Source organism: Pinus tabuliformis, chromosome X, assembly GCF_031772625.1.
Source record: "Pinus tabuliformis cultivar Carrire ecotype Pingquan chromosome X, CPIR1, whole genome shotgun sequence".
Lineage (NCBI taxonomy): Eukaryota > Viridiplantae > Streptophyta > Pinopsida > Pinales > Pinaceae > Pinus > Pinus tabuliformis.
Genome location: NC_142308.1, coordinates 985553829 through 985625917, shown reverse-complemented (window position 1 = coordinate 985625917; position 72089 = coordinate 985553829). Strand labels below are relative to the sequence as shown.

The 72089-nt window shown below is 39.2% G+C and overlaps 1 pseudogene; it reads right to left on the bottom strand.

The window, feature by feature from the left end:
* Positions 1 to 33738: 33738 nt before the first annotated feature.
* LOC149143029 (protein NRT1/ PTR FAMILY 2.12-like) lies at positions 33739 to 44275 on the bottom strand (annotated as a pseudogene).
* Between the last annotated feature and the right edge of the window lie 27814 nt (positions 44276 to 72089).

Below are 72089 nucleotides of genomic sequence, written 5' to 3'. Positions count from 1 at the left end.
TAGCATGGTCCCTTTAGTCATAAAAAATTCACATTTTTTTGGCCTGAGGGACAGGTTCATCTCATACAATTATCTAGAACTTTTCCTAAGTTAGATAAAGCTTCCTGAATGTCAGAGCCATAAGGAGTAAAATCATCCATGTATATTTCTACTGCATCATGAACCAGTTCTGAAACTATACTCAATACCGCTCTTTGGAAAGTGGCTGGAGCATTGCAAAAACAAAAAGGAAGGACTCGGTATGTAAAGGTACCCAAAGGACAAGTGAAAGTGGTCTTCTCTTGGTCTTTTGGGCTGATTTGAATTTGATTGTACCCGCTAAACCCATCTAGGAAGGAGAAAAACGTTTTTCCTACCAGACCATCTAACACTTGATCTATGAAAGGTAAAGGAAAATGGTCCTTTTTCGTGGCTTTGTTCAATTCCCAATAGTCGACACAGATTCTCCACTTACCATTTTTCTTTGGCGCTAGCACCAAAGGAGAGACCCATTCACTATCAGAGATGGGATAGATGAATCCTGCATCAAGCAATTTCTACAGTTCTTCCTTAACAATATCTTTAAGTGTTGGGTTCATCCTCCTTTGAGGCTACCTGACTGGCTTGCAATCTTCCTTAATGTATATATGATGAGTACATACTGAAGGGTGCACTCCCTTCATCTCCTTATAACTCCAGGCGAAGGCATCTAGATGTTTCTTCAGTATGCTACATAACTCCTTCTCCTGGGAAGAAAATAGGGATGGATTGATTTTCAATGTTCTTTCTGGGCTGAACTCTATATTTTTTACATGGAGAGAAGTGAGGTTGGCTGCACAGAGATCATTTGAGGCGTTGTTTTGGGTTTCTCTTACTATGTCTTCCAATGGTGATACACTGGGAGGTGGATTCTGAATCACATTTTCAATCATATCGTCCTCATCTTGCAGTTCCCCCCCATGGTGATTTGTAATGTACAAAGTGGTGCAGAATAAAATTCATCCTCATTCTCCTCCTCTAACCATAGAGGTAGATCATGTTCTAATAATGGGTGGGCAGGAGGATATAGGATTAACTGCTTGGACATGTGCCCGTTCTTTATGGTCATGTTCCTAGCTCGATAGCTGATGTAGGCATTGGCTGTGGCCAACCAGGGTCTTCCAAAATGAGAGGATACCCAATGAGCTTTTCCTTTGGCTAGAGAACTAAGAAATCAGCAGGGTACTCCCAAGAATCAATGGAGACCATCACATCTTCCACAATCCCCTCAGGGGTCACTATGGAGTGGTATGCTGGCTGCAACACTGTCGTGGTCTTCCTCAAGGAGCCTTGGAGGTTAAGTTTGAGCACTGAGTCCTTTGTCATCACATTAATGGCAGCTCCCAGATCAATCAAGGTATGTGGGACCATTGTGCCATTAATGTGGACATCAACTACTGAGCTTCCAGGGTCCAGATATTTTGGACAGATTATTTGCCCCAACATCAGGTCGGACAGTTGTCCTATGACATTGATGGTTGGGGCATCTCTCTTGTGCCTTCCTGGATGTGTAAAGAAATTCTCTTTAATCAACCTATTGTAGATAGGCACATTTTTTATGTCTTGGAGAAGTGGTATCTTCACACATAAATTTTTCAATTCTTCCAAGAGTTCAATATCTTCTGGGGTAGGTTGGATTGTCATGGATAGTCTCTCAAGAAAGGGTGGATTTTCTTTAGGTTCACTTTCCTCTTTATCTTCCTCAACCTCCCTGGGTGGAAGCTAGCTATTTGGGAGAACATTCCTGGATCACAAGTTAATTTCTTGAATCTCCACAACATAAGTTGGGCATGATGGTTCCCCACTATACACTTGTTGAGCTTGCATATTGTTCAGGTTTGGATTTTTCTGGGCAGGCATTTGGGGTTACCTTGGTGGAGTAGAAGGTAACGGTTGTGGTTGGGTAGGTGGTGGAGGCAGAAGAGTGGGAAGAGAGTTGTATTGGGGCCTCCACCCCTGAAGAGATGCATTCTACTGAGGTTGCAGCTGAGCGTAGGATTAAAATGAATGGATGGCTGGTTATGCATGATATTGAGATGTAAAGGACCAAGGAGGAGGCGTGGACTAGGAAGGGTGAGTACGGGGACCCCAAGAAGGTATGGGGGTGACTTGGTTGGGGTTGTAGTATGCCTGAGATTTCCCTTGCATCCCCTGCTAGTATGGTCTAGGTCTATGTGGCCTCCTTTGGTTTATGTAATAGATATGTTCAGTGACTCCTTCGGCCCCTTGTTATACAGATTTAAGTCTAGGCAAGGAAGGGCACTTATCTGTAGAATGATCTTCTTCATAGACTGAACAAACCTCTATAGATTTCAATGGGCATTCATTCCTAGGATCCCTCTTGGTGCATATAGGGAAAAAAATGACCAAAGCCCTCTTTGATTCCTCTTGTTTTATTTTGACATGTCAGGTATCCATTTGCATGGAAAGATTCTGCAACATCTCACTCTTGAAGTCTTCCAGCATGTTTCCAATTTCACCCTTACTGGATGAATTGGAAGAAGAGGTACTGGCTATGGGTTGACTCCCCCACCTTTCTTTCTAGCTTCTCTAGAATGGTTTCTAAAAACAATCTTTATGTCCTCATAGGATAGTTGGTAGATGTCTCCCCCAGCCAGTAGATGGAGGGTGTCTAAAAGGTCTTCCTGAATTTCCCTGAGCAGGACCAACTTCAGAGACTCAGGGCCAAGTGTACACCTGGCCCTTTTGTAACTGAGTTAGAACCTCTCTTCATAGTCTTCCAGGGACTCATCACTTCCTATAATCATTTAGAAGATTTCTTCTTTAATATCTTTTGACATACAATAGTCTCAATACTTGTTGTTAAAGGCCTTTTGCATCTAAACCCAAGTTGTAATACTATTTCCAGGTAATCCCATGAACTAGCACAGTGTTGTGTCCTTGAGAGTAGAAGGGAAAATTTTCAACTTTTGCTCATCTTCTGCATAGTCATAAGTTCAAAAAATGACAGAAAACTCAAACAAGAAGGTGTCAGGATCATCTTTAGTCAGACCATGGAAGTGAGGTAGGGCTGAAGGACTTATATTCTTCATTTTGGTATCCCCATTGGTCTCCTGAATGGGGAAGGTACCCTCTATTCTCTCTCCATTTCACCTAGCATTTCTGTTTTCAGCCATTTTCTCCAAAGGAATATTTTCTTCTTCTTCTTCTCCTATAGGTTCTTCAAATATGTCTGTATGTTCACCTAAGGGTTCTTCTTGATTGCATCCATCGAGGAAGAGAGAACGTTAGCTGTGTGAAGTGGTGGGGGTGTTGGGAAAAAATTTTCCTAAGTTATCTCTACTCCTACGAGGCATGAAAGAAAATATTTTTGGTTGGTTTTTTGTTTATTTTTCCCCACACTAAAAGTACCTGCAGAAATGGAAATTGTGATTGAACAAAACAAATTGTAACTAGCTGAAATGAACTTGCTGCATGGAAATTTTCAGAATTGAAAAGGAAAGCAACGAAATATAGAACTGAAAGAAAAGAAATGACTAGTCTACTTTTTCCAAATAAACTATTAGCAGGATGTTGTAATAGGGAATAGAAGAAAGCAGTAATCATAGAATACTCTGACACTTCCCTCGAAACGACGCTAAAAAGAGGTGAGCGCAAGTATTACAGAAAGAATTCTGCAACTCCTGGGCTACCCACTGTACTTTTATCAACCCGGTAGTTCGTAACAAACTTGGAAATGTTAGTGCTATATGCACAAGTACTAGTTCTCACTGCAGATTGTCACTTGGTCAGCCGGTGCGAGATCACTAGGAGCTCAAGCCAACTTCTATAGATTTCAGAAGAAGCTCTATGTGTGATGAAAGGAAAGAAATATTACTCTACAAATGCTATTCTAACTGTAGAAAGGAGAAAGATTGGAATGTAAAGCAAAACCTAGTAAACCCTAATTAACAAGCTAATTCTACTTTTGCCAAAAAAACTATGAAAACAATGAAACAAATGTCGTTGCCTACTCAAGGAAGTAAAAAACATCCAACCATGCTATTTCTGTAAGTAAAGAAGCAAAAAAAATATATTTGGATTTTTATGTGTTTTTATGTGAATTTAACATGCATCTAATTTATTGTGTGTGAGTGTGGCAGTGAACAGGTGGCGTTAGAGGGCGGTTTTGGAGCTTGGGAGGATGTAGGATGGTGTAGATGGGTTCTATGAGGTCTTAGGTGGCCTTCTAGAGGCTTCTCCCACACTCAGACTTCAAAAGAAAGCCTATAAGAAAAACTACAGGACGACACAGGAAAACTATAGGAGGAAAACAGGGAAACTATAGGAGGCCTACAAGAGGAGGCTGAGAGAAATTTTCATTGTTTTGAGGGTGTGAGAGTGGTTGGAAAAGGGGGATGAAGGTTGGAATGAAGTGCTAGGGTGCCTAAGGTCTACCATGAATCACCAGGAGAGATATAGATGATTGGGTTTGCTCAAGGAAAGAGGAAGAAGTTCCGTGACAAATGAAGGAAACTAGGGCAGAATTGAGGTGAGGTTTGGGAGACCTAAAGGTCATGGATCAGATGGAGGGTGTGGTTTTTGGTAAGCTAGTCTACTGTTGGAAGAGATCTGCTGCATAAAAACTGGCAGTCAACTAAGAAAATCAAGCAACCAATGAAATGAGTGCATCCTAGGAAAAATAGAGTTTTGCATTAAAATGCCCTAAACTATGATGTATAGAAGGAAATGCTGGGAAATATTGTAAGAAGGGAAGGCCTGAAATAGGAATATTGAAAATCAGGAAATGAATATGATAAAGAAGATCTAAAGTAAAGTAGAACTGGACTATCAACCTACTAGAGAGCTGCAAACACTAGAAGTCCTATGAATGAGGAAAATATGTGTTTTTGGGGTAGCAAGGGAGTCTTTGCCTCAAATCATGGTCCTAGAGGGAGGAAGAGAGGCCAAGGCACTATTGCTAGCCTTTTGAATCTTCTCTAATCACTGCTTAAACTGGTACAGAAAGCACATATGGAAGCAAGCTACTAAATCATCAAAATCAACCTATTCTTAACCAGAAGAGAAATACATCTAATAACAAACTAATCTACAAACTGAAGTAAAGCATACAAATAAAAGAAAAGAGAAGCTTGGCTACTTAGATTGAGCCCTAACCCAAGATCTTCAACCCTCTAAGGTAACTTAGTGCTAGCTCAAAAAGGATTCCATCTTCATTATCAAAAAATAACAAGATTACATAAAACTGTCATAAAATAGTAAGCTCGAAATTTGAGCAGAGTTTACACAAGCAAAAAAAAATCGACCCTAGTGAGGCCCTAGGCCTCTCGACTTATACATCTAAAGCTACCAACATCTTCCTTAAAATTAGGGAGGCTTGGCTCCAAAAACTTAAGATAACTATCAATCATCTTCCACTTGCTCGGCTACCTTCTAGTGCACGATTCAGCTACTTGTACTCCAAGCTGAATGAAGGGGAACTCGAAGTGAGGAGAAATAAATGAGGGGGATTCCCTCCTATAATTCCTATCCTCTATCTACTTTCAGGTTTTGCTACAGTTTCACCACTAAAACCTTTACTTTGACCTCGAAATCCATAAATAATCTGCATTAAATACATGTTAAATCACATGGCATAATAACTAACTCAACTCACCTTATAAGCATAAATATAATTAGAAACTCATACAATAAGCTAAGAGAATGGTTGATTTGACTAGGTTAGGAGGTAAAATGAGCCCATATAATTGCCCATTTATGAGTATTATCAATTTCCACACTTGTCATCTCCTATGAGCTTGAAATTGGATAGGGAATGAGTTAAGTAACCTCCTATCCTCTCATCCCTTCCTCCATGGAAACTAACTCTAAGTTTGGAACGCCATTCAATACCCTCATTTATGAAAAAACCTCCTCCATTTTCCTATAAATTGAGCACTCATCTAAGTGATCAGGGGCTGGAATTTGAGAATTTGTAAGGAGATATTGTTGGTGTGAGAATTGAGAGTATAAGCAAGTGTTGTTATGCTACCATAGTGTTGTGTTATTAATGTGACATTGGTTGGAATCCAAGCTGAAAGAGTGACAATGGATCGGACTTCATGGTTGTAATTCTTCCTTCTACTTAATAAAGTTGTTTACACGTTTTTCCATATGCTTAGCTTGATATATGATGTTTATATGTGTGAATGTATCTGATTCCATTTACTCGTATTTGATAGATCTCTTGTTTTGATTGGTTCTTTGTCTTTTGTTTATGCTTGCAGCTAATTTTTGAGTGAGTTAAGTTCGAGAAGGAGTGACGGGAGTCAAGCAAAGGATACAAATGGAAAGAGAAAGAACAAGTAGGTCCTTTGAATCCATTTGTGTTATTTATCATTTATAGAAAAAGGATAAGCACTTTAAATATGTTGTTCTAGGTATAGCTACCTACCTAGAGAATCAGTATTTATCCGTAGATACCAAATTCCTCATAACAAACTGGCAACTCCACCTGAGAATGATCATCATTCTCGGTAGATTAGCTTCATCCTAGTACACTCTAGTAGACCTTAATTGCTTCCATAGATCTTGTTTAAGCCTTCTTGAAGTGGTTTTTGGTGAAAATTGTGCTTGTAAGCCCCTAGGATGGCCTCTCTGGGGCCAGCACAGGTTTGTTCTAGAGACATAGTGTTGCAAAGCACCCTTGGCTTGAGGAAAGTGCTCTGAAGGACACTGTCTCCCATTCAAGGCTAAATTGATCCTCCTTAGGACAAAAATCCCTCCTTTGAGTTGATTTTTTGCCAAATTTCCTTCTATTTTTGCTTGCTGAAAGGTTAATGATGCTTGTGTCTCTGAAATCAATTTGAGTTTCCTTTTCTAGCCCTACTTTGTCCTTGATTGTTTAGTTTTTCTTAAACGATTTGTTTATCACTATCAATTCATTGTCAAAGATAGTTTATAGTCGATTAATATTTGTTCAAAAGAATGTGTCGTAAAAGTCTTCATTTCATTCGAAATGGAATTGTCGTAAAGTCTTCATTCTTGCAAAAAGATTGATTGATTGTATGTGCATTAGTTTCCTTTTCTTCATCACAACATTAAGGGAATTGAAAAGAAAAACTTTCATTGTACATTAAAAGAGTTTGTGTGTGCTCATAGGAATATTTTAGGGAAATTGCATTAGACGTGTTCTTTGTTCCTTGATTACAAGAATCTGATTGTTCTATCCCTACTAGCTAAGGTTTTCATTGTTAAAATTGAATGAAATAATGTTATCATATTAGTTGCATTCGAGGAATTGCAAACATACATCACTTCGTGAACCTTGAAAGGCAAATTGTTAAGAAGATCAACTTAAAATTCATTTGAATTAACATAATGGATCATTGTCACAATGCATAACATTTAGAGGTTCTAGGCTAGGGACATGTTCCGGCATCGTAAAACATAGTATCTGTCGCTAACTTGTCTGTGATACATCCCGAGTATGATACCTCATTCCACGTATGTAAGTATATCATAGCTCATCCACGTACCTTTGGGTATAGAGGGCAGTGTTACAGTACATAAAGTATATGGGAATTCTCTCACTGTGTGGTTTTGCATTAAACAGTGCTAATACAGATTGGGCCTCCACATACTTTCAGGTATATATGGGAGGAAAATACTAGGTTGCTATCCATCCATAGGTAACTGAGTCAGTTGCCTTGTACACTATGATACATTGAACACAACATTCAGGGAGATTGCTTGCCCATACTTCTTGGTTCTCCGGGAGGTATTCTGTAATTCACAGTTGCTTGGTAGTCATTTTTCCTAGATAATCCCTCTTTTTTTTGTTATGTTATTTTGATTATAATAAAATTAATTGACCACGGATAACATCCTCCATGCTTGCTCTGTAGTTAATATTAGGTTGAAAAATATGGCGACAAATCTAGAGTCCATCGATCAAGGAATTCCTTTTGATGGGAATCCTATTTCTTTTCATGTTTTTGGAAATATTGGTGCTCTGTATATCACTACATTATCCCTTCGAGACTTACCATCAGCTTGCCAGTATGGCTGTTTTCAACCTCCTTGGTCCAAATTTCATGATTTCTCCGTAATCGAGTACTCCTCCAACTGGACAAAATCAAAATCCAATTGATCCTAAATTTGACCCTTTTCCTTATTCCTCTATTTTCTCTTCCTCCCCTTATTCCTCTTCGCCTGGTGAAAGTATTGACACTAATAACCAGGTGGCTAATAAGAAGAAGAAAGGGAAGAAGAAGAAGAAGAAAATTCAGCAGGGGGCCATCCAAGCAACCATTTCTTTGAATGCAACTTCTGATGAGAAATTGTTTGATAAGCATCACAAAGTTCAATATCCTTTCAAACTTTGTACAAGAGACCATCTTCTTCAAAATTGTCCTTATATTCCTCAGATCTTAGAAGAATGGTCTTCTTATTCACATCATCCTGTGTTGTCAACTTCTGGAGATCATGTTGGTGATGCACCATCAACTAGTGGTAGTAAAGTTCATGGAAAGAAGGGTAAAGTTAAGTTTCCCTATAGGTTATGTGAAGGGAATCACCCCATTCACCTTTTTCCCTATCCGGATGAAGCCAAAAAAGTGTTGTATAACCATCCTGCTTCGTCACAACAACTTCCATCTTGTTACACGAGACTATCCCTTAATCCTTCACTAGTTGATAAAGTGACTGACCCAAATCAATCATCAGTCAAACCCATTCTCTTTGAATGTGAATCCCATGAGTCTATACCTAACCAATCACAGGTCAAGGCAACAGTTGACCCAATTTCACCTTCAATTAATTGTACCTTTCCCGTAGAGAGTGAGTATGATGCCACTCAGGTTATTTTCATTTCTTCAGATTCCAATGAGCTTGGGGGCAATCCTCCTATTCCTTCAAGATAGGAGGAAAATCCTCCTGCTCTCATAACTCAAGGAATTAATTCTCCATTTTCTACTGTACCCTCTCCAAGTACTCTGGTCACTTCCTTTGATTGGAATCGACTGACAAGATGTCATCTTCCTTCTTATGTTCCTTTCCAAATCATAGTGCAAGTTTGTAATATGATTGTACCTGACACTATTATAGATGAAGGTGCATCTCTGAGTATCCTTTCCTCCACTATTTGGCAAGCGCTTGGTTCACTGCCACTTGTGTGTATTACCCAGAATCTGTTGGATTTTAATATAGGAACCAATCAACCATTAGGGATCCTTCCTCAGTTTCCTATTAAATTGGGAGAAAAAAACATATATCTCAATGTGATGGTAGTCCCAAGATCTTTAGATTACAATTTACTTCTTAGGTGCGACTATGTTTATGACATGGGAGCTATTGGTTCAACAATCTTTTGAGTGATGTGTTTCCTGCATGAAGGTAGAATTGTCACCATTGACCAACTTTCATTTCCTAGTCCAAATATGGCTTCCACTCAACCATCTTCCCTAAATGGTCCTTTTGTACCAATGGTATCATCCCTACCATGGATTAATTGTGTGGCAACCCGTTCCATGCCTACATCAACTGACAATCAATTTGGTGATGTTGTACATTATGTAGTGGGGGCATTGGAACTAGATATCTCTATTGGATTCCTTGCAACGGATCCCTTCCAGAGCATTGTCCTCCCATTTCATGAGAACCTCTTGGAAGTCATGACCTCTTATGAGTCATGATCGAGGAAAATGAGGATAGTTATTTTACTATTTCAACCTCATTAAAAGCTGAAATAGGTCATAGAGCATAGTTCCTTGTCTTGTGTCAAGCTCATTAAAAAAAGAAACAATGAATATGAGCATAGTTCCTTGTATTTTGTCACGCTCATTAAAAAAAAAATGAAACAAGGAAACTGAGTAGAGTTCCTTGTCTGGTGTCAAGCTCATTAAATATAAATATATATATCTATATATATATATTTATATATATCTCTATATATATATATATATATATATATATATATATATATATATATATATATATATATATAAGGTCCCCTGGGGAAAAGTTCCATTCTAGTCTTTGATTAGATCTCCTAAAATCCCAGTCGAGTCTTTCACTTGATCTCGTAAATGAACCTTCATTCCATCCACCTGATAGCCATAAGAATTCTACTTAGGTGACTGCAATGAAGCTTGTGGGGCATGCACCTAGAATCGAGTCATTATGTTGGGGGCATGTAAACCAATCTCAAGCATAGTTGTTTTTCATTTCAAGCTTGTGTAAAAATGAAACAGAATCCAATTATGGGTTTTCGTTTCAAGCTTGTGTAACCATGACACTGAATCCAAGCATAGTTTTTTGTTTCAAGCTTGTGTAAACATGAAACTGAATCCAAGCATAATTCCCTATGGTTCAAGATTGTGTAAAAATGAACCCATTTCCATTTTAACCCTCGTGATTCCCATTCTATTAGCCTCTTTCATTATATGAGCCTTGGTTTTTCTCCTTCCATCGTCACTATCTGCTTTTCCAATCATACACTTTCGCTTGGCTGTTTTACCCTTTTTGAGGAATAGTTGTAACGAGTGGTATTATTAGCCAGCCTCTTCACATAAATAAACATGTTTTGAGAAGTTCCAACACCACCGGAACCAATTGCTATCCTAGTCACCACTCGTTCCTCAAAGTGGAGTCCTCTTTAAGCTCTTTTCAGACTCTCGAAAAATGAAAAGATTTCAGAGTGCTTGTCCTTTTCAGCTAGTTAATGGATTAGAAATGACATATACACAATATAAGTTTAACCATTTTTCATTACGAAAAAGGAATACGTTGACCAAACATGGTCAATAGGTTCTCTTTTGTATTGTTTTACGCTTTTTCGGAATTGAGAGACAAATCTACGAAAAATAACTTGTGGAGTTTTCTTTTTTTCCCTTTCAAACTCTCTAAACATGAAAAGGAGTGAGTTATCATTGTCGTTAAACTCATTAAAACATCAAATAGCGACAAACTTGTCCATCATTACAAGACCAAGTTTCACCTTCGCTAGACTCATTAAAACATTACATAGCGATGGATTCACCCGAAGGGTGGAATTATACAACAAGCATATGTTATCCTCCTTAAGCTTGATAAAAATAAAGAGGTACTGGTCAGCAATGACTGGGGAAAATGGGAAAATGGGTAAACCAATTTATGGCAGCAGGTCGCTCTTGAACATGACACTTTCACTTCATCATTGTGACTATTTGGGTTGGGTTATCTGCTTGATGGTCATCTTACCTTGGTCTATCATACTATCCATTAATTTTGTTTTGGTTCAATGCTGTCAATCCATTCAGTGTTTCCAACATATTCAAAAGAAGTAACTCAATTTAAAATCCATCCTTTGCAATACTCATAAACCTTCATTTTCATGATCGCCATTCCTGAACCTTCTGTTGTCAGTCAAATTTTTTCTCCAAAATCATTACACTCATTTCGTGTCGTTGATGTGGGATACATCAAGGCCCTCATGCGATGAGTCACTTCTTGTCGACATTAGCACATTATCCAAGAAGTTGACTTAGAAACACCTCTTTAGTACCTTGAGACTTCCATACATCAATGGCAGGTTTCTCACGTCCCGCAATAGGTTGACCTCACTGGCCTTTGACTGAAAGACTTTGTATGGTGTTCGACATCAAAACATCCATTCACACCATGCAGAATGTATTGCAGTACCTTGAGGATAATTATCATTATCAGTGATTTCTCTCACGTCTATTAACGGCTTACAACATTCGTTTGTAATCAGATGGTGTCTTCCCATGTTTGACTTCAGATCACATATTCGTATGGTTAGACTCATACTTGAGCGAACAATTGGACGATATAGAAGACCCCGAATTTAGTTTCATCCATCTAGGCTGCGATTTCAAGAAATGTAGCAAATCATCCATACAATGGCTTTACAGTGATGGTCATCCTATCATGGGTCTATATCTGTAGACAATTGTCTATGTGTTTGTAATGAAAATTTATATTCTAAGCATTGGTATGCCTTCCCTCAGAAATTCATGAGAAAAAATCAAAATATCATGATATTATGTATTATAATCTATGCAAGTCCCCAACCACTTCAGAACCTCCTCATCACATCGTAAAGCATATCACTCGACATCATTATTTTTGACTTCATGGTTTAGGGGGTAGTTGTTATAGATCCATTTGGGCACATCACTCCCTTCATTTAGATTAGTACCAGTAGGGCTCATCAAACCCTAATTTAGTTGCTACATGCCCTAGACAAGTCATCATTTTGAATGCCTCCTTCCCTGAGATTTATTTGGCTTGAAACCCTCTAGAATTGCCTCCTTGAGGGACCAGCACAGCCTTGGATAGGGGTAAGTGTGCTTCAATGCAAGTAGGCCCATGTCAGGGTGCTCTGTAGAGCACCTAGGCCCACTTTGACCTCTGCTGGGTGAGATTGAACGAAATTAACATAGGGTTCTAGGAATATTCTTATCTTCTAGAGCCATCTAGAAGATTCCCAAACTTATCATCTCCTATGAGCTCAAAAATGGATAGGGAATGAGTTAAATAACCTCCTATACTCTCATCCCTTCCTCCATGGAAACTAACTCTCAGTTTGGAAGGCAATTCAATACCCTCATTTATGAAAAAACATCCTCCATTTTACTATAAATTTAGCACTAATCTAAGTGATCAAGCGCTGGACTTTGAGAAATTGTAAGATGATACTATTGGTGTGTGAATTGAGAGTATAAGAAAGTTTTGTTATGCTACTAGAGTGTTTTGTTACTAATGTGATGTTGGTTGGAACCCAAGCAGGAAGAGTGGCAATGGATCAGACTTCATGGTTGTAATTCTTCCTTCTACTTAATAAAGTTGTTTACACCTTTTTCCATGCACATATCTTGATATATGATGTTTATATGTGTGAATGTATCTGATTCAATAGATCACTTGCCTTGATTGGTTCTCTATCTTCTATTTATGTTTGCAGGTACTTTTTGAGCGAGTTAAGTTCGAGAAGGATCGAAGGGAGTCAAACAAAGGAGACAAAAGGAAAGCGAAAGAGCAAGTAGGACCTTTGAATCCCTTTGTCTTATTTTTCATTTATAGAAAAAGGATAAGCACTTTAAATATGTTGTTCTAGGTATAGCTACCTACCTAAGGAATTAATATTTATCTGTAGATACCAAATTCCTCATAACACATGGATTGTGTTTCTATATTTCACATGAATGACTAATATATTGTGATTTATTTGAGGGAATTGGAACATCATGCGAGAATGTTGATTCTATTGCAGTAATACTTAATATTAGAACTTATTTTATTGGAGTCTGATAATTACATCGAAAACCACCTATTTTGTTAAGGTCTATGTACAACATAATAAATTTGTTGGATAAAATCCATTGTTGTTATTATGAAGTAGTGGGATAATGTTAAGGTTTTCCTTACTTTAACTTTAATAACTTATGATTTTACATGAGGGGCTTATCCAGCCAATTTTGATAAATGTCCTAGTGTTGGACCTGCATTATTCACTTGAATAGGATTTGTGTGCAGTCTTAAGTAGAGAACAACCTCAGAAGAGGGATTGAATTGAATTGTATATCCCCGCAATTTTATAGATCCACTTCATCTCTATCTGCAAAGTTTTTAAACCTTCTTAGGTTGGAAGAAAATAATATTTATTGTAAGTTTGTTGTGAATCACATGGTGCTCCATCGTGTTTGGAAGAAGGGTTAGAGGGCCTTCGAGAGTTCACTACAAGTTCTTGGCAAGGGGCGGGTGAAAAGTTTCTAGCGTACACATGCCTAAAACTCCTTGTCCCTAAGTGGGGACATGATCAAGGATTGGAAATTATCCATTATATGCATGTCCAAAAAGAACGTGCTTGTATTCAAACACTCAAAATGATTTCCCCATCCCTCCAAGGAATGTCAATATTTGTGTGTCCCTTTTAGTATCCTATGAATCTCATGGACTCTAGAAGAGTAGCTCTGTTGTAAGATGAAGAGGGATGGCACCTGTGGGTGCTTCAGTAATCCATTGTGGCCATGGTGGAACATTGGTGTAGCTCAGACAGTTGCAAAAACATTGTAGCCAAGCCATAGGCATATCAATTCAAGGAATCTAGGTGGGAATTCAACCTTATAGCTCTAATAGGATAACAATTTTCCAACAACCTAGTGGAAACCTATCTCTGGAAGCTATGTATTGGGTGCCTAAATTTTGCCTCATCATTATTGGGCTAAGGAGGGGTGGCATGATCCAAAGCTTATTTTCCCCATAAGTTAAAAGGGGAAGATTGTAGAAAAGGGGTGGAATAATGTGAGGGCAACACATTTTTGCCTCCATGTTATTCTAGCTTCAATCTCATTGGTTGTAACAAATCCCACCCTATATCTCATCCCGTCGACATTTGTCCAGTAAGTTCATAGGTGGAGTTTTATTCGAAGGTGCAAAATGACATGGATTAGAACATGGTGGCCTCCACGCAATCTTAGTTACAATGGTATTGGTGCAGGGTGGGCCTTAGGACAATTGAGGCCGGTGTATTTACCTTGGAGACTTTTAAGGGTAGCTTTAAAAATGGAACGAGGTGACAAGGCAACAGACAATGGTGGCATTCGAAGCCATAATGGATGGATAATGGGAAAACGGGTTGGGTGGCCCACCATACATGCAATCCTAGTAATGAGGCCCTAACAGATAATAAAGAAACATATGAATAGAAACACTCGGAGAACAAGACTAGGATGACATGGAAGGAATTGGTGAGTAGAGGTCTTAGTGTTGAGGTCTGATTTTGTGAGAGCCACCACTTCCATAAGACTATGGAGATTCACCACTCAAAATTGACGGTGTGTGCCTTTGTGACGTCAGTAGGGAGGGAACCCCACATTGCAAGTCATTGATCTCTTCCAGGATCTAATGGTGCAGGTGGAGTGTGACACGCCCTCCCTTGTGACATTAGCAAGGAGGAATGGGGTGGGACAATTGGTATTAGTCACCAGACCAATAGAAGCACGAAGGAATATCTGATGGAAGCCTTACAACCTTAGGTTGGATTGAGACATGTGCCCACATTTTTAATGGTCGAGTACATTGACCCGGGTTGTCAATCACACACCCCCCCCACCCAATCATTACGGACCATTGGATTTAGTTGCTGAGTCAGGGTGACATGATGCCATAATACTATTGATGTATCCCTTTTTAAGATGTAGCACAGGAATATAAATATAAATAGATCTCTCTCTCTCTCTCTCTCTCTCTCTCTCTCTCTCTCTCTCTCTCTCTCTCTCTCTCTATATATATATATATATATATATATATATATATATATATATATATATATATATATATATATATATATATATATATATATATATATATAATATATATATATATATATATATATATATGTATGTATGTATGTATGTATGTATATATATATGTGTATATATATATGTATATGTATATCTATATCTATATGTATATGTATATGTATATATAACAAAAATAATTGGCTCTCCATAATGTTAATATATGTCTCTATTCGAGTTATAATACTCTACTGCAGAAGAAGGGTTGTACACTTGATTTAATAATCCAAGCCCTTGAAAGGAGAATTGATAAAATAAAAGATAAAAACAAAAATGTATCCCATTTTTCTAACAGTATAAGAGAAATTGGATAAGTCAACATTTCCACTAAGGTTATGGTGGGTTGTTTACAATAATTTCCATATGAGTTTAGAATTTTGTACACAGAAGTCAAGCCCTTTAGTCTCCCCACTGTTGGGCATGGAATCCCCCCATATCATGGTTTGGGGCTCAAAGCCCAATTTTTGAGTAATATTGTTGTAAAAACTCTGCGAATTGCTGGAGAAGAGCGCGAACTGTATGTTAGAGTCATAGGGTTTTCTGCCCTAAGTTTTGAATGTAGTGTTAGCCTACCCATGGTCCGTGGACCATGGGATTATATAAATAGAGTGAGGCTCTAAGTTGTAAATTAGTTAGTTAACCAACGGATGGAGTCAAAAAGATAGTGAAGCATAGAGCAAGAGTCTAAGTATCTTGGGTCGTAGTAGTAGGAAGAGGCTCTGTAGCTGAGTGTGTAGATGCCTAGTAGAGTCTACAGTTGAGTGTACAAAACCCTGTAGCTGAGTGTGTAGGGTGGAGTCGAGTCTATAACCAAGGAAGAAGAATAATAAAGAGAAGTTTTATATGAATTCCGTGTCTCTATTCTTATGTTATTACATGTTTGATATCAAGTGAAATTATACTGTTTATTTACTGCATGCTCTTGTATGAATGGTGAATATTGTTAAGTATAAATGAAATCATACAGATAAGATAAGTTAATCAACTAATATTGGCTTTCTAGTAAGGATTTGGGTAATACCACTTTTCGGCCCCCGAGTAGGGCTGCGCGGCGGCAACATCACCAGCTCCGAGGTACTGATAAGTGCGTGTAGCGACGTGCGTTCAGGGTCAAACCACGGACCACTCGAACTCACCAAACATTCCTATGGTGCAGAAACCTAGTTCTATAACCCTCACATACTACTTTAGGTGAGACCTCAGTCCGCGCTCCACGGACTGTTGCCGAAAGGGCTAGTAGTACCAGGATTTGTTTGGCTAAATCATCTTTGAACCTGGGTCAGGGACCAATAAGCCAACAAATGGTTTTGTTGTCAGGACCGGGATCTGCATAAGGGTTGTCTGATGTCGTGTCACTAGAATCCAACGAAGAAAGAAATTGAAGGGTGGTTAGGCAGAAAGATTCACGAGTTCATGACGCAGGAAAACAGGAATCCACAAGTGCCAAAGGAACAATGGTTGGAGCGGTACTTATATCGAAAATCCATGAAATTTTCTTCGCATCCTTTCCCTTTGAGTTGTATGAGTGGAACACGAATCTAGCAGATAGTGAGGGAAGGTGTAGGCTAAACAAACCGATTGTGTGGACTCCAAAATTAGTGCGTAGACTAGAAGCATCGAAAGATAGGATCGTGCGCACTGTGAACCATTGGCTTGATCAAATTATAGGGAGGTTTGTCACTAAGTTTGTGGTAGACAAAATAGTCAGCTACATCGAGGTGGAACTACGCTTCCTCAAAGGACCGCGAGGTAAGTATATTAAATCTTTGAACACTTGGATTAAGATGTTATTGTGTGAAAAGTGGGTTATGTGAATAAATTGATGTTTGGGGCTACGTGAAGTGGGAGGATCTATAGAAGCAAAGGTAGCACGGAGATAGAAGATAGCCCCTTGATTTTTCCTCGGTGGGAAAGTGAGGAAGAGCTCGCAAAATTTTCTCTGAGAAGTGTAGTCAGTCTGATAAGGCAGCGAATTCCACGCCTACCACCTCCAGCCACATTGCCACAAGTCTCACCATCTTTACCTCCATCTCTGCCCAGACCACCTCTGCCACCACCACAGTTCGATATGGCGAGTGCAATAAAATTGTCGGTATTCAAGGGAGTAGGGAACGAAGATCCGGACCAATTTTGGTTCATGGTAAGGGCTATATGGGAAGCACAAGGAGTCGTGGATGACAATATAAAGGAGGCAACATTGGTGAGTGAGTTGCAAGATCGTGCACTAACATGGTAGATTAAGCATTCTAATGACCATTCAAATGCGGGGATTGCAGATATTCAGGCCGCGCTGAACAGGGAATTTAGAAGGCCAATGTCGGAGACACAATCGATTATCAGGTTTAAGGAGATTGCAATGCTTCCAGGAAAGACCCCATGGGATCTGGATCAGAGACTGAAGAGTATGATTCGCGATGCCAACATGACCTTGACAGATGGGCAACACCTCACATGGTTTGTAGTGTCACTAACACCGCATCTAAGAACGACGTTGTCGCAGCAGAAGTTATCCACCTAGATTGAACTTTGGAGATTGCAATGAGACTGCACGAGACCCCAATAAAAGATCCTGGCCTTGGGAGTGCAACAAATCCACACGCAGCTGCAAAATTTGTGTCTGGAAATGCATTGTTTGAAACAAGACAGGATAACTCGCCCAAAAGCATGTGAGGAGGTATGGTGCATAAAATGCAAAATCCAGGGGCATGACAAGGACCATTGTCTAGTCTTCTCGAATTACTTGACGGGAGAGGGGCCAATGCCATTAGGACTAGAGGCACAAGCAGGACCAAGCACAACACTTGAAGTATGGTGCACGATCTGTCAGATAGGAGGAAAACACACTATGGATAATTGTCATCTATTGCAAAAGTATATGCAAACGTCCCAACAATTGTTATGTAATTTCTGCAGGTCGATAGGCCATGATGAGTGCACCTGCAGAAGTTATGAGCTAATTATTGATCAGACTCCTGCCTACAGAGTGCATGTTGAAGCACGAGCCCTTGACCCAAATGCGGGAATGGCACGTGCTGGATTTCAGGGGCGTGGACGAGGTCAAGTTGGAATGGGACCAGGAAAAGGGTCGTGGACAACTAATTTGTTACAATTGCGGAGGCCCAGGGCACTATGCCCGCAATTGTACAAATCTAACGAGAACATCATGCTTATATTGTACTTAGTTTGATCATGAGGCATAGGACTACCCTATAGTGATAGCGAGGCTGTGCGAGAAAGGGGTATTCCAGCCTCCTCCGACTCAGAATTTGCAAATAATGAGGTCCGAGCCACGTGAAGAGGACCCAAATGTAAACATAGTGCTCAGAAGCAGTATCATGATAGGAGATGACAAAGGTAAGCAGCCTGAAGAAAGTGTGTGGGTTTGCAAGGCTCCTATAAAGGAACCTAAATTTGATTTAGAGTGCACCAAAGAGACATTCATGGAAGCTGAGAAGAGCTTCATGGAGGCCTCCACTTCAGATAGTAAGGATAGACTAGAGCCAGAGATGGATCCTTCAATGAGCACTACCTTTCTAGAGACATGTATGAAATTGTTTCATGACAACAAGGATGTGAAAGGACTGTAGGAACTTATCACTAGGTGCACTGGGTCAGGAGAACTGTGTGTAGTCTGGAAGCTTAGAAAGCACACATCGTGAACAAGAAGGGAAATGAGCTTGACTACGAAAATCGGGGAGTATGAAATGGATCAAATAATTCTGGATCTAGGATTGGATGTGAATGTACTACCAAAACAAACATGGGAACGCATGGGTAGACCTGCACTACAATGGTCTCCTATTCAATTGCAAATGGTGAACCAACAGAAGATCTTACACATGGGAAGATTGCAAGGAGTAACGGTGGATATTGAAGGTGCGAGCGTGTTGGTGGATTTCAAAGTGATAGAGATTGTTGATGATAGCAATCCCTATCCCATGCTACTGGGAATAGACTGGGCCACCAATATGAATGGAGTAATAAATCTAAAGAAGCGCAAAATGATTTTTGAGAAAAAGTCACTACGTGTAGTGGTGCCTTTAGACCCTGCGGAAGGAGCGTGCTACATAGAGCCAATGTGCAACGATGAGCTAGACTGTATCTACAAGATAAATGCTTAGGAATAGGATTGGGTGAATCCTATAGAAGATGGTTGGATTTTGTGGGAGCAAAAAAGCTCCTGCACATCAGCTTCAGATGAGGAAATAGAACGATGGCAGAATCGGTTACACGAGGTAACCATGCTCAATTGCAACATGATGGTAAGATCACTGCACTGCGTGACAACAGAGGTAAGGGATTTGCCTATGTATGATGGGTTGACATTAGTGGATGAATTCCTAAACAAATTTGAAAGCTCAGTTCCAAAACAGTAGCAGTTCGATGCTCTAAAATGGGCATTGCATGCGACACCTACTAGGTGGTGGGGTACGCATCAGAGAAGTATTGAGACCTGGCATGAATGCAGAAGGGGGATTCTTATATGATTTTGAAAACCTCAGCTATGGATGTGAGCTAGTTATGAGGGGCGAAACAACTTGCATGCCCACCTTTCCAGATGGGTACAGGCGTATGGTATGAAGCTCGAACAAATTCACACCGCTATCATCATAGGCAATAGGAACAACAAGAAGAAGTAGGCAAGACAAGTGCACAAATGACGAAGCATGATAAAACCTAGCATACCAAACATCATACATGGGGAAGCCTTTGACAAGGTTTGCAAAGTGTTGAACAGGGTCCACCACGTGAGACCCACCGACTGGGATCTGCGTGTACCAGCGGTTGTATGGGATTGTAGGACCATGTGAAAAACTCTGACCATGCAAGTGCTTCCGAAGCTGAAGTATGAAGTAGGGGTTGTAGTCCTTGCAGAGCATGCAAAGACAAGTCCACACATAACATCGCCCGTAGATACGATGGCCCGCGCTGACTGGAACGAAGAAATAACATAGTTGTGTGAAACATAACATATAAGACTAGAGGAAGAAATTCAATAGGGAAACTTTAGACTTCACAAACTTGAAAAAAATCGGGTACGACTAAGGGAGAAAAGCGTTTTAATGGATGAAGGGGTCAAGAAGCTAGAAAAAAAAATAAAGGAAGCATTTCTCATCGAGAAAACGAGGATGGCAAGGCAAGGTGTGTACAGTCATACTGACAAATTGGAGAGCTATCACTGTGAATTGGTTAGACTACTGCCATGGTTGAGACCGCATCTCGCCAAACGTAGTGACTAGGGCAACGTAGTGCAAATAGTAGATTGCATGATGCCAATCGCTATAATGGAAGATGGGGATTTTATGCAAACCCTGGTGGAGAATGATATGAAGCCCTACCCTGGTGGTGTGCCCACCTGACTAGCTGTAGGAAGGACAATCTTAGCGCTCTATGTAGTTGAAAGGGAGCGCATGACTATAAAATATTTTTTCTGGAGGTTGTGCGATATGAGAGATGCACGCAGGAGCAGGACGTCACAGGGTTCGTGACCGCACGCGGACGGCTACGCTGCCGTGCGGGTCTGCTGGGAAGTGACTGTTGGTGTCATTGTTCATGACGAGATTTCTGATTTGAGGCCAAATGGAATAGGCGGTGGGCATTTAAGACGAAAGTTATGGGAAATATTTTTGGGAAAAGCTGCTACCAAGGAAGCATTGGTGGCCCGAAAAGGGGGGGAATAGTCTAATTTGAATTCAAAAGGAGCTATAAAACTCATAGAGCTAGCCAGCAGACTACACTTGGTCATTTAAGCATTGAGCAGTTGAGTAGAGCACAGGGTGTTGAGAGCTGAGCGATAATAGAGCCCCTGAGTTTGCGAGAGACAAAACACTATGTAGAGATGATGATGGCCACTAAGGATGGGTTGGGAATTGACGAAGGAACAACCGACGAGGCCACATAGACCCCCATGGTACAGGATGTTCTCAAAGGCGTTGGGGTTGTGACAGAAATCCCCAAATCACCACGGAAGCCGAGGCCAAAGAAGGATAAGCAGGCAATGGGACCAGTACGCATGTCCCCGAGGAATCTGCGGTGCACAACAAGTTATCAATGGAATAAAAAGGGAAGGCAGTCACGATTGAAATCCTGATTGTCATCGCAGAAGAAGAAGAAGACGTGGAGGAGGAAATCTAACCATTGTGCTCTGCAACGAAACTGCCCGCATATGTCCCTCCATGGAAAGGGAAAGCCAAAGTACCGAAGGATCTGGATGCAACAAAGGGTTCACTCCAGACCCTGCTCCTCCTCGATGGCATTATATTTGAGGGCTCGCACCTAGGTCACGTGCCCACCATGAAATTTGAAGACTGGGACCTTACGGACATCAAGAAGTTCCCGTACTTGGAGATGGAAAATCTGATGAAGGAGAATATGGAGGGGTCAGTGATAGCGTTAGAGCTGTGAAAATGGTTGCATGGTGTGGAAAAGGCCAGGTTGTTGCACTTGTTATGGATTCCACATTTCCACCGTGCGCCCATCACCATTTTCCTCATCAAGCAGCTGCTCTGCTTGGTGCATGATGGGTATCTATGGATGGAGAAGCCTACTCCCATCATGGCAGACTTCATCCATTGGATTTCTCGGCTTCCCTGTAAGGGAAAGGACCCTGCGACGATAGTCGGGAAAGGTAGAGATTTGGCTCTCGCAGAGGCCATGAAGGTAAAGTATAAGCTAGAGAAAAAGAAGAGGCACTATGCCATCTCCAACATCAAGGATAAGGGGGTGCGCATAGCCACCCAACTCCTAGCCGGTAAAGTAATGAGAAAATGCCACGCTAATGAGGTACCAGCGTTGGTGGTTGTGTTGGCCGAACAATGCATAGAGGAAGTCCAATTCAGCTGGGTCGAGTTCCTCTACGAGGAGTTTTTGTTAAACTGTCCCAAAGCCCAGCAATAGGGTAAGACCTTCCACTACACATGGTTGCTCTTATCCATCTTGCTGGTAGTGGGAAAACTGCTGGAGGATAGTCAGTTCCTAAACATTGACTGAGACTTCCAAGAGGTCATGAAGTACGCTTTGCTCTGTGCTACCAAGGATGCGAAATTGATTCACGATATAAAAATTTTATGGGTGCTCATGGAGGTGAGCATCTGAATGTGGATCAATAGGAGGTCGTGCCTATCACCTATGGTGCATAATAATCTGTAGAATTTTGTAGACTTCAAGCCAGATATGCACAACATATACATCATGGCGTGGAAAGCTCTGGTGAAGTAGTGGAAGAAGCTACCATTTGTAGTCGTTGATGATGTAATATTTATTGGAGACATGGCCTCCTGAATGGCGTGCCCCAGATTTGGCAGAACTGGAGAAAGCGACAGCACAAAAAAAGAAGGATGATCCCAAGTAGTGTGTCACCCAACTGGCCATAAGAAGGCAGAAAAAAAAGTGGCAGCTGAGGTAAGAGCAGTCCGTGAAGCAACACAGGAAGCCACGGAGCAGAAGAAGGCTGTAGAAGTAGTAGTAGCAGTGCAGACATCAGAGGCTGCAACGGTACAGGCAGAGGATTGCCAAGCAATGTCCTTAGGGTAGGAGGCAAAGGACATAGAAATAGCAGAAGGGAGCACAAACCTAGGGACCACATCCACACAACTCAAATGCTCACGCATCGTAGAGAGATCAGGTCCAAGGAAGAAGGTCAAGGCCTCGAAGCTAGCCATTGAACTGATCAACTTAACTAAAGGTGATCTCCATCACATCGATGAGATGGTCTGCGATGTCACCAACGAAGCGCTTCAAGAGTTTATGATGGAGCATTAGACTGTGTTGGGGGCCCTCAAGGCACAACTTTAGGGATTACAGGTACGGCCCCCTCAGGAAGGTACCTTGTCTACCCATGTCACAACAGGCACTTCAGCAGTAGCGCAGATGTTGTGCGCAAGGATGGCTAACACAATAGTGTTGCCCAAGGGAGCATTAGTATCATTAGATGTGATGGACCAAATGACGGTTAGCATGACGAAAGGCCTTGGCCTTAATCTAGCTACACTTCCCTAGGAAATGCTCTATCACCTATAGGATGGAATAATAGCAGAGTTTTGCACTAGGGAGAACCACACAGTCCAAGTTCTTAGTGAACAAAAGATCAATATGGAGTAGCTCAGCTTACAGTGCAACGAGTTGCTGTCGCAAAACCAAATGTTGGTGCAGACAGTAGATGATGCTTGTCGACGCGTCCCAGAGATGGCTATCATAGCATATCTACCGGTGGAAGTGCGGATCCACAATTCGGCCAGTGGAGTCTGCGACACGAGAGAAGAGACAAAAAGGGTGCAGCTGGAGCTGAATCTCCAGATCATCAAGCTGCAATTGAAGGCGCAGCCTTCCACTCCCTCAGAAATCAAAGAATAGTGCGCCAGTTCTATTACAACAAGGTTGGAAGAGATTGGAGGTGCAGTGCGCGACTATATCAACATGTTGGAATAGGTGCTTGAGGTCCTCATGACATTGTAGGAGGACCCCAACATCAGAGGGACTGCGTAGACAGTAGTCCTTACTCAGCAGCTTGCAAGAATGCAACAATCCAAGGCAGTAAAGGATCAAGTGGACGTGACATGCCATAAAGAATAAGTTCTCAAAGCGCGTGTCCAGCCATGGATTGACGAAGCCTTCAAAATCATGACAGATATTGAACGAAAGCTCACGCAAATTTAGGGGATGCATGCACAGAAGCAACACAACACGCCGAAAACAGAGGGCTGAGAAGAGAGAATGCAGTAGGAACAACAAGAAACAGCTCAATGTGCTATAGACATCAAGACCATTTAGGACCAGCTGGAGAGACTTCGCACCAAGATCGTCATGCCAACAGAGTAACTCGAGGGCAAGTCACAATGTTTGTGTTGGGGGACTGTTGGGCATGGAATTCCCCCACAACATGGTTTTGGGGCTCAAAGCCCAAGTTTTGAGTAATATTGTTGTAAAAACTCCATGAATTGCAAGCACGGAGCGTGAATTGTATGTTAGAGTCATAGGGCTCTCCACCCTAAGTTTTGAATGTAATGTCCGCCTACCCATGGTTCGCGAACCATGGGATTGTATAAATAGAGCGAGGCTCTAAGTTGTAAAGTAGTTACTTAACCAACGGATGAAGTTTGAAGAGGCTTTGCATCTGAGTGTGCAGAGGCCTAGTAGAGTCCGCAGCTGAGTGTGCAGAGGCCTAGTAGAGTCCGCAGCTGAGTGTGCGGACCCCTGCAGCTGAGTGCGCAGGGCGGAGTCGAGTCTGTAACCAAGGAAGAAGAATAATAAAGAGAAGTTTTATCTGAATTCTGTGTCTCTGTTCTTATGTTATTACATGTTTGATATCAAGTGCAATTATGTTTTTTATTTATTGCGCTCTCTTGTATGAATGGTGAATATTATTAAATATAAATGAAAGCATACAGATAAGCTAATTTAATCAACTGATATTGGGTTTCTAGTAAGGATTTGGGTAATAACACTATTTAGCCCCCGAGTATGGTTGCACTCAGGCATCATCACTGGCTGCGAGTTACTGATAAGAGTGCATAGTGACGTGCACACAGGGTCAAACCATAGACCATTGGAACCCAACAGACATCCCGAGTGTGTGGAAACCTAGTTCTAGTACCCTCCCATACTACTTCGGGTGAGACCTCAGTTCACGCTCCACGAACTGTTTCTGAAAGGGCCAATAGTACTGGGATTTATTTGGCTAAATCATCTCCAAACCTGGGTTAGGCCTTGACAAGCCAACACCCACCATGATAATACCATACTTAAAAGAAAATATTTTTTTCACTTGAAAAGTACCCATCCAACTAGTTATGAGACCTCCTGAATTACAAGTAGAATCTAACCCACTAAAGTTCGACCAAGGAAATACCTTCATTAGATAGGGTAAAAGTTCAAATTGTTTGCACATAGTCTCTTATATTAAGATGATATCAGAGTTTTGTTAGATTATGAACCTACAAAGGGGCAACTGCTTGGACTTCCCTCCCAAGCCTATAATATTAAGGGACACTATTTTGATGTGGAGATCAAAATTAGGGGGTCAATCTTCTAAGTACCCTAGTAAGGTTGATGGTATTCGTTGATGTATTTCATGAATAGTATTCTCCTATACCTTCCGAATATTTTTTGGCTTCCAACTGGAAGGGGAGGAACGTTTTTATCAAAATCATCACCCAGTCCCCTAGGAACACTCATTGAGGAATGTGTTTTAGCTCTTTATCTAATGAAATAGGGCCCATGGGAAGAACTACCTTCATGTTTAGAAGTAGTGGACTAGCCTACTTAGATATTCTTAGAGGTGCTTTTCTTTTTTGTAGAGGAGGGACTCTTTTTAGAAGTTTTAGTTTCAATTCCTTCATCTAAAATTTTCTCCTTTGGTGCATTATCAATCAAAGCCTTTTCCTCATGATAAATAAATACTTCCTCATTTTTCCTGTGACTCGTTAGGTTATCATAACTAGTAGTAGAACTTATGTCATATTAAAGAGTAGGAGAAGGCTTCACCGTTTCACTTAAGGAGACCCTATTAGTTCACAAACCCACAATAAGAAAAATATTTGAATGATGAATATTATTTACATTACAACCTAGCTGAATTTTACATTCGAAAGTAATATGTGCATCTGAGGACTAATTAATAATAGATTATTTAATATGAGGAGTTCTCTTGCTAGGTATACTAAGAGAAGGAGCTAAATTTTGAAGGAGAGGCTCCAATACAGTCATGTCATCCATTGTAACAAAATATAAACCATCATCAAATAGTTTTATTCGCATGGTTTCAGAATGAACTAAAACACTTGGAATAGATTCATTAGAACCAAAATTTCCTTTACCGACCATGTTTTGATCTTCATGTGGATACTCTAAACAATCAACTTGAATCATGTCCAACTCCCCATTATAACTAGAGTTCACTCCATATGGAATATCTTATGGGCCATCCACCAAATTTTGGTGACCAATACTTATTTTAGAGTCCTACTTGACTTGTTTATGGATCCAATGGTTTTTGTACTACATCAAACAATATTTGAATAGATTCCCGACACCTTAACATCGTAAAAACCTTAAGGGAAAATTCACATATTCAACGGGATGTGAAAATGCGTATTCTCACATACTAGTTCAATAGTTTCATATAGGCCACCTTCAACCCTACGGTTAACAAAAACTCTTTCCACCAATGTTTTGGAAGATATTTTAAAGTCCTCATCCACTGCTATTGTCTCACCAAGACAGTTCTTGGTCTCTCGCAGGCATTCCATTGTCTACCACTCCAATGTCATGCAAGGAAATTTAACCCACACCAGATTTTGCAAAATATTTTTAGTACAGGGATAAAAAAGGGGCATCCAACTATTTATTATTAGAAGACATAATTCCATCATCCACGTCTTGCTCAATATTTATTCTACATCCTTGACCCTATTGAAAATAAAACATATCCATCCTTTGATCAAAAGAAGGAAACAACGCACGTAGGTTAACAATGATTTCAACTAATTGTCCATCCACTTGCTCAATGTCCTTTCAGAAACATATTTTCCTCTAAAATACCTCATGAGAGTAATACCTTTTAAACCCATAACTTTCGTGAGTGAAATTTCTTTCCGACAAACATTTATATTTTTTCGGTATGACTCTTATACAACTTCCTCTTTCATTTGTTTGGTTCTAGCCTAAACCCTTGAGAATATTTCACTTCTTTGGTTTTGTCCCAATATATTTGTGGGTACTTTCATGATATTTAGACCCACTACAATATGGAGCCGAGGAATCCTCAACACCCTAGGTTTCATTACAAGCAACAAGAAAAAAAACCTAATCGTCGATGTAAGATCTCCCTTATTTCCAATCAAAAACTATGTTTCTTCAACCACGGTCCTTCACAATGATTCCTTGAGGCATGCAACCCCAAATTCTAGCCAGTCTCTGACAAGTTTCCAAGATGAAAATATTGGTTTATAAAACATCTTCGGAAAAATCCACCAGCTCTCTAGCCAATTCCTCCATAAACTTCCTAAATTAAATGCTTTATGCACAATATATTTCCATTCATATGCCTTATGGATGGTACCTTTCTAAAATCAATTCAAATAAAATTTAAATAAAAAAGAAAATGAATTTGTAATGAATATTTAATGGTGTTTCAAGAGCTGAATATTAGTTCTATTGCAAATTTAGGAATATTTTGAAATCTAATGAACAATAATTTGATGTTATATGTGTTGAATTGTAAAATGTTCCCAAAACCTGTCATCTACTTAAACCCAAATTGAAATTTTATGTCTAATTGAAGATAGTTGAATGTCCAAAACCTTCAAAAATCACTATGGACAAAGTTGTCAAGAACACAAAAAATTAAAATAAAAACCTTAGCGGCAGTAGCTGAAAGGATAAGTGCCATGAAAATGAAGTGTTATGTACAAATAAATTACAAATTTAAATTGCCAATCTACAGTTAAGGAGAAATAGGAAAATGTTTGTGCTAATTTATCAACATGAATTATTAAGAGAAAGTATTTACAAGAAACTTATCAAAATAATGTGTACCTAACCATAGTAGAAACTAAAGTTTTTGCAGCTATTATGTATCTAGAATGGGAAGTAAAGAAGAAAGATACAATTCCATTCCTTTCATGACTTCAGTTAGTTGTAGCAGCTTCACATTGTATCTGAGTGCATACTAATTCATAGATGTTTGTGGTAATAGTGAGACGTCGTCGATCAATGCCTATCTCTCGAAATAGTCCCTCAAGTGCCACTGTTGTTAAAAAAATTTCTAATGGATCTCCATAACTACGACCTCCCTAAAAAACCAGGCATTTGGATCTTCACAATTGTTGTCACCTTGAAGAAATGGATGACAAGTACATTTATTTTATTATTTTAATTCTTAAGATTTTAATTTGGACAATGAAGACTTTTAGTGTTGCTTTCGGTCTACATAAATTAGAGAATTCAATTTTCCATATTCCTTAGATGTTTGTTAGAGAATCTAATTCCAACCACCTTGCTAGGTGTCACAACTATCCATCCAAGCGTCACATTCAGTTATATTTTAGTCTAGTTTAGTTGAGCACCTCTCTAGTCATTAATTATTAATCATTCTTATGTAATTTATTTAGCTGTTGATAATATTGAGAAGAGTAAATCCTATACTCCACGTTTTCTCATCACTTTTTAACGTGGCATCGGATAATACACTGTGTAAGATGCCTTGAGAGAAGCAGTGAGAAGAGGTGAGCTTGCATAAGACCTCATGAGAGCAGCAAAGATCAAGTAGTCAAGGAGGAAAAGAAGCTAGTTCTCAAGCAGTTGCTCCTGTCAAGAGGTCAGTTGTTGCGTAGCCAATGAAGGAATCCCATGATGAGAGGGATTATTTCCTTCAGCTCAAAGAGAAGTCTAAGATTTAAAATAAAAATTAAAAAAAAGTGAACTACAACTAGAGTAATGCAACCTGATAGTTCAGGAGTTGCATTATTAACGCATGGTAGTAGCTCAGGAGGCATGTTATACCGCAGGCCAACAATTGTGAGTCTGCATTATTCTGTATGTTTTACCAACACTCAAATCCACTGCAACAAGCCATGTTAGTTTCTGTCACTTACACCATTCTATGACTACAGTGACATAGGAGTAAGAGTGGTTGCATTATAGAAACACGAGGCACCAAATTTCTTTTCCACAAAGGGTTCATACTTTATCCAACCTTGTAAGTTTATTATTCATAAGTCTCCTTTTTTAGAAAAGGGGTAATTATTTAGAAAAAAGAGTGGTTTTTCAAGTTTTATTTATTTTTAAATAAAAACTTGAATGCGTTACCAAGGAAAAGAGATTTAAAAAGAAAAAAGGCTTTAAAAAAGTCAAAAAGGATTTAAAAAAAAAAAGAAGTGGCACACATATGCATTTGAATAAATGGCTTCCTCCAACTCTTTGCCACAAACACTGACTTTGCTTATAAAAAATTATCAATTTTGGTCTTTACCAATGAAGACATTTCTGCAAGTCCAAGAATGTGGGGATACCCTATCAAATGATTATGTAGAGCCGACCCATGAACAATCAACAACCATGAACAATATCCAGAGGAATGTCACTGCAGAACTAAGAAAGAAAGAGAATAGAGTGAAACGTTGGATACAAAACTCGGTTCATGACTCTATCTTCGACAGGATAATCGGCCCATCAACAACAAAAGAAGTTTGGGATATTTTGAAAAATGTGTATCAAGGTAATAATACAATGAAACCTGTTAAATTTCACACATTGAGAGCTAAGTTTAAAACCCTCCAGATGACTAACAATGAGAATGTGGACAAGTTCATGACTAGAGTCATCGGAATAGTAAATCAGACCAAACTAATTGGTGAAACCATTATAGATTAGAAGATTGTTGAAAAGGTCCTCCGAAACATACCCAAAAAATATGACATGATTGTAAAAACCATTCTGGAGTCCAAATATTTTACACCTTTCTCATTAGAACAGCTGACTGGATCACTTCTGGCACATGAGACAAGACTTAACTTGGCAGAATATTCCATGGAACAAGCTTCCAAAACACAACTATCTCTTGGCAAAGGCAGAGGTAGAGGAGATGGAGGTGACAACAAGCGAGGTAGAGGCTGAGGTACAGGTAGATCATAACATCATCATGCAGAAGAGAAATGGAAACCTCCACAATAGCAAACACAGAGAAGCAGAGCATGGATAAAATCTAATGTTCAATGTTATTACTATAAGAAATTTGGGCATTATGAATAAGAATGGAGAAATAAACAATCAAATCAACAAATAGGCAGTGCCCATCTCTCCAACAATGAAGGAGAATTCTCTGAGAAAATGTTTCTTTCTTTACATCTTTCTGAAGGCACTCACAACAAGCACCTTTGGTTGCTCGAAAATGGCTACAACAATCATATGACATGTAAGAAAAATCAGATTTCTTATCTTCATGATTACGTAACATCAGAAATTACTCTTGGAGTTCATTCTTGCATTAAAGCTTAAGGGAAAGATATTGTCCCTATCCCTACCAAACATAATCAACAAAATTACATACCTAGTGTTTATTATGCTCAACATCTGAAGCATAACCTCATAAGTGTAGGTCAATTGACGGAACATGGTTATGATGTAATATTCCAAGGGAACACATGGTATATCTATGAAAAACCTCCAAATAGAAGACTAATAGCAAAGGTTGAAAAAACCAAGAATAGGATGTTCCCTTTGACTCTTAGAAGTCGAAATCTTTCCCAATATTTTTCCCATAATGTGACAAGAATAGATGAGTCTCACTATGGCATTCTAGGTATGTCCACATCACATTCAAGAGTCTAAGTCTCCTTCAGAAAAATTCAATGGTCATTTTTATCTCTATTATGAATGAAAAATATTGTAATTGTGAAATTTTTGTTCTAGCCAAGCAAAAAAGAGATAGCTTTCCCACATATTCCTCTAGAGAAAAATATCCTTTAGAGTTAAACCATATAGTTATATATCCTCCAATGTAGACATAGTCCATTAGTGGCAATATTTATTTTCTAACCTTCGTTAATAATTATAGCAGGAAGATATGGGTGTATTTTCTCTAAATTAAATCAGATACATTCTCAAGGTTCAAAGAATTCAAAATAGAAGTAGAAAAGAACAGTGGAAAGCCTTGAAAAGTCCTCAAATCAGAAAAAGGAGGAGAATACGGTTCTAATGACTTCAAAACTTTTTTTCCAATAACAAGGAATCATAATGCAGAACTACACAAGATATACTCCACAATATATTGGAGTAGCAGAAAGGAAGAATCAAATAATCATGAACATGGGTAGTTGTATGCTTCGTAAGAAGAAATTGTCCAATGACTATTGGGTTGAAGCAGCTTCGAAAACAATGTATGTTCTTAATAGATCTCCAACAACCAGTCTCTAAGATACAATACCTCACGAAGCATGGGATGGTAAAAGGGTAAATGTATCTCACTTTAGAATTTTTGGATTAGTAGCATTTACACGTGTTCTTGAGCAACTAAGAAAGAAGCTTGATGATAGGAATGAAAGAAGTATTTTTGTAGGCTATAGTGAGTAGTCAAAGGGATATATACTTTAAAATCTAGCTACGAAGAAGTTTGTTTTAAACAAAAATGTTAAATTTTTTGAAAATAAATCTTCGTCTGATCATGTTGATGAAACTACAAATCAACCTTTTTATCCACCACAGGTACCAAGATTGCAAGTTCAAGAAGAGCCATACCATTCTGAAAATGGTATATCTTCAAGTTGTGAATCCACTAGTGATTCAACATCTTCAAAATCAAATTAGAAAACCAGAAGCATCAAAGAAATATATGAGAAGGAGCATGATTTTGACCAGTAGAACATGATTGCATTTCTTTCATGTCAACCAACCCTTTTTGAAGAATCAATTAAGAAGATCAATAGGTTAATGCAATGAACCAAGAAATTATTTCCAGACTTGGGAATTAGTTGGTCTCCCAAGAGACAAAACCAAGATTGGTGTAAAATGGGTATATAATATTAAGTTGAATGAAAAAGGAGAAATTGAGAAACATAAGGAAAGGATAGTTTCCAAAGGATTCTCACAATAGTTTGGTGTCAAATATGGTGAATCCTTTACTCCAGTAGCAAGGTTATACATTATCATAACTATTTTATCCACTAGAGCTCAACACAAATGGAAGGTCTATCAACTTGATGTAAAATCTCCTTTCTTAAATGGTATAGCGTCCTAGTTTTGAGGTTCCATGACATGAGCATAAAGTAAACAGATTGAAGAAAACCTTGTATGGCTTGAAACAAGATCCAAGATCTTGGTATAATCTTATCAACATCTATCTCATCAAAAATGGTTTCTACAGAAGCAACTACGATCCAACTTTGTATTCCAAAACACATGAAGTTAAAATTTGTGTTGTATGGATTTATGTACATGATCCTCTTTATACAAGAAATATGATGTTAGAAGACTTCAAAGAAGTAATTGAAACAAAGTTTGATATGATTGATCTAGGGGTCATGAAATGCTTCTTAGGCATTGAAATTAAATAATCGCATAATGGAATTTTTGTTGGTCAACAAAACTATGCCACTGACATCATCCAAAAATTCAGAATGGCCAATTGAAAACTAGCTAATACACCAATTGCTCAAGGCACCAAGCTGATCAAAGAAGATGTAGCACCACCAATTGATCACATTGTATAAAAGTCAAGTTCTCTGTATCTCACTGCAACTAGACCTAATATCATGTTTGCAGCAAGTTTTTTCTCCAGTTTGATGTAGTCACCTAAGATTCCTTATTGGAAGGTTGCAAAAAAGATATATTGCAGGGACCATAGACTATGGTTTGTTCTACACACATTCTGAAAATTGTTCCCTTTTAGGTTATACAGATAACGATTATGCAAGTAGTATAGATGATCACAAAAACACCTGAGGGTATGCTTTTCACCTTGGAACCAATTTGATCTCATTAGAATCCAGGAAACACTCAATCGTTTCAATATCTTTTGCAGAGACATAATATGTAGCAGAAAATTAAGCAATGTGGTTGAGAAGATTATTAGACAATATTTCAAATGTTCAGAGGGAACCAACTCTTATTCTACTGTGATAACAATTCAACGATTTCTTGATCAAAAAATCATGTTTTGCACAAAAAGAGAAAACACATTGACACACGTGTTCATTTCATCATTGAGTTTCTCAATGATGGAGACAAAGTACTTTCTTTTTGTGGTTCCAAAGATGAGCTTGCAAATATTTTCACAAAGCCATTGGGAAAAAATGTATTTGAATTTCAAAGGGAGAAATTAGGCATTGTAGGTGTCTCTGCTTGCAACAGTTGAGATTAGGAGGGGATCCAGAGATATTAATCTCATTGTATGCTAGGTGTCACTACATTAATTTCCACTATCAGCTAGGTGTCATAGTCATTTAGATTTACTTTACTTTAGTCGAGTTTCACTCGAGTCATTTATTGTTGATGCCTTCCATATAATCTATTTCACTATTTTGAATATTGAGAAAAGCAATCTTTGCTCCATGTTTTTCATTCCTTAACAATATTTAAATGAAATTATTAAACTTTACCATTATAATATTTACAAAAATAATTGATAAAGCTATTTATGATCCTTTTCTTTAAGAATATTTAAAATAAATATTTAAATTCATAATAAAAATTATTAGTCACAGTATAAAGAAGATTACAAGTTGACATAAATTCAATACTGAAAAACACTAAACTATCTCAGGTCATCTAAGACAATCTTTCTTTCATGTTAAAACAAACATCCTTATTCATAAAATCAAAATTATATATCTTATGACTCCTAATCAATGTTTCCAGGACTTTCAAGCCTCATAACTAATGGTGACAGTTAGCTTCCTGAGACTTTCAAGCTAGAGATCGTTTATAAGACATTAATAATAGCATGGTTGTAGCAGGACACTGAGTATTTATTACAGGTAATTGCAACTCTGCATGAAAAATTATACTTATGCATCAGGAAAGGTTGATTATCATGCCCAATAATGGATATTTGGGTTGTTTGATCCTCAACGGTTGCTTTATATCTGTACCAACGTGCAATGATGACGAAGTACACTAAATTAACAATGACATATCCCATGATTAGCCAGTAAAAGTTATCAATTTGGGCCTTGTTCATGTTCTGTGCAAGCCAGTTATGGTGACTGGGACTGCCTATGGTGTCATGCACAATCTTGATGAGGAGACTGCTGAGATAACTACCCACACCCATAGACAAGAAGACGAGCAGACCCCCGACACTCCTCAAGGTTTCGGGGAATTGACAGTACAAAAATTCTACCAATCCAATTACACCAAACACATCTACCAGACCAGACAGAGAATACTGAGGAACCAGCCACAGTGCTAACATCAGAATCACGTCCCCCGGTTTCTCCATTAAACAGTGGCTTACCACCACGTTCCAACGCTTCGTCTCGACAATCGCAGCTAAGGCCATCGACAAGGTGGTGAGGGAAAATATGCTCCACATTCTTTGTAATATTGTTATGCCAATGACTTCCTTGGTCATCGGCCTGGAGAAGGGCATGATAAGTTTGTCGTAGATGGGCAAAAACAAGGTGAGCCATAGCATACTGAAAAATGCAAATGACGTTGCAGGGATCTGGAAGTGATTTCCTACGTGTCTATCCATCGTCACCGCTTGCAAAACTAAGAATGTGTTTAGCTGTTCCATACACACAAACATGGCGATCGTGGTTGACCATATGGGCACTATTCTTATCAATGATTTCATTTCTTCCACTTGCTGAATACTGGACAATCTCCATCGATTGGCTACGGATCCGTCTTCCTTTAAATCTTCTTGGGTTTTGATAGAAGCCTTGTTCTATTACGTTCTATAAAAAAATGTTGAAAAACCAAATTATAGCGAGCAAGAACAATTGACATACACTACTGAATCAATCATACTTTGGTCCTGTAAGCTTACATGAATTGGTTTGTTAGAGCCATCTTTGATTTAAGTGTTAGCTAAATAATGATTGTTTAATGCGGAATTAAAACTTAAAGAAATCATAAAGAATGTAAAAAACTTGATGCCCAAGAAAACATACTTCCGACCATTGATGCTATTCACACTCCGATGTATTTCGTACAAAACTACCTATGATCTGAGAAAACTCCTCTGGTGCAAGAGAATGGAAAGTTGAAAGATGACCTTCAAAATTCCTTAAAGAAAGTGAAGAGCTTTTACAGTTACAGGAGAAAAACACGAGTTTAGAAGAACAAACTACAACCAACGATGTGATTATAAAAAGCCTAAAAGATAAAGCAGATATGTTACATATCAAAAGTGAAAAGCGTGAGGGTGGGATGGCTCATATTTATATTGAGAAGGGTGAGCTGCTACGCAAAAGAGATGAAATTAGCAATAAAGAACTTTCCTATGCTCTATTAGAGATAAATGATCTTAAAGTCAATGTTTTATCCGAGACAAATGATCCCTTATCAGCGAAGGAGGTGACCGAAAAAAGAACTGCAAGCAAGCTACCTGCAAATCGAATAGCATCAAGGATCATGCCTCAGAAAAATACGCCAAGTAGGATGCAACAAAAATGGAACAATGAGGAGCAGCAGCAGCAACATAGATAAAAATTCACCCAAAATCTCTCATCCGTGTGGCACTTCCAAGCTCTGCTCACTTTAACTTGATGGTGTAAAGCTGAAGGGGATTGAGTTAGTGAGCTTGTGGAGCAAGCAGAAGTATATATAGCCACGCTTCCATCAAGCTTCTGTTGGCTATGTGTCAAGTGTTCCACAGATCATGGTATAGAACTGCAAAGGGAGTAATGGACCACTCCAGAAGCTCCCAACAAGAAATTAATTAACTACAGTTGATTTCCAGAATTTAAGGAAATAACTGCAGTTGGTTTCCATAATCTAAATGACTGTAGTTGGTTTTCAGAAATTACTGCAATTGGTTTCTAGGAAGCCATTGGGAGAGGGAGCTTAACGTTCTCCCATTTGGTCCATACTTCCAATCTTAATGTCTCATCTTAAAACCCATTGATAATCTGTATTAAGTAATAGATACATGAATCATGCTGATAAGTCCTCTAGTGACGAGTATTATCTTCCATGTATTACTATGTATTTATTTCTATTAAAATTTATGTGGCAGAAATTTCTTAATGAATAAACCTTATGTTTATTCTTGGTCATACACAGATGAATTCTCTCAAATCAAATTAAGGTGCACATAAATATGAGAAAAACATCACAGTAATTTAGAATTTCATTAAAATAACATTGTCCATACAATGAGAAACTACATAATGGAACCAAGTCCCATATTCATTACATGATGCTTGAATTTAAATGGTGGCATGCCCTTAGTCAAAGGATCAATGATCATCAACTCAGTGCTAACATGCTCAATGACCACTTTCTTTTCTTTAACACGTTCTCTTATAGCTAAATACTTAATGTTGATGTGTTTATTTCGACTCCCACTTTTGTTGTTTTTAGACATAAAAACAACAGCTAAATTGTCACAATATATTCTCAATGGCTTAGAGATAGAATCCATAATTCTAAGCCCATAAATGAAACTCTTAACCCATACACCATGTAAAGTAGCCTCAAAATAGGATACGACCTCGACTTCCATAGTGGAAGTGGAAATCAAGGTCTTCTTGGCACTCCTCCATGATACAACTCCACTGGCCATGATAAAAATGTATCTTTATGTTGATTTGCATGAATCAACACATCTAGCAAAGTCAGAATATGAGTGGCCAATTACTTCCAAATTGTCCACCCATCTATACATAAGCATGTAGTTTTTGGTTCCTTGAAGGTACCTCATTACTTTCTCTACAGCTCTCCGGTGGTATAAATCTGGATCACTCTGATATCGTCCCAACATTCCCACAACAAGTCCAATGTCAGGTCTTGTGTAGACCTGACCATACATTAAGCTTCCGACAGCAGAAGCATATGGAATGTTCTTCATTTGTTCCATTTCAAAGTTGTTCTACGGGCATTGGTTCAAATTGAATCTATCACCCTTCACAATGGGAGCAACACTTGGTGAACAATCCTTCATCCGAAATCTATCTAAAATTTTATTAATATAGGATTCCTGAGATAAACCCAAGATGCCTCGAAATCTGTCTCTATGGATCTTAATTCCAATGACATAAGATGCCTCACCCATATCCTTCATATCGAAATTTTTAGAGAGGAATTGTTTCACCTCATGCAGCAAACCCTTATCATTGGTTGCTAGCAAAATTTCATCCACATATAAAACAAGGAAACAAATTTTACTCCCACTAACTTTCAGGTATATACATTGATCCATAATATCTTCTACAAACCGAAAGAAGAAATCACATTATGGAATTTCAAATACCATTGACGGGATGCCTCTTTCAAACCATATAATGATTTCTTGAGCTTGCAAACCAAATGCTCACCATCACTAGAGGGGAATCCTTCAGGTTGTTTCATGGAAACCTCCTCCTCTAGATCTCCATTGAGAAATGTCATTTTCACATCCATTTGTTGCAACTCTAAGTCAAAATGGGCTACTAATGCCATAATAACGTGCAAGGAATCTTTCTTAGATACAGGAGAGAAAGTCTCCGTGTAATCGATTCCTCCTTTCTGAGTGAATCCCTTAGCAACAAGTCTTGCCTTGTATCTCTCAATGTTGCCCAATGAGTCTTTCTTTGTCTTAAAGACCCATTTACATCCAATGGATTTTTCACCATTAGGAAACTCAACAAGATCCCAAACTTCGTTACTCTTTATAGAATTCATCTCTTCCTTCATGTCATCGTACCATAATTCTGATTTTTTGCAACTCATGGCTTGTGAAAAGGACTGAGGATCATTTTCGGCTCCAATGTTATAGTTAGATTCATGCAGATACATAACATAATCATCAAGAATTACTGATCTCTTTGGTCTAGTATATCTTCTTAATGTTGTACCACCATATTCCTTAGAAGTATGTGGTTCAACTCATTGTTCAAAAGTTCTTCGCAACTCTTGAACTGCCTGATCTACTGGAATGTCGTCAGCAGCTTGTGGAACTTCAACAATTGGTTGTTCAACACCAGTTTGTACTTGAGGGGAGCTATGAACAATAACCAATTTATCACTTGAGGTGGAAGGTTGAGATTCTGAATGATCCTTCTCAGAAACTATGTTCCTGGTTTGATCGCTCCCACTGATCAAGTCATTTTCAAGAAACTTTGCATTTATTGATTCCACAATCCTAGTTATGTGAGATGGACAATACAACCTGTAACCTTTAGACCTTTAAGCATATCCAATGAAATACCCACTAATGGTCCTTGGGTCCAACTTCTTCTCTTGTGGATTATATATTCTCACTTCAGACGAGCATCCCCAAATGCGCATATGTCACAAACTTGGTTTCCAACCTTTCCATAATTCAAATGGAATTTTAGGAACAACCTTGGTTGGAACTCTGTTTAATATATACATTGTCGTCTTAAGTGCTTCAGTCAATAAGGATTTAGGAAGATTGGAGTTGTTAAGCATACTCCACACCATGTCCAATAATGTTTGGTTTCTTCTTTCTGATACACCATTATGGCCGAGTGAACTAGACATGGTGTATTGGGCAACAATCCCATGCTCTTGAAGAAATTTTGCAAATGGCCTAGGTGCTTGTCCATCTTCTGTGTATCTACCATAATATTCTCCACCTCTATCTGATCTCACAATCTTAATTTTCTTGCCGCATTGTTTCTCTACTTCATCCTTAAAGATCTTAAAGGCATCTAATGCTTCACCCTTTTTATGAAGCATGTAGAGATACATATATCGTGAGTAATAATCTATAAAAGAGATGAAGTATCTCTAACCATGTGAGTCCATGTCTAGACTACATATATAAGTATGTATGATCTCTAATATGTCCGAACTCCTATTGGCACCTTTCTTTGACTTGTTGGTCTACTTTCCGTTTATGCAGTCCACACAAGTCTCAAAATCAGTAAAATATCCCTTCATTTACTAATCTTTTAATTCTTTCTATGGAGATATGACCTAATCTCTGGTGCCATAATTTAGAGTAATCTTCATTAATAACACATCTTTTAGTGCCAGTGTGAATATGCATTGAATCATAAGTGACATTGTTTTGTAAATTAATGCAGTAAAGACCATTAGACAAAATACCATTCCCAACATAATCAGATTTATAAAATAAATTGAAAGATGTTTCTAAAAAGTTGAAAGAATATCCAAAAGGTACAAGCCTTGAAACTGAAATCAAGTTTCTAGAAAAAATTGGAACATAAAAAGTATTTTCTAATTCTAAAACAAAGCCACTACTTAAACTTAAATATCATGTTCCTATAGCTTCCACATGCGAGCCCATCTTGTTTCCTAATAATATGCTTTACTCACTTCCCACTGGCTTCCTTAGGTTTTCCAAACCCTGTAAGGAATTCAAAATGTGAATTGATGATCCAGAATCAATCTCACCATGTGTTAATATTAACATTAACCATATTAGATTCATAACAAACAAATGAGATTGGATTACCTTTGTCTGCAAGCCATTTCTGAAATTTGGCGCATTCCTTCTTCATGTGTCCCTTTTTTTACAGAAGAAACACTTGGAATCCTTCTTGATATCGGCTTGAGGAGGTACTTTACCTTTTTCTTTTCGATTGGCTTGAGATTTGCCATTTCCTCACATTGCCAACATTGCACTTTCTCTCAGTTCTATCACCAGTCTCTCTTCCTCTTGAACACACATGGTCATGAGTTCATTAATTTACAATTTATCGTTATGTGTGTTGTACGAGATTTTCAAGGGTCCGTATTGGTGTGAAAGCGTGTTCAGAATGTAGTGCACCAGGAAGGACTCCGATATTTCAACGTCAATTCTCTTCAATTGAGCCAGAGTGTCCCTCATTTGTATGATGTGCTCGCGCACACCTTTCACACTGGTGAGCCTCAGGGATGAGAACTCCATGATTAGAGTGCTTGCTAGTGCCTTTTCTGAAGTGACAAATTAATCGTCAATGGCTTTCAGTGAGTCTCATACCTTTTATGTTGATCAACGGAACCACGAATACCAGCTGAAATTTTAGTCTTAATGAACATCATGCTTAGGCGATTAGATTGCTCCCATCGTTCATAAAGCGCGATGTCCGCTACAGTGTTGGTATTAGTGAGTGCCAATGGTTCATCTTTCCTAATAGCATAATCTATGTCCATCCACCCCAAATGAAGGAAAACTCTCTCTTTCCATACCTTATAGTTATCTCCTTTAAATTTAGGGATATCACAACGAATTTCAAAGAAATTTGCAGGTTGTACAATTGCATAAAATTAAATATCACATGATTATGTTAAAATTGGCGCCTAAAAATAAAATTTCATGCTTCACCAATGTAAACCATGCTTAAAATTGAATCTAATGACAAAAAAGTTGCCTATGGGCTAAATTTTCAATTCAAGCAGATTCAATTATTCTTTATGATAAAATTTATCAAATTATTCACTTAATTCACAATTCTAAAGGTATATTATGATTATAATTCGATATAAATTTTATCTTAGATTTGAACTTTATGATAAAACTATTAATTCATAATTCCTATGGGTAAGTTATGAATATTTTATCCTAATTCATTATATAAATATAATAAAAAATCATGTGGAATAAAATTTATTATATTTGTATAATTAATTACATTTAATGTCTAAATATTCTTTATGTGATCCTAATCAATCATAATATATAATATTATTTAATTAGAGATGTTGTGGCTATTCTCTAATCAATTAAAATTATATGGATCACTAGACATTATTTCTTACATAGAAATTAACTTGATATGAGAATAACGATAATTTGCATAAATAAAACTATAATATTCATGCATAACATTTAACGATCGGTCTAGTATACTCATCCAAAATAACATGTTTTAATTTAAAACAGAAATAATCAATTCATGCAAATTAAATATGAGCATAATTAATAAATTTTGCACAATAATTATCCAAAATACATATAATTAAATAAATATTATAAGCATAAAAATTGACCAAAACTTAGACATATTTTCAAATAAATGCCTTAATTCAGAAAATTCTCAAAAGATAACATTAGCAAAATAGAGCATGCCTATAAACACCAAGACAGAGATAACAAATGTTAGCTAAATAATGATTCTTTAATGCGGAATTAAAACTTGAATAAATCGTAAAGAATGTAAAAAACTTGATGCGAAGAAAACATACCCCCGGCCATTGATGCTATTGACACTTCGATGTATTTCGTACACAACCGCCTACAATCTGAGCAAACTCCTCCCATGCAAGAGAATGGAAAGTTGAAAGATGACCTTCAAAATGCCTTAAAGAAAGTGGAGCTTTTACAGTTACAGGAGAAAAACACTAGTTTAGAAGAACAAATTACAACCAACGATGCGATTATAAAAACCCTAAAAGATAAAGCAAATATGCTACATATGGTTCATATTTATATTCAGAAGGGTGAGCTCCTACGTAAAAGAAATGAAATTAGCAATTAAGAACTTTCATACGCTCTATCAGAGATAAATGATCTTAAAGTCAATGTTCTATCCGAGACAAATGATCCCCTATCAGCGAAGGTGGTGACTGAAAAACAAACTGAAAGCAAGCTGTGTGCAAATCGAACATCATCAAGGATCACGCCTAAGAAAAATACGCCACGCAGGATGCAACAGTAATCGAACAATGAGGAGCAGAAGCAACAACGTAGTTAAAACTTCACCCAAAATCTCTCATCCGTATGACACTTCCAAGCTCTACTCACTCTAACTTGATAGTGAGCTTGGGGAACAAACATAAGTATATATACCCAAGCTTCCATCAAGCCTCTGTTGGCTGTGTTAAGTGTTCCACGGATCATGGTAGAGAACTACAGAGGGAGTAATGGACCACTCCATAATCTCTCATCCGTATGGCACTTCCAAGCTCTACTCACTCTAACTTGATAGTGAGCTTGGGGACCAAACATAAGTATATATACCCAATCTTCCATCAAGCTTCTATTGGCTATGTGTTAAGTGTTCCACAGATCATGGTAGAGAATTATAGAGGGAGTAATGGACCACTCCATAAGCTCCCATCAAGAAATTAATTAATTGCAGTTGATTTCCGTAATTTAAGCAAATAACTACAGTTGGTTTCCATAACCTAAGAAAATGACTACAGTTGGTTTCCAAAAATCACTGAAGTTGGTTTCCAAAAAGCCATTGGAAGGGGGAGCTTAACATTGAGAACTCTGTTCTGTGGAGGGTCATAGTAATCGGGTGTCCCCGAAGTCAATGATAAATGGCGTTTTCTTCGCACAGCAACTAATACTTGAAGCAAGCTGGTGAATGAGCTTCATTCTGGTGTAACACGATTGTAGAGCTTTGCCCCAAGAAGTAAGCTTGTGACAGAAAGAAACATCAGAATGGTCGGGATATCAAAACCCCAACCCCAGATTATATTAACTTGAATGTATACTATGATAGTGAGTGCCACCACCATCGATATCGTGGCTGAAAAGTAATACCAGTTGAAGAAGCTCTGTGAACTTCTTTTCCCCTTTTCGCTAGTGTATTTGAATTGATCTGCTCTTAATGCTAACGAACACGGTCTGATTCCCCCTGCTCATATGCCCATCATTATAAAGGAGGAATAGAGTAAGGCATTTTGAAGTCCTGATGCAAGTCTACATAGGGTTCCTGCATTAGTGTTGCATGGAGGTGGCCTGAACTGCGGAAATATGGCTGTAAGCGAGACAAGAGCGAGTCCCTTCAAAATAAAAACCAGCATATTAGATACATTTTACACTTTACGACAGACAGAGAGAGTTACTGCCTAGAGTCAAAACTTTTCTTTCGAATTACTTTGGTTATGATATATTTCTTGACTTTGGTTAAAATAGATTTCTTGACGTTTTTTATGCGATAAGGCAACCTACGATGACAGATGCTATGCTGACAAGAGTAATAGTCCAATATCTACCAATATAAGAATCAGAGAGAAATGCGCCCAGAAGAGGGGCAATGTTCGCTATTCCCTTCCACACGTGAATAATGTATGCAGCCATCACATTTGGCACGTGGGATTCTATTGTTAACTAGACAATGAAATTTGACGACAAACCCAGAGTTACTAAATTCTCACAAGCCCCGTTTCCTGCCATTTCAACACCGACAAATCCAATTTTTATCATGAAGATACATCTGCCAAATCACTAAATTAATGACATATTACACACATTGGATAAAAACAAACTCTGTTGTGAGAAAAAACGCGCCCATCTTTGTGCGAGGGTGAACTATCGAGTTAAAAATGACATTTAAAGATATATCCAAAATGGGTCTAACTATGGAACAAGTTGGGCATCTAAAACTAATAAAAAAACAAAGTCTAACCTATTGTTGTAAGACAACTATAGGAAATTGGGCTGCGAGTAATCATACGTTTGGGAACATGATCAGATGTGCAAGACCAAACAGGAAACAAAACAGGGAAAACCAGCAGAGCACATAAACAAGATTAAAATGTACTGTGGGTGGATTGCGTTTCTTCCATTAGACTTTTTCTATTCAATATGCTTCGACCTAAACTAAGCATAATATACAAAAAAACATAAAATTATTATAAAAATCTAGAAAAAGAAACCTACTCGTCATAAATTACTACTTATTTATTTCCAATTTTATAAAGCTGAAGGTAATATTGACTAAAAAAGACATAAAATGGTTATAAAAACCTAGAAAAGAAGCAGACTGGTCATAAATTGCTACCTTTTTATTTTCAATTTTACACAGCTGCAGGTAATATTGACTGAAGCAGTACGGAAATGGCATGAACAAATAGGACAGAGACATATTTTGACACTGGTTAAATTAAATGATGAGAGAACTTTAGACTATGGAAGCAACGCATGGTATCTCAATCAATGGAGAGACTAAGAATTTTACTAGATATATCATTTAAGAAAACAAAATTTTTGTGAGAGAAGGCATTGAGTTACCAATATTAAACTAGCCCGAGGTAGTAACTATCATTAATGACACTAATATGGGTAGCCGTTTACCTATGATAAAAGGCAGAGCCTTCCATCCCCCTCGGATTCTGCGATCAAAGGACCCCTCCTCATCTGTCTCCCCCTTGGTCAACTTTTGGGCCTTTGTTGGAGCTGCCACGTGACCACAAACACACGAAAAACTATTGAGTTTGCTATGCAAGAACGACACGATCGACACCACCGGGACTCTGGTTCTGTACTGGTCATTTCCCCATTCTTCTTCGTCCACCACATTGCTGCCTTCATTTATATCACACACTGGATTATGTAATTTACGTACAGATGGTAGAGAACCGAACTCCATCTGATTCTGGGCAGCCATGACTCTACAAGCCGATGAGTAATGAGGGACGCAAAGTGGCACAACCACATGAAAATGCTTGTTTGGCTCAACCAGATGCATTTATGGCGACTCAGAAGTGGACTTACGCAAAAATATGCAACCAGAAAGCACGATATCTCAAGTAACCAGAAAGCAATAGATCTCAAGTAATGTCAAGAGATTGTTAAAGTGAGGTAACATGCGGTATCAGCTAAAGCAACTTTATCAGATTGGGCAGGAAAGTCAATAAAAAGAATTTTTAATGATGATGGTGAGGATATCACTTAAATTAAGTCTATATGTGCAAAGAAAACGAATGAAACTTGATCTTCATAATGAGAATGATATCATCTAAAACAAAAAAAAATTGTGAAAGGAAAGTGAATAACACTTCTTGATAAGGTGATATCACTTGAAACAAATTTATATATGTAAAGGAAGCGAATGAATTTTTTTATGATGATGAGATTATCACTTAAAGAAAATTTATATATGTAAGGGAAGTGAAAGATATTTTTTTATGATGATGATATAATTACGAGTATGTGTATATCAATAAAAAAAATTAATCTATTTTTATTTTTTTTGGAAAGGAAATTGTGTTGTATTTTTGGGTAAATATTGAGTAAATTGAAAATGAATTAGAGTAGCAATTTAAGGAGGGGTTGATAAAATTTCTTGTCCTTTAATTTCATTTAAGATTTTTTATTGATTTTGTTTTGTTTTAATTTTACAATTGGTTAAAACAAAAACAAAAAAATTTAATTGTTTTTATTAAATCGTTGCATAGATTACTAATAGGAAGTCTAGAAAAAACTTAGATGGAACACCATTATAGAAGGACCACCAAACCTTAACCCTTAACTATCACAAATTATCATGGAAAATAATGTGGGCTTGATCTCTCTTAGAATCCTTATACAAGAATTGTAAAGTCTAAGGAGTCTTCCACTGTGTCACTAACTACTTTTGTGAACACATTATAACTTCCATTGCAAATGTTTGGTGCTAATTAGCTAATATTTTTTTTATTACGGGATCAATGTTTGAATATTGTAGGCCACATCTAATTAATGACCGAGTTACCTAACCATTTTAGTTTTAACATGAATGAGAACTTTGTATTGACAATTCTATGATGAGACACAATTGGTACATCAAAATTTGACATTTTGAATTGAATTGCTTCCCATGTATCTATCTAGGTATGACCTTTGGATCCAATATTTTTTGGCTTCTAATCTATCTATTTTCCTGCATTTACAGGAGTAAATATACCAAAAGACAAGAAAAATCAAGCAAGAATTACAATACATGAAGAGTTTATTAAGGATTGACTATATCTTCTAACCCAGATTTCGTGGATTTTGGGGAGGCTAGCAGATCTAGGTCAAGGAAAACTTGATCAAATTGATTGACATTATTTCCAGAGGTATTTGATTTGTAGATTATTTTTCAAAGTGTGCTACAACTATTCAATTTGTTGTCTTAAACTAGCAATCTCATCTTCTATCCTCTCCATCGTTGTCTCTTGGTCAGTTAGAATCTCCATGATGGATGTGGGACTCGAGACAAATTGATCGTATCTCATTTGCAATGGGAGAATTTTGTTTTGCGATTATTATTTTTTTCCAAAACATCAATATTCTTTCCGCCAGAGTGACGCAACATCTCTATAACCTTCCAATTCCAGCTTTCTTTATCAAGATTCCCCACTTTACCCCTACAGTTTCAGAATAACCAGAGCTTCACAATTGCTTCCTTCACTTGATTGATCAAAAGGGTTTTAACTAGAATCACTTTAAAAGAGGTTGCAAGTTATACAAGGCTCCAGGGGGTCCCCTTAGCTAAAGAATTACTCAACCCCTCTAAAATTAGTTGAGATTTAAATAGAACTATACAGTGGAGAGAAATATTAGTGAGAACCAAAGCAACAATAAGAGCTTCCAAGTTATCCCATAGAAAATATCCTTCCCCAGTTCCTATAATTTCTTGCCTCTGTACCCAATTTGGAATAGTGATATGTTGGAAACTATGTAGAGCATTTCCTCAACGACTCCTCCAATCAACCCAAGTCATAACTTGCGTACTTAGCAAGTTTTTCAAGAATCCAATCTTCAAATTGGATAGAGTGATTTCATAATTTGACTTTAATAAAGAAATATAAAAAGTTAATTTCTGATGAGACCCTCGCATTTCACAAAATATTGGTAAGTTAAAACATATCCATTTTGTAATATACTTCCCAATTTAGGGATTTTGAGTTTTCCATGCATGACATCCACTAAGGTAGCACCCCTTGTCAAATTCATTTTAACATTATGCTTCACATGTTTCTTATCTCTAATCATACATTTTCATTAAAAAAAAGTCACCATAAACATTGTGTTTACTTGTCATGTGAATTTGGTAACCTTTCCAACGTACCCTATCCTATTCATTAATGCTTGTGTCTCTGGATACTATGTTGATGATTTTAGCCACCAGGGTTCTCCTCACAATGGTCTGAGTAGAAATAACATAAACTCTGACTTGAAGGGTTTCAACATACCTCCACCACCAAGAACAACCCATTTCTCGACTATGTCAAATGAGATGAGATCGCCCTAACCTTCTTCACTTGCACCATGCATGCAAGTCACTTATATTAGTGACAATTTCTCATGCCAATAAATTTTGAATTTTGAAATAAATTTCGGATTCCATGGGGTTAAGGGATTGGCAATGCCTCTCCATATTATTCACCTTGATCACCCATAATTCTAATGAACACCAAATGTTATCTAGGAAATCGACTTCCTTATTATGCTACCTCACAATATGATGTACCTTAAAGTAAGTTAACTTTTTTAATACCCCCACTACCTTTGTTATAATAGATTTCAATTTCATATCATTTTGAAGGCTCCTATTGACCATATTTGTATTATAATTCGAGTCTCATAGGATCAAAACTATTGTAATACTCATTTCTTGAATAATATGTAATCCTTGAAGAAGAGGATATGCTTCTACTTGATTATCTGATCTTATTACTATGTCCCCAAAAAAGGTTAATTCTATTTTTTCACCAGGGAAAAGAATAACCCCACACCCTAGCTCCTATCACCCCTAGGTTAATTCTTGAAGCTCCATAAAAATAAAGGATGTGAGAATTGTAAGAAAAAATAAGTTGATTCAATTCTACCTCAAATGAGTGAAGTTTCCAATTATCATATGTCACAAGTATAATTTTGGTGGGGACTAATGCCCTAAAGGTGGGATGAAAGAAGAGGTTCATCCATTCATATTCATTTCTATATTGACCTTGCCAAAGGAGGGATGTATTGACTCTTGAATTTGGATTCTTCACCATTAGCAAGTGAACCCTTATGGCTACTACTTGGGTTTCAAATTTGTTATTTTCAAAGATGCACCTATTCCTATCTAGCTAGATATTCCATCATATGAATTTATAAAGAGCCACCCAACCATATTTGAGGCAAGTATTTCCTTAGAAATTCGTAGCATAATTTTTATTCCAAGCCTCAATTTGTTTTTGCACATAAGTAGGCCAATTCTGGCTTGTTGCCAAGGTATGGAGAGTAATATTACATACTTCCTTTGTGAAGCTGCATTCCAAAAAGAGATGGAAAGTATTTTCTTTAGATAAGGAGTAAAGAGATTACCTAGAAGAACCATGAGTGTCATGCTTGCAAATATCTTCCAAAATGAGAATCGTTCAGTTTCTAAGAAGCTAGCAAATAAATTTACTTTAGGGATGCTCTTAGGATGCCAAATATTACTACGCAATTCTAATTTTGGATGTTAGACATGCAAAAATAATGAATTTTAATATCCTTCCTTGAATGTATCTTTTGAATCTGTTGACAGTGCTCGACCCGCCAACATGTCAAGGGGATCTCCCCAGTAAGAAGTCGCAATTAGACCTCAGGCCATTTGGTGTAGGAGTCCCAGCAGTGGGTCATAAGGTAATGCCTTAACCGTGATGTCGCACAGAGGCAGTAAGATAACTTTGTCAGTAGCAAGGGCGTGACTGATGCAGTGAGTCAAGGAATGAGTATGAGAGGTTCCAACACTTCAAATGGGGAGGAAGGTGAAGGTGAGTTCCAGGTTGAAAGGGATCAATCCCAACTCGGCTAGAACACACCACACAAAGGACATGCACAGATTCCGATAGAGAAGTCGACATGGATGTGGCAGTCCCAACATACAAGGTAAGATAACATGAACAACACTCACGGATCAGTCTGAGATGAGTGTGACAGTTGATATAACAAGGTTCAGAGAAAGGTTTGTCTGGTGTCCGACAGAGTAGTCGACACGGATGGTGACAACATTAACAACATATGCAACACATTAACAACAAGATTCATGTAATTGCAAGTGAATTAGTTCATAAAAAATTATGTAAGTTAAACAACATATATCATTAAGGCAACCAGATAAATCCAACTGTAATAACAACATGTGCATGAAAATGTGTTCGCTTTTATTATATAAAAAATTGTAAGTCACAATCATATAATACACCATGTAAACCTGCTAGCTCTATTAGTAGAATGTTACATCCACATTTGCCTACTCCTCCAAAGAGATGTACTAGCTCTATGCAGTGGAGAAGCCAAGGCGCATTACAATATTGTCCAAGCCGTGTTCAAGATAGTCTTAGTAGAAGCTTGGCTGACAAAAATCCCATACAATGAGTTATGAGGGACTATTTATAACAAAGGGTGGGGTGATCCATGACATTCTCCTTTGTGTTAGTTCAACTACCCTCATGACTCTTCACCTACTCTATGACTGTTACATGCAACTGTTGACACTTGACTTACACTTAACAAGACTCAACATTACAATGCACAGGTACTCATGTGAGACAACATGGCTTGAGCAAGCCTTGCAAAACATCACTAATACTCAGTTCACTACGGTGAGACAAACTATTTGACATGATTGTGATGGTGAGGCTAGTGAGTTGATGCCAATCGTGGTCATCTATGATGGTGTGCATGCACCTCATGGTGACATCTTGCTGAAGCAAGATCTTTCCTCCGTTGCAACCAGTGCATTGGTTCGACCCCTTCATCCAACTCATCTGTTAACATGCACATGGTCTTATTGGGTACGACTGAATTGGAAACACACTGATGCATAGTGTCCATGTTGATCTTTAAGTATATGTTGGTGTTCATGCACATCAACTTGTCGAAGTGCATGTTCAGCCCCAGTTGAATTTGTTTCTTGTCTTCGCCTTGGTGAATGTGTTGAATGGGTTGGATTTCATGCATGTTCTCAATGAAATGCATGATTTTGTATCCTTTGCAGGTGATCAACAACACTCCTCACCATTTTTCCTCTCTGCCTGTTGTTGGGATGGATCCTTAACTTTTACTGGTGCAGTTTCCTCCGTGAGTGCATGTTGCGCCCGCTGATTTTCTTGCTCCTGTTGCAACTCATTAGAAATTCTATGCAGCTTCATGTTCTTCCTGAGTTTCTACTTCAGCACATGTAACTCATTCTTTGTTCCATTTTTTGCCTTCGCACGATCTTCATGTCATGTCATCACTTGATAGTCTGTGTCTCCGAAGTTGCTTTCATTATCAATGGATCTTCTTGATCTTGTAACTTTGCTCTGCCTCTATGTTGTGAACAACCTTCCTCTTGCATCTGTTGTGTTCACTGCATTCGATGCGTTCACTGCATTCGCTGCGTTTGCAACATTCGGTATGTTTCCTTCAGTTGTTGTTCATGAAGTTGTTCACTGTGATGCTGCTGCTTGATGTCCTTATCCATGAACAATTTGATGTCTTCATGAGTAGGTAAGCCCATGGAGACTTGATCGACTGCATCCCCAAGCGTGTTATGAACAGTGTCTTCATCTCTGCTCTCTTTGAAACCATTGTACCTATACTACTGAGAGGGAGATGAACACCTGTGATACCTGGAGACATGGCAACACTCATAGCAACCAATTTGTTAGTTGAAAACAAAAATGAACATGAGAACTCACCTGCAACATACTTGGGTGAATGATCATCAAGGCTACGCAATTTTCGCCTGGAGGTTGGGAGGCCAACTGCCAAGAGTGATAAAGGTACAATCTGGGGTTCTGGGAGACTAATTGACTACTGGAACTTCAAAATGCGCAATCTAGTTAGGCAGTTGGCTGCTGCGATTGTGGAATGCGCGATTCCAGTTGGGAAAGATTGTTGGTACAGGGACAGATTTGCGTAAATTTTTGGGCCACATAGCTGCTGACCTCTAGAAATGAACAATTAATACCAGGAGGCTAGTGTTGGGCCATATTTAATGAATCTGGAGAGGAAGGTGAGCATTCCTTCTCCAATTTGCACAATGCAGCCTTAGTGAAGGCAGAGACTAGGCCAAGGTTGGCCCAACTCAGCGACAGGAAACTGAAAACAAGTAAGTCGATGAAATGCATGGCGACGCTAAGTGATAGAAGAAGTGATAAACAATGCATGCAAAATATGAATGGAATATTGAGCAAACAGATCAACATGCATGTGGGTGAGGTCATTCAATGGTTGGGCGAATGTCCATGCAAAACAGTTTCATGCATGCAACAGTAGTGAGATAGAAACAAAATTGAAACAGAGCTAGGACAAGCTAGAATATATTCAAATGATAGTCGGCATTCAAAGAAATCAAGAAAACAACACTCATGCAAGAAAATACACAAAAAGTGACAGAAATGTAGTAGAAGTCATGGGAAGTAAGCTTACAGTAAAAAAATTGAGCTGAATGTGCCAACTGCTTCTATATGTGATGTGGGATGTTAGAGCTACAAGGTTGATGTGAGGAATGAGCTTTATAGCATCCAGTTGATGAGTTTTTATAACATCGAGGTTATGACGCTCATGCCACAAATCTAGGAGGAAGCGACACTTGGAGGGAGGTTTTGAAATTACTCCTTACATGTAACCTCCAACTACTAAACATATATCCCTAAAAAAAGGGATTCCTTTGCATGTTTCCCTGGGAGAAGTAGCCTATGCATGAAAGTCTGTTTTGCTCGGTCCTGGAGGGAACTGGTCAACTCAGTTGCACATGCAAGTGACTACTAAACTATTGGAGAAAAATGTGCATTTTTTACTATAGGCTGGGCTAAGTGCCCAAGGGGATTGCATAATTTCTGGCCCCAGCAGTTGACTACTACCCAAATTTGTGCAAATCCTGGGTTGAACTGCTTGTTGATGGGAAAATTGCACAATTCCTGTTAGGAGGGTTGGCTGGCAGGATTCACAATCCTAGAGCCTACCAGGCTGTTAGAGGGAATTTCACAATTCCTAGAGAGAATGGTTGGTTTCCATCTAGAAATGTACAAATTTCACTGGGAGGTTGGTCAACGTACAGCTGGACCAAGTCTGGGTGAGCAGCCTATGAAGGGAAAAGATCAAAATGTGATCGAGAGGTTGCCTTTGAGCAAGAAGACGTTAAAGCTTGAGGACTTGACGAAGCAAGGCAAACTGTTGTGAAGGTTGGTAGGGAGTCTCCAAAACAGGCTAAGGAAAAATTTTGGAGGTTGGTTGTAACTGCTACAACACTTGGCGACACACCGGTAGAACTCTAGCTCTCTGCATAGACCTTGTTCATGAAAAGCAAGTATAACACCTCCGGAAGTATTGTTCAGTTCTTAGCTCATCTTGGCTTCACACTAGCTTGATGAAAGATGTAGCATCTACCAGACTCTTGGTAGATTGACACACATTCCAAGCCAAGGAAACATAGTTTTTTTTTTATTACAGTTGAGGGGTATATAAGTGCACAAATAGTATAGTCGTCAGAGTCTAAGTTTCATCTCTAGTTTTGCTCCACTGCCAGCGGGCCTGGACAATACCCCGGTGGAGTCACATAGGAACACAAGCATAGCTCCACTGCCAGCGGGCCTAGTTAGTACCCCGGCAGAGTTTCTTGCATCACCTCCCTGTGCAGGAAGCCTTTCTCTTCTTTTGCCTTATTCATTTTTCATTTATAATTTTTTGACTTTTCATTTTTTCATTTTTCATTTTCACTGTGCATAGCACTTATTCATTTCAGAAGTAGAAGAGGGATCTTGACTTATTGAGAGTTTGTTCTAGTAGATAAGTAGGTTAATATATCTCTAACTTGGCTATTAAGGTTTTCCCCTTCACCTTACTCTACTTGAATGAGCTGACAAGGGTTAACCCAAAAACAATCGAGTAGATAAGGTGACAGTAGTTAGTGTGCAAGCATTGTGTTTACACCAAGGTTCACTTCGAACAGTACATATTTTCCTTTGACATATCATGGACTAAGAGTAACAAGTTCATCATACAGAGGCAAGATGATAGATAACCAAGTAGTGATAGTTGTACAAGCCCTCTTGCAGTTTACCCAGCTTGTTTCATGAATCACACATGGTTTCATGCAAACTAACCTATCAACGAATGAAACAAACTAACAAACATCAAATCAAAGAAAAAGGAGAAGCGAAAGTGAATGCAAATCAAGTAAGAAAACAAGTAAGCAAAAAAAAAGCAAAAAAAGCATATAAGAAAGAAAGCATGGAAGCAAACAATTGAAAGAAAACACTACTCCTACTCCTACACTAACGGTGCATGGGCCTGATCATGTGAAGTGATATTTCCAATGCAACCACTGGCACATTAGTAGACCCATGTGGGTGAAGGCTTGGTCCATGAGTAACCCAGTTGTGCAGACCAACATACAAGAAAGATCTGGCAGTGAAGACAGCCACACTCTATGTTTCAAAGTGCCTACGAGACATAAGTGAGTGCATGTTCATGACGGACAGTCTGTGGACTTCATGGTGATGTGTGAAAATACGTGCAACTTTGAACCAAAATCACACTCTTGACTGAGACATGTAAGCAAATGAAAGAAACAAAGATAACTTGCGTCACGCAAAGGTTCTTGTAATGTAAGACTCCTCCAATGCATGAGCAATGGGATCATGCAGTTTGAGTAGAGGAAGTGTGAGTTGTGTGTGAAATGGATCTTCAATGGATACAGATGAGTGATGAGGAGCCTTAGGTGATTAAACAGTTTCATGATCGGAAGTGAGACTAACCCTAAGAGGGCGAGGACCTAACATAACCATCAACTTGGACTGAAGTGCCTTGACAGTCTTGGATGCCTCAACTTCATCATCAAGTAGATCATGATAAACTGGTGGCCTTGAAAGATCAACTGTGATATATTCACGATCATGATAAAAAAATGGAAGAAAATGGATCATGACTACCATGATCAGAAAAATCAATGAATTCTTTGGGATCCTCATGATCAGATGAATCAAACTGAGTGGTAGATGAAAAGTGAATGAACTCATCCTCTGTGTTTCTTGAAAAGATAGATGAAGGATCAAGTGGAAATTTAATGAATAACTTATCCTCTCCGTTGTCGGATGATAGACTAGCATCCGGTGAGTCTCGTGAGTGATCAAAAATGTGTGCATTCGTAGATGAAGACACACATACAAAATCATGGATGGCAGGTTCACCAAAGAAGCTAGGAATGAACGGAGGGGGCTTGGATGAAAGGGAGTTATCCTTCATTGAGTGTTGATGTGAAAACTCCCACTCATAATCTCCATGAATGATAGCACATGTCAGTTGTCCAACACCAACATCGTCAGTGAGTTGTTCCTCGTTCACAACAAGTGAAGAGTCTGGAATGGACGAACACAAGACATCATCATCCGGAGGAACAACTGGCTGCAAAGATGGAGGTCGAAGAAAATAATGAATATGGGAACTCGAAGGAATAACAATCAACTCTACGCGAAAATTGAGTGGAGTGATGTTGGGAGGGTGTGAAGAATGAACAGATGTGTGAACATGATCCTCAACATCATTGTGCGATAGTGGAACTATTGAATGACAAGGAGATGGATAGTCTATTGAGATAGTGCCTTCTCTCACATGCGATTGTGCAGTTCCATCAACGAAGAAGGTTGAGCGAGGTTTGATATCAAGCTTTCTCTTCGGAAAGGCAGATTCCTGAAGGTAGTAGTCAAATTGGTCTCAGAGATAAGAGAACTTCATCTAGCTCTTCGGAGCTTGAAACTGTAAGTCATGGAAGCATTGCCAAAAATCAATAACATATTCATGTGGGGCCTTCCATTGCTATAACAGTTTCCAGTCAAGATGATGTGGATCAAAATGATGGAATGTATCTTCAATAAGATCATTAAAGTGCTCACATGAGTGCACGATGTCAGTTGGTAGGCTAAGCACCCAAAAAAATTGGGATTTGCGAAGTGTGAATGCAAGTAGCATAATAGTGTGTTCATCAGTGAACTCATATTCCTCATAAATCATGGAAAGGAAGTTATGTAAGTGCTCAGGCCAGGATACTTCACCTTCACCATCGTACATGTGAGTGAACAAGAGATTGAAAAGCTTCCTCGAGATGGAGAGATCTTCATGATTTGAAAAACACCTAGGGGTAAGAAGAATGCAATATTCCATGAAAGATATGAAAAGGTTCAAAACTAGCTGAGAGTACACTGCTTGTCATCAAGCCCACCTTCTAGTGCTAGAAAATGTTGATTGTCCTAGATCTGCCAACATGTCAAGGGGATCTCCCTGGTAAGATGTCCCAATTAGACCTGAGACCATTTGGTGTAGGATTCCCAACAGTGGGTCGTAAGGTAATGCCTTGACCGCGATGTCGCACAGAGGCAAGTAAGATAACTTTGTCAATAGCAAGGGCATGACTGATGCAGGGAGCCAAGGAATGAGTATGAGAGGTTCCAACACTTCAAAGGGGAACAGTCACTGAACACACCACACAAAGGACATGCACAGCTTCAGGAAGAGTAGTCGACACGGATGAAACAGTCCCAACATACAAGGTAAGATAACATGAACAAAACTCATGGATCAGTCTGAGACGAGTGTGAAGGTTGATATAACAAGGTTTAGAGAAAGGTCTCTATGGTGTCCAGTAGAGAAGTTGACACAAATGGTGACAACATTAATAACATAAGCAACACATTAACAAGAAGATTCATATAAGTTCATGTGAATCAATTCATACACAAGTGCGTAAGTTAAACAACATATATCATTAAGGAAACTGGAGCAGTTCAAATACAATAACAACATATGCATGAAAATTTGTTGGCTTTTATTATATAAATAAGTGTAAGTCACAATCATACAATACACCATGTAAACATGCTAGCCCTATCAGTAGAACGTTACAGCCACATCCCCCTTCTCCTCCAAAGAGATGTACTAGCTCTGTGTAGTGGAGAAGCCAAGGCGCATTACAATACTATCCAAGCCTTATTCAACATAGCCCTAGTAGAAGCTTGGCTAACCAAAAGCCCATATAATGAGTTATGAGGGAATATTTATAGCAAATTGTGGGGTGACCCTTGACATTCCCCTTTGTGTTAGTTCAACTACCCTCATGACACTTCACCTACTCTATGACTGTTACATCCAACTGTTGACACTTGAATTACACTTGACATGACTCAATATTACAATGCACATGTACTCATGTGAGACAACATGGCTTGATCAAGCCTTGCAAAACATCACTGGCACTCGATCCACTGTAGTGAGGCCAACTCTTTAACATGCTTTTGATGGTGAAGCTAGTGAGTTGATGCCAAGCTTGGTGATCCGTGATGGTGTGCATGCAACTCATGGTGACATCTTGTTGAAGCAAACTCTTGCCTCTATTGCCACTGGTGCATTGGTTTGGCCCCTTCATCCAACTCATCTGCTAACATGTGCATGGTCTTCTTGGGTACGGTTGAAATAACAACACACTAATGCATAGTGTCCATGCTGATCTTCAAGTGTGTGTTGGTGGTCATGCGCATCAACTTGTCAAAGTGCATGTTGATCCCCAGTTGGACTTGTTTCTTATCTTCTCCTTGGTGAGTGTGTTGAATGTGTTGGATTGCATGCATGCCCTAAATGACATGCACGTTGCTAGATCCTTTTCATATGATCAACAACACTTTTCACCATGTTTTCTCTGTGTCCGCTGCTAGGATGGATCCTTAACATGTACTGGCACAATTTCCTTCATGAGTACATGTCACACCCACTGCTGTTCTTGTTTTTGCTACAACTCATTGGACAATTTGTGGAGCTTCATGTTCTTCCTGAGTTGCTGATTCAACGCATGCAACTCCTTCTCTGTTCCATCTTTTTCCTTCGCGCGATCTTCATGTCGTGCTGTCACTTCATAGTTTGAGTCTCCAAAGTTGCTTTCATTATCAATGGATCTGCTTGATCTTGCAACTTTTCTCTACCTCTATGTCATCAACAACCTTCCTCTTGCATCCACTGCATTCACTACATTCGGTATGCTGACATCAACTATTGTTCACGACGCTGCTCGATGTGATGTTGCTGCTTAATGTCCTTGTCCATGAACAACTTGATTTCTTCGTGAGTAGGTAAGACCATGGACACTTGATCGACTACATCCCCAAGCGTGCTCTGAATGGTGTCTTTGTCTCTTCTCTCTTGTAAACTATTATACTTGTGATATTGAGAGAGAGATGATCTCTTGTGATACCTGGAGACATGGAAACACTCATAGCAAGCAATCTGTCTTTCGAAAACCAAAATGAACATGAGAACTAACCTGCAACATAATTGGGTGAATGATCATGAAGGTTGCGCAACTTCGGCTAGGAGGTCAGGAGACCGACTGCCAAGACTACACAAGGCACATTCCATGCTTTTGGGAGACTAACTGACTGCTGGAATTGCAAAATGCCCAATCTAGTTGGGCAGTTGGCTATTGGGATTGCAGAATGCGTAGCTCCAAGTGGGAAAGACTACTGGCCAAGGGACAAATTTGCACAAATTTTTGGGCTAAGCAGCCACTGACCTCCAAAAATGCATAATTTAGTACAGGAGGCTAGTGTTGGGCCAGATTGCATGAGTCTAGAGAGGAAGGTGAGCATTCCTTCTCTAGTTTGCACCATACAACCTTGGTGAAGGCAAGGATTGAGCCAAGGTTGGCCCGACTCACCAATGGCCAAATGAAAACGAGTAAGTCGATGAAATGCATGGCAACAGTAAGTGATAGCAAAAGTGATGAAAGTGCATGCAAAACATGAATGGAAGATTGAGCAAATAGATAAACATGCATGTGGGTGAGGCCATTCATCGGTTGGGCGAATGTCCATGCAAAATAGTTTCATGCATGCGACAATATTGAGATAGCAACGAAAATTGAAACAGATCTAGGAAAATCTAGAATATATGTAAATGAAAGCAGGCTTTCAAATAAATCAAGAAAACAACACTCACGCAAGCGAATACACAAAAAGGGACATAAATGCAGCACAAGGCATGGGAAGCGAGCTTACCCCAAAATAGTTGAGTTGAATGTGCCAACTGCTCCTACATGTGATGTGGGATGTTAGATCTACAAGATTGCGGTGAGGAATGAGCTCTATAGTGTCTGGTTGATGAGTTTTTATAACATCTAGGTTATGACACTCATGCCACAAATCTAGGAGGAAGCGACACTTGGAAGGGGGTTTCAGAATTACTCCTTGCTTGTAACCTCCAATTGTTAAACATAGATCCCTAAAACAAGGGATTCCTTTGTATGTTGCCCTGGGAGAAGTAGCCTATGCATGAAAGTTTGTTTTTCTCGGTCACGGAGTGAACCAGTTAACTCAGCTGAACATGCAAGCGACTGCTCGACTACTGGAGAAAAATGTGCATTTCTGACTATAAGCTGCGCTGACTGCCCAAGGGGATTGTGCAATTTATGGGCCCAACAGCTGAATTGTTCCAAGATTTGAGCAAATCCTAGGCTGAACTACATGTTGATGGGAAAAATTGTGCAATTCCTCTTGTGAGGGTTGGCTAGCAGGATTGCGCAATCCTGGAGCCCAACAGGTTGTCATAGGGAATTGCGCAATTCCTGGAGGGAATGGCTAGTTTCCCTCCAAAAATGCGCAAATTTTAGTGGGAATCTACTCAGCCTGTAGTTGGTCCAAGTTCAGGTGACCAGCCCATGAAAGGAAAAGATCAAACTATGATCAAGAGGCTGCCTTCAAGCAAGAAGACATTGAAGCTTGGGGACCTGACGAAGCAAGGAAAGCTATTATGAAGGTTGGTAGTGAGGCTCCAAAATAGGCTAAGGAAAAATTTTGGAGGGTGGTTGTGGCCACTACAACATAATCTTTCTAGCCATGAGAATCCCCTTTATCCAAATGGTCAAGGGCACACACATAAACAAAACCTAGTGAGTCAACCACCTCTTTGAGATTTCTTGGAACTCCTTGGAAGTACCATACCAACCACCTTCCATCCCCATCCTAATGTAATATTTTAGCTAAAAATATCCCATTATGATGTTCCAACCATTCAAAAAGGAGAAGAAAGGAGTTCAAATCATCCATTGGGTTCTTTCCAATAGTATTTGAGTTCTAGATATTAATTGGTCATCGATTTCCTAGGACCTAGGTTAGATGATTCTTAATAAGAGGATAGGATAAAGAAATTAATTTCCAAATTGTGGAGCCTCCTCAGTAGGACAGGGGATATTTTAGGAAAGTCAAATTATTCCTAGTTAATTACTTATGGAATATCATATATTTCCATCACTAGTATTTTGAGGATACTAGTCTTAAAGATAGATATGCACCACTGGCTACATTCATCAAGGATGGATATCTAATTCTGAGGTCATTGTGATCTTTTAAAGTTCACAAAACAACCAATTTAAGCTCATTAAATTATTTTATCCTCGATTCCCCCTAGTGCCATTCCTAATTAGTTGGGATATTTTAAGAATAACTCTAGATACAACTAATAATTTTGATAATTGAAAGAGGGAGAGATTAAAAAAAAAATTGATTAAAATGCAAAGGGGCATTGCCAAATATTTAAATTCTTACTAGTTATCCATTACTTAAAAACCCATCACTCTATTTAGCTCAATAATTTCCTTTTTCCATTGTTCTAGGTGTATATTTAGCTCTTACGAGTTAATGAAACCTCCAAATGACTCAAAAACCTTTTCCAAGAGAGTTTTGAACCTTTCAACTATTATATTTGAGGCACTCTTAATAACCAAAGTATCATATACAAATTAGAATTGATTGATGTTTTTAATATTAGTTCCATATCATATTCCAAGGTGTGTTTCAATTATTCTTTCCTAATATAGCATTTTTCTCAACGAAACATCCATGAGAATATACGGCATAGGGAGAGTTGACATCCTTTTGTTGGGCATGGAATCCCCCCAACACATGTTCTGGGGCTCAAATTCCAAGTTTTGAATTAATCTTGTTGTAAAGACTCCGTGAATTGCAGGCATAGAGCACGAAATGTATGATAGACTCACAGGGTTGTCCGCCCTAGTCTTGTAATGTAATTTTAGCCTACCCATGGTTTGTAGACAATGGATTGTATAAATAGAGTGAGGTTGTAAGTGTAAAAGAAAGAAAGAATAAGAAGAGAAAAATAGAAGCAAAGGGAAAAAGTCTAAGCATCTAAGTGTGTCTTGGGGTGTAGAGTAGGGGAAGGCTCTGCAGCTAAGTGTGCAAAGGCCTAGTAGTCTGCACCTGAGTGCGTAAACCTCTGCAATTGAGTGTGCAAGGTGGAGTCAAGTCTATAACCGAGGAAGAAAATAATAAAGAGAAGCTTTATCTTAATTTTGTGTATTTATTCTTGGGTTATTACATATTTTATATAAATTTCAAATATACTATTTATTTACTATGCACACTTGTATGAATGATTTATATTGCTACGTATGACTTAAAGCATGCAAGTAGGCTGAAGTGATCAAATAATAGTGGAATACTAGTAAGGACTTGGGTAATAACAATGTTCGGCCCCCGAGTAGGGCTGCGCGAAGGCAACATCTCAGGCTACAAGGTATGGGTAAGTGCGCATAGTGACGTGCGTGCAAGGTTGAATGCGGACCACTTTCATCAGACATCTCCAAGGTGTGGAAACCTGGTTCTAGCACCCTCCCATACTACTCCGGGTGAGACCTCATTTTTCGCTCCGTGGACTATTGCCGAAAGGGCTAGTAGTACCGAGATTTGTTTGGCTAAATCACCTCTGAGCCTAGGTCAGGCCCCAACAAGCCAACAAATGGTTCCATTGCCGGGACCAGGATATGCATAAGAGATGTCTGATGTCGTGTCACTTGAATCTGAAAAAGAAAGAAATTGAAGAGTGGCTGGACAGAAAGATTCATGAGTTCACAGCGCAAGAAAATAGGAATCCACAAGTATCGAAGGAACAGTGGTTAGAGCCCTACTTATATAGGGAAATCCACAAAATTTTCTTTGCGTCCTTCCCCTCTGAGTTGTACGAGTGGATCACGAAGCTAGCAGACATTCAAGGAAGGTGTAGGCTCAACAAATGGATTATTTCAACTCTAGAGTTGGTGCACAGACTAGAAACGTCAGGAGATAAGATCACGCGTGTTGTGGACCATTGGATCAATCGAATTATAGGAGGGTTTATCATCGAGTTCGCGGTAGATACTTTATTCAGCGACAACGAGGCGCAACGACGCTTCCTCAAAGGACCACGAGGCAAGTAAGCTAAATATTTGAACACTTGGATTAAAATGATACTATGTGAAAAGTGGGTTATCTAAATAAACTGTTGTTTGGGGCTGCATGAAGTGGGAGGATCTATAGAAGCGAAGGTAGCACAGAAATAGAAACTAGCCCCTTGATTTCGCCTCAGCGAGAAAGTGAGGAAGAGCTCGCGAAATTTTCACCAAGAAGTGCGATCAGTTTGATATGGTAGTTAATTCCATGCATACCACCCCCACCTACACCACCACCAGTTTCACCATCTTCACCCCCAACTCCGCCCACACCACCTCTGCCACTACCACAGTTCAATATGGCGAGCACAATAAACTTGTTGGTGTTCAAAGGAGTAGGGAACGAAGATCCGGGCCAATTTTGGCTCCTAGTAAAGGTTGTATGGGAAGCACAAGGAGTCATGGATGACAATATAAAGAAGGAACCATTGGTAAGAGCATTGTAGGATCACCCATTGACGTGGTACATTAAGCATTCCAATGAAAATCCAAACGCAGGGAACATGGATATCCAAGTCGCACTAAACAGGGAATTTAGCAGGGCAAAATCGGAGACACAGTTGATTATCGGGTTTAAGGAAATCGCGATGCTTCCAGACAAGACCCCCTGGGAGCTGGATCAAACACTGAATGGTATGATTCACGAAGCCAACATGACCTTGATGGATGGGCAGCACTGTGCATGGTTTGTAGGGTCACTAACGCCGCATCTAAGGACTGCGTTGTCACAACAGAAGTTGTCCGCCCAGGCCGAAGCCTTGTAGATTGCAATGAGACTACACGAGACCCCACTACAAGATCCTAACCTAGGAGTGCAAAAAATCCACACACAATTGAAAAATCTATGTCTAGAGATGCAAAGTTTGAAGCAAGATAGGAAAACTCACCCAAAAGCACGCAAGGAGGTATGCTGCATAAAGTGCAAAATCTAGGGACATGACAAGGACCATTGTCTAGTCTTCGCGAACTACCTGGCAGGAGGAGGACCAATGCCAGTGAGACTAGAGGCACAAGCAGGACCGAGCACGGTGCCTGCATTATCATGCATGATTTTTCAGATAGGACGAAAGCATGCAACAAATAACTACCACCTATTACAGAAGTATACACAGACATCCCAATAGTTGTTCTGTAATTTTTGCAGATCAGTAGGCCATGATGAGCGCACCTGTAGAAGTTATGAATTGATGATGGATCAGGCTCCTACCTATAGAGTTTAGACCAAAATACGAGCCCTTTATCAAAATGAAAGGATGCCACACACTGGATTTCAGGGGCGCGGATGAGGTCGAGGTGGAATGGGACCAGGAAGGTGACGTAGACAGCTGATTTGTTACAATTGCGAAGGGCGAGGGAATTATGCCCGCGATTGTAGAAATCTGACGAGAGCATCATGTTTATATCGTATCCAGTTTGATCATGAGATGGAGGATTGCCCCACACTGATATCAAGGTTGCACAATAAAGGAACACTCCAACCTCCCCCGACTCAGGACCTGCAAATGATGAAGTCTAGGCCACACGAAGAGGACCCGAATGTAAACATCGTGCTCTGAAGCGGTATCACAATAGGAGTTGACAAGGGCAAGTAGCCTGAAGAGAGCCCGTTGGTTTGCAAGGCCCCAACAAAGGAACCAGAGTTTGATTTGGAGTGCGCGAAGGTGAAATTCATGGAAGCTAAGAAGAACTTCACGGAGGCCTCCACTTTAGGTGGTAAAGCCAAATTAGAACCGGAGATGGACCCCTCAATGCTCACTACGTTTCTAGAAACATGCATGAAACTGCTATGTGACAGCAAGGCTGTGAAGGGACTGCAAAAACTCATCACTAGGTGCACCAGGTCAAGAGAACGCATGTAGTCCGAAAGCTCGGAAAGCACACAACGTGAACAAGAAGGGAGATGAAATTGACTGCGAAAATTGGGGAATATGAAATGGATCAAGTGATTATGGATCTAGGATCAGACGCGAACATCCTATCAAAGCAGACATGGGAGTGCATGGGCAGGCCCGCATTGCAACGGACTTCTATTCAACTGCAAATGGAAAACCAGAAAAATATCCTACTGATGAGAAGATTGCAGGGAATAACGGTAGATATCGAAGGTGCCAGTACACTTGCATATTTCGAAGTGATAGACATTGTTGATGACAACAATTGATATCCCACACTACTGGGGATCTATTTAGCCACTGACATGAATGGAGTGATAAATTTAAAGAAGTGCAAGATGATTTTTGAGAAAAAGTCACTACATGTAGTGGTACCTTTAGACCCTGCGGAAGGATCATGCTACACAGATCCAGTGCGTGACGACGAAAACGGTGATGATCTAGACTATATATACAAGATAATCGCTTGAGAACAGGATTGGGTGTATCCTACAGTGGATGGCAGGATTTCGTGGGAACGCGAAAGCTCCTGCACATCAGATTCAGATGAGGAAATAGAATGATGGTAGAACTGGTTACACGAGGTAACCACACTCAATTGCAACATGATGGTAAGATCACTTCACTGCGTAACAACAGAGGCAACAGATCTACCTATGTATGATGGGTTAACAGTGGTGGATGATTTCGTAAACAAGTATGACAGAGATGTGCCAGAACGACAGCATTTCGATGCTCTAAAATGGGTACTGCGCACTATGCCTGCAAGGCGATGGGGTATGCACCAGCGAATTTTAAGGACTGATGGGGATGCAGAAGGATGATGCGCCTAGAATTTGGGAAATTTCAGATGCGGCTAACAGACAAGTATGATAGACGGGATGATCCACATGCACACCTCGCGAAATGGACAAAGTTCTACGGGGAAGAGCCATAACCTGAATGGGTGCATTTGTTTTGTCATACCCTGGATGTCATACCCATGAATTGGTATATTGATATAGAGCTCCGCCATGGCATGAGCGAATGGGATATATTTCATGAAGGATTCCTCTTAACCTTCACGTTTGAAGATCATTGGTGGGATACTGTTGATGATGCGCTACAAGCAGTAAAAGCAGTTATCTTCAAAATACCCCAGGAACCAATGGAAGTGCTTCAGCTGGAATGGGTGACCCAACTGAGCTGCACACTGGAGTGTTACAATTTAGATATTGAGGAGGATGATGAGGATCCACGAAAAATTAACATTCCAGAAACTGAAGGCTATCGTAAGGTTTGAGGACCCTTGGTTGAAGATCCTAACATCGTCGCACCGCTAAAAATGAAGCTGTAAACATTGGGACAGAGGCTGAACCAATGTATGCAAGACTCGGTGACTATTGGGATGATGCCACGGTGGATAAGGTCGTTGAGTTACCTCGCGAGTACCAAGACTTATTCCCAACCAAGATTACAAACTTAAAATGGATCATTGGCAACTTAGGGATGATGAAAATCACCCTAGAATCCGATGCGAAGCTAGTCAAGTAGAGGCCCTATTGCTTGAATCTGAAGTATAAGGAAATGGTCCATGTAGAAATATACAAAAGGCTCACAACCGGAATTATTGAGCCGGTGGAAGAATCCAACTAGGTGAGCCTGATGGTAGTGCAGGAGAAAAAGTAGAAAGTCGAAATAAAAATATGCGTGGACCTGAGGAAGCTGAATGATGCTTGTGTACAGGACCCATTCCTAACACCGTTCACATATGAAGTATTGGAAGATGTTAGCAGACAAGAAGCATACTCGTTCATGGATGGGTTCTCAGGGTACCACCAGATCAAAATTACGCCGGAAGATAGCAGCAAGATGACATTCGCAATGGAATGGGGATGCTTTTAATACACCATTATGTCATTTGGGTTGAAGAACGTGTCAGCCATCTTTTCACACATCATTTTTGCCGCATTCAAAGAAAACATCCACAAGTTCCTGGAGATCTATCTAGATGATTGGACTATCTTTGGATTGGTTAAACACCACGTAGCAAGCTTACACTTGATGCTGGATACTTGCCAATGACACTAGATTGCGTTGAACCTTAAGAAGTGCACATTCCTCATTCCCTTTGGAACCTGTTGGGACATGTTCTCTACAAATAGGGACTGATGGTGGACCCCACGAAGATTGCAGTGATTCTAAATTTGGAAGCACCACAAAGTGTTAAATAGTTGCGTGCTACCTTGGGACACACAGGGTACTACAGGAAGTTCATTAAAAGCTATGCCCAAATCACCCCATTGATGGAGAAACTATTGAAAAATGATGTCACATTTTGCTGGAATGACGATTGCATGAAGAGCCTAGATGTCCTAAAGGGGAAGTTGGCCTCCGTTCCAATCCCGATATTCCCAAAATGGGATGTGGAGTTTCATATCCATGTTGATGCATCATGTATCATGCTAGGAGCAGTGCTCAGACAAGAGGGCGGAGAGGGCTTGGATCATGCTATCACGTTTGCAAGTTGTAGATTGTCCATAGATGAGAAGAACTATTCCACAATCGAGCGCGAGGGGTTGGCGATGGTGTATGGGCTCCAAAAATACTGACACTATTTTCTAGGAGGACATTTCAAGATGTATACAGGCCATTCCACACTAAAGTACTTGGTCAATAATCCTGTGTTGGTGGGCCACATATGTAGGTGGCTCTTATTGTTCCAAGAATATGACTTTGAGGTCGTGGTCAAACCTGGATGCCTAAATGCAAGACGGATCCCTTTTCGTGCATTGAGATGGGTGAGGAACCTACTAGTTTGGAGGAAGGATTACCTGACACATAGCTCTTTGTTGTGCATGTCGCAAAGGGGACTTCGAAGATATAATCCAATTTCTGACAACAGGGGCTACACAAAAGGAATACTCCATCCAATAGAAGAAGGAATTGGTGGTGCACGCGACGGATTTTTTTGTCATCACTGGGCACGTATACAAAATGGGAAAGGATGAGATATTGTAAAGGTACATACCTAAATTTGAATGAAGTTAGATCCTCGTGGAAGCACATGGAGGCACTTCTGGAGGACACTATTCGGGACGAGTGACCTCACAAAATATTCTTCACACAAGGTTGTGGTGGCCAGCCCTTCACCAGGATTCAAAAGAACACTGTAAGGCCTGCGATATATGTCAAAGGACCAGAAAACCATCGTGGAGGGTCGAGATGTCGTTGAATCCACAAATGACACTGCGATCACTCAATAAACGGGCAATCGACTTTGTGGGACCTATCAAACCTCAGGGAAATACGGGTGTGTGCTACATCATCACCGCGACGGAGTACCTGACACAATGGGCAGAAGTGCAGCCAGTTAAACACTGCGCAACCACTACAGCTATGAAGTGTTTGTTTGAAAACGTGTTGCCCCAATTTGGCTATCTGAACATCTTAATGAGTGATCATGGTACACATTTCTTGAATGAAGCCATCATCGCGCTCATAAAAGAGTTCCAGATGTATCATCAAAAAAGAACATTGTACTGCCCACAAGCCAATGGGACAGTAGAAGCATTCAACAAAATACTGGAGACTACATTGACCAAATGTGCAATGAATAACAAAGCGATTAGGACCTAAGTGTACCTGCAGTGATATGGGCTTACAGAACAACATGCTAGAAATTGGCAGGACAAACACCTTTTCGGTTAGTTTATGGCGTGGGAGTTATCATGCCGATGGAATATATCATACCTAGTCTGCGCATAACAGTGCTCAAACAGATGACTGACCGCAAAGCTCTGGATGAAAGGCTTGCGCAATTGGAAGAACTTGAGGAGGAATGGTTCTTGGCTAGTTTTCATCAGCAAGTACAAAAGAAGCGTGAAAATGCCTGGCACGATCACCATATTAAGTTGTGCACCTTCAAGGTAAATGACTTAGTGTTGTTGTATGACAGTAACTTTGAAAAATTTATGGGAAAATTCAGAATGCATTGGCTGGGACCATACGTGGTTAAGGAGGTTACAGACAGAGGTGGGGTCTAGCTAGTCAAACTAAATGGAGAACCCTTCCCAGGGAAAGTGAATGGTAGCCGCTTGAAGCCCTACACGGGTGCGCCAACTATTTGACTAGCCGGGAGAAGCATAGTCTTCGTGCTGCGAGGAGCTGAAAAAAGGCGCAAGACTATAAAAATATGCAGTAGATATCATTACAGATGTATGGAAACAATTCAGACATCGAAGTCTCAGAACAACAGATGCAGTGCTCAAATACAACAAGCAGCAGCTCAGTCCACTGCAAACCTCAGTACAGTTCGAGAACACTTGGAAGGACTCCACGCCAAGATCGCTGCGCTGACCAAGTGACTCGAGGACGAGTCCGATGTTTGTGTTGGGGGCCTGTTGGGCATGGAATCCCCCCAAGGCATGTTTTGGGGCTCAAAGCCCAAGGTTTGACTTAATATTTTTGTAAAGACTTTGTGAATTTTGGGCGTGGAGTGCAAAATGTATGATAGAATCACAGGGTTGTCCGCCCTAGTCTTGTAATGTAATTTTGACCTACCCATGGTCCGCGGACCATGGATTGTATAAATAGAGCAAGGCACTAAGTGTAAAAGAAGGAAGGAATAAGAAAATAAAAGTAGAAGTGAAGAGCAAGAGTCTAAGTGTCTAAGTGTGTCTTGGGTCGTAGAGTAGGAGAAGGCTTTGCAACTGAGTGCGCAGAGGCCTAGTAGTCCGCAAATGAGTGTGCGGACCCCTACAGCTGAGTGCGCAGGGTGGAGTTGAATCTATAATTGAGGAAGAAAATAATAAAGAGAAGTTTTATCTTAATTTTGTCTATCTATTCTTGGGTTATTACATGCTTGATATAAATTGCAAATATAATGTTTATTTACTACGCACACCTGTATGAATGAATTATATTGCTACGTATGACTTAAAGCATGCAAGTAGGCTGAAGTGCTCAACTAACAGTGGAATACTAGTAAGGATTTGGGTAATAATAGCATTCGGTCCCCGAGTAGGGCTGGACGAAGGCATCATGTCAGGTTGCGAGGTATGGGTAAGTGCACATAGTGACGTGTGCATAGGGTCATCATCAGACATCTCCAAGGTGTAGAAACCTAGTTCTATCACCCTCCCATACTACTTCAGGTGGGACCTCAGTCCATGCTTCATGGACTGATGCTGAAAGGGCCAGTAGTACCGGGATTTGTTTTGCTAAATCACCTCTGAATCTGGGTTAGGCCCCAACAATCCAACACCTTTCTTAATCATAATAATTATTTTAAAAGACCAACAAGTCTCCCAATAAGAAGTGAAGTAATCCACAAGTTTGAGATGCATGTACAGGTTCTTTGGAGAACATGACCATCAAACACCATCTTTTAATGGGCCTCAAAAAGAAAATGGTTGTCCACTCCTTCAAAGGAATTGGAAGTATCTAAATTTATAACCATTCCTTTTTCTCCCCTAATGTTTCTTGAATATACTGCTTCTTGAACTAAAATCATATTATCCACCAACTATTTTTCTCTTACAAATTTCCCTTGATTTTATAAAAATCACTTAGTAAGAAGAGACTTAATTTTGAGCACTATAATATTTGAAGTCAACTTGTATGACATGTTATAAAGATAGATGGGAACAAAGTGCACAAAGGAAGACAAAATAACTCCCTTGGGTATTAAATCTAGGAAGGAAGAGTTTATATCCCCCAACAAAGTCATGCCTCATAAAATAGTTTGTCATTTTTCATATATCCACCTTAATAATTCCCAAAAAAATTGGAAGAAATGTGCAGAGAAGCCATCTAGACCCAAGGAATTTTCAATTCCAAATGAGATAAAAAAAATTCAATTTTCTTCTTCAGAAGTGAGTTGAAGAAGAGATGGATCATCTTCAAAGGTGACCTATCTTGAGATATATTATAAATTATATTGAATAATTTTTGAATTATTTTCTTCCAACATATTATAAAGAGCTCAAAAGTGATCATAGGGGGGTTCCTTAATTTCAGTAAAATTAGGAAAGTTTTCTCAATCCTTCAGTATATGTTTGATATGTTCCTACATTGTCTCATTTTTTCCTAATTATGAGTATTTTTATGTTTCTCTCACCTTCTTTGAGCCATATAATTCTCAACTTTATTTTTCACATATTTTCTCCCTTTTTAATGGTTGTATGGTATATATCAAACTCCTTTTGCTCCTGCTAAAAAACTGTTGAAGTTGTATTTCCATTTTCCAGTCTATTTTGAATGTATTCTAAGTTGCTTTTATGAAATCTTTTTTCCCTCCCTCAACTCTTTTAGTTTTCCTTGGCCCATTTAGTTAGGGAGATATGTAGTTATTCTATTTTTCATTCTCAATTGTATATGTGAGCCAATGATCCATTTGTTTCAAGTGGATGAAATAACCTCCACGAAAGCTTGTTGATTAAGCCAAACTAGATTGAATATAAATGGTATAGGATAATATTCTAGGCTTTGATAGATTGAAAGAGAAATTGACTAGTAATGAGATTGTTGGGCACGGGATCCCCCAAGGAAAGTTTTGGGGCTTAAAGCCAATTTTTGGTTAAAAATTGTAAAGCTGATGTAAAGACTCTACATTTTGTGGGCGTGGAACGCAAAGTTGTAAATGAGTCATAGGGTTATCCACCTTCAATTTTGTAATGTAATGTGAGATTTAGACATGTACCCATGGTCCGTGGACCATGAAATTATATAAATAGACCGAGGCTCTAAGATGTAAGAAGAAGATAATACGGAGAATAGAATTGGAAGGAATGATGGAGAATTGAGTCTTGTCTGAAGCTTAGATTCGAGTCTTTGGGTCATAGAGTAGGAGAAGGCTCTGCAGCTAAGTGCGCAGAGGCCTAGTAGTTCACAGCTGAGTGCGTGGACCCCTATAGCTGAGTGCATAGGGCGAGTTGAGTCTGTAACCATTGAAGCATTAATAAAGAGTATTTTTACAACATTTCTGTGTATTTATTTCTTGTTTTCTGTATCGAATATATTGGGTATAAATTGCATTTCTGTTGTATATATGATGCATGAACATATTTGATTGTGTTGATTAAGTAAATGTGAGGTAAGGTATCTTTTTACATGAAGTTAACTAGCAATTGTAAGAAGATAAGTAAGATACGCAGTGTAACTTAGGGAAATAGTGCAGATCGCTACCCTAGTAGCATGAAAGCATCTCAGCCCCTGGTTAGGGATGTGCAAAAGGTGATCCTAATAGATCGTGAAGGCCTCGCTGGCCAGGACAATGTGCAAAGTGACCTACATGAAGGTAGGCACAGTTGGAATAAATCGAGCCCTCATACTTCTCCAGGGTGTAGAAACTTGGTTCCAGCATCCCCCCCATAATGCTTCGAGTGAGACTTCAGTCCATGCTCCGCGGGCTAATGTTGAAAGTGCCAGTAGTGTAGGGATTTGTTTTGCTAATTAACTTTGAACCTATGTTAGGCTCCCTCAAGCCAACAAATGGCTCTGTTTCTAGGACCGGAATCTGCATAGAGATGTTTGATGTCGTATCATTGGAATCCAACTAAGAAGGAAATTGAAGGTTGGTTGTACAGGATGATTTATGAGTTCGCGACACAAGAGAAAAGGAACCTACGACTAACAAAAGAAGAGTGGTTAGACTCTACCTGTACACAGAGATCCACAAAATATTCTCCACATCTTTTCTTACTGAGTTGTACAAGTGGATCGCAAAGCTAGCAGATAGCCAAGGAAGGTGGAAACTTGAAAATCCTATTGAGTGGACCCCAGAGTTAGTGCGATGATTGGAAGCATCAGAGGATAGGATCGCGCACATCGTTGATCACTGGCTCGATTGAATTATAGGAGGATTCATTATTGAGTTCGCGATTGACACTTCGGCACACTAAAACAAGGTACAATGAAAATTTCTCAAGGGACCGTTAGGTAAGTACGTAAAGTCACTGAATACTTGGATTAAAATGTTATTGTGTGAAAATAGGGTTATGCAATTACCTTAATGTTTGGGGCTATGCGAAGTGGAAAAACTTACAGGAATGAAGGAAATAAGGGATCAGAAACTAGCCCCTTGATTTCACCTCCATGAGGGGAGGAGGAGGAACTCGCAAAGGTCTCACTGCAAAGTGAAATCCATCTGATAAGGCACAAAATTCCGGAAAAATCACCCCCACCCACACCACCACTAGCTTCATTGCCTTCACCCCCATCTTCACCCATACCACCTCTTCCACCACTGCAGGTCAATATGGAAAGCACAATAAAGTTTCCTATGTTCAAGGGAGTGGGAAATGAGGATCTGGTCCAATTTTGGTTTGTCATAGGAGCCATATGGGAAGCACAGGGAATTACATATGATAATATAAAGAAAGTGACACTAGTTAGCACCCTGGAGGACTACGCACTGACTTGGTATATTAAGCACTCTAATGATAATCCAAATGTGGGAATCATGGATATCCAAACAACGCTAAATAGAGAATTTAGCAAGCCGGAGTCTAAAGCACAATCGATCATTGGATTCAAATATATCACGATGCTACCAGGCGAGACTCCTTGGGACTTGGATCAAAGGTTGAAGTGTACGATTCACGATGCTAATATGAATCTGATGGATTTACAACATCGTGAATGGTTTGTAGCATTGCTAATGCCACATTTAAGGAGTACGCTATCCTAGCAGAAGTTAACAACTCAGGCAGAGTCCTTAGAGATTGCGATGAGGCTGCATGAGACCCTGATGAAAGATCCTAACTTAGGAGTTCAGCAGATCCATGCACAATCGAAAAATTATGATTTGAGATGTAGAGTTTGAAATAGGACAAAACAACTCGACCAAAAATGTGCGAAGAGGTGTGGTGCGTAAAATGCAAGGGTCAAGGTCATGATAAGGACCACTGCCTAGTGTTCGTGAATTACCTCATGGGAGGAGGACCGATGGCTATAAGGCCGGAAGCACAAGCAATACCTAGTAAGGTGCCTACTTTGTGGTTCGCGATTTGTCAAATAGGGGGAAAGCATGCTACAAACAACAAATGTTTGTTATAGAAGTAAACGTAGAATTCACAAAAATTGTACTATAATTTTTGTAGGTCGGTGGGACATGATGAGAGCACTTGTAGGAGTTATGAGTTGATTATGGATAGAACTCCCACCTATAGAGTTCAGGCTAAATCATGGCCCCTAGACCAGAATGCAAGAGTGGCGTGAACCTCATTTAAGGGGCACGGACAAGGCTGAGGTGGAGGAGGACCTAGAAGAGATCACGGTCAGTTGATATGCTACAATTGCAGAGGGCCAGGACATTATGTCTGTGATTGTACGAATCTGGCGCATCCATCGTGTTTATA